We start from the raw sequence: 72,089 nt of genomic DNA on the forward strand, positions 1-72,089 counted from the left end.
GATATGGATCTATTTGCAGCCTTCTACATGTTGATATCCAGTTTTGCCAGCACCATTTGTTGAAGATGCTTTCTTTTTTCCATTGTGCACTTTTGGCTTCTTTGTCAAAAATTATATGTGTGTGCGGATTAATGTCAGGGTCTTCAATTCGATTCCATTGGTCCACATGTCGGTTTTTATGCCAGTACCAAGCTGTTTTTATTACTGTAGCTCTATAGTACAGCTTGAAGTCAGGGATCGTGATGCCTCTAGAGGTTGTGTTATTGTACAGGATTCTTTTGGCTATCCTGGGTTTTTTTGTTTTTCCATATGAAGTTGAGTATTATTCTTTCCAGGTCTGTGAAGAATTGTGTTGGTATTTTGATGGGGATTGCATTGAATCTGTAGATTGCTTTTGGTAAGATTGCCATTTTTATTATGTTAGTTCTGCCTATCCATGAGCATGGGAGATCTTTCCATTTTCTGACACCTTCTTCAATTTCTTTTTTCAGGGACTTAAAGTTCTTGTCATATAGGTCTTTCACTTGCTTGGTTAGTGTTACCCCAAGGTATTTTATGTCATTTGTGGCTATAGTAAAGGGTGATGTATCTCTGATTTCCTTCTCCGCTTCTCTGTCTATTGTATATAGGAGGGCTACTGATTTTTTTGTGTTGATCTTGTATCCTGCTATGTTGCTGAAGGTGTTTATAAGCTGTATCAGTTCCTTGGTGGAATCTTTGGGGTTGCTCAAGTATACTATCATGTCATCTGCAAATAGGGAAAACTTGACTTCTTCCGTTCCAATTTGTATTCCCTTAATCTCCTTATGTTGTGTTATTGCTCTGGCTAGAACTTCAAGTACTGTATTGAATAAGTATGGGGAGAGTGGACAGCCATTTACTTTGATGTTGCCTGTTGGCTTGCTGTAAATTGCCTTTATTATGTTTAGGTATGTTCCCTGTATTCCTGATCGCTCCAAGACCTTTATCATGTAGGGGTGTTGGATTTTGTCAAATGCCTTTTCAGCATCTAGTGAGATGATCATGTGGTTTTTTTCTTTGAGTTTGTTTATATGGTGTATTACATTGACAGACTTTTATATGTTGAACCACCCTTGCATCCCTGGAATGAATCCTACTTGATCATGGTGGATAATTGTTTTGATGTGTTCTTGGAGTCTGTTTGCCGGTATTTTAGTGAGTATTTTTGCATCAATGTTCATGAGGGAGATTGGTCTGTAGTTCTCTTTCTTTGTTGTATCCTTGTTTGGTTTAGGAATCAGGGTAATTGTAGCCTCATAGAAGGAGTTTGGTAATGTTCCTTCTGTTTCTATTGTGTGGAACAATTTAGAGAGTATTGGTATTAACTCTTCTTTAAAGATCTGGTAGAATTCTGCACTGAAACCATCTGGTCCTGGGCTTTTTTTGGTTGGGAGACTTTTAATGACTGTTTCTATTTCGTTAGGGGTTATTGGACTATTTAAATAGTTTATCTGGTCTTGATTTAGTTTAGGTATGTGGTACCTATCCAGAAAATTATCCATTTCTTTTAGGTTTTCCAGTTTTGTGGAATAGAGGTTTTTGAAGTATGACCTGATGATTCTCTGGATTTCCTCACTGTCTGTTGTTATGTCCCCCTTTTCATTTCTGATTTTGTTGATTTGGATGCTCTCTCTCTGTCTTTTGGTTAGTTTGGATAAGGGCTTGTCTATCTTGTTGATTTTCTCAAAGAACCAACTCTTTGTTTCATTAATTTTTTGTATTGTTCTCTTTGTTTCTATTTTATTGATTTCAGCTCTCAGTTTGATAATTTCCTGGCATCTATTTTTCCTGGGAGACTTTGCTTCTTCCTGTTCTAGAACTTTCAGGTGTGCTGTTAAGTCACTAGTGTGAGATTTCTCCAGCTTATTTATGTGGGCATTTAGTGCTATGAATTTCCCTCTTAGTACTGCTTTCATAGTGTCCCATAGGTTTGGATATGTGGTATCTTCATTTTCGTTGATGTCTAGGAAGTCTTTAATTTCTTTCTTTATTTCTTCCTTAACCTGTTGGTGATACAGTTGGGTATTATTCAGTTTCCATGAGATTGTAGGTTTTCTGTAGTTTTTGTTGTTGTTGAAATCCAACTTTAGACCATGGTGGTCTGATAGAACACAGGAGGTTATTCCAATTGTTTTGTATCTGTTTAGATTTGTTTTGTGGCCAAGTATGTGGTTGATTTTAGAGAAGGTTCCATGGGGTGCTGAGAAGAAGGTATATTCTTTTTTGTTAGGATAGAATGTTCTGTAGATATCGATTAAGTCCATTTGGGTCATGACATCAATTAAGTCCTTTATTTCTCTGTTAAGTTTCAATTTGGGAGATCTGTCCAGTGGTGAAAGTGTGGTGTTGAGGTCTCCCACTATTAATGTGTGGGGTTTTATATGTGATTTAAGCTTTAGTAATGTTTCTTTTACATATGTGGGTGCCCTTGTGTTTGGGGCATAAGTGTTCAGAATTGAGACTTCATCTTGGTGGATCTTTCCTGTGATGAGTATGTAATGCCCTTCTTGATCTCTTTTGATTGATTTTAGTTTGAAGTCTATTTTGCTGGATTTCAGGATGGCTACACCCGCTTGTTTCTTAAGACCGTTTGATTGGAAAGTCTTTTCCCAGCCTTTTATTTTTAGGTAGTGTCTATCTTTGAATTTGAGATGTGTTTCTTGTATGCAGCAGAAAGATGGGTCCTGCTTTCATATCCATTCTGTAAGCCTATGTCTTTTTATAGGTGAATTAAGTCCATTGATATTGAGGGATATTAATGACCAGTGATTGTTCATTCCTGTTATTTTTTGGTGGTGATGTGTGTGTACTTCTCTTCGTTGAGGTTTACTGCTGTGGCTTTATCTATTGCCTGTGTTTTTGAGGGTGTGTCTGACTTCCTTAGGTTGGAATTTTCCTTCTAGAGTTTTCTGTAGGGCTGGGTTTGTGGTTAAATCTGGCTTTGTCATGGAATGTCTTATTCACTCCATCTATGATGATTGAAAGTTTTGCTGGGTATATTAGTCTAGGCTGACATCCATGGTCTCTTAGTGTCTGCATTACATCTTTCCAGGTCCTTCTGGCTTTCAAAATCTCCATTGAGAAATCAGGTGTTATTCTGTTAGGTTTGCCTTTATATGTCACTTGGCCTTTTTCCTTTGCTGCTCTTAATATTCTTTCTTTATTCTGTATGTTTAATTGTTTAATTATTATGTGGCGAGGGGACTTTTTTTGGGGGGTCTAGTCTGTTTGATGTTCTATAGGCTTCTTGTATCTTCATAGGCATTTCCTTCTTTAAGTTGGGAAAGTTTTCTTCTATGATCTTGTTGAATATATTTTCTGTGCCCTTGAGTTGGTATTCTTCTCCTTCTTCTACCCCTATTATTCGTAGGTTTGGTCTTTTCGTGGTGTCCCAAATTTCTTGGACATTTTGGTTCATGACTTTGTTGGCTTTAGTGTTTTCTTCGACCGTATCTTCAATGCTAGAGATGCTCTCTTCCATCTCTTGCATTCTGTTGATTATACTTGCATCTGAAGTTCCCAATCGTTTTCTCAGATTTTCTATTTCCAGCATTCCCTCTGTTTGTGTCTTCTTCATTTTTTCTATTTCCCTTTTCAGGTCTTGGACTGTTTCCTTCATTTGTTTCATTGATTTTTCTTGATTTTCTTTCAGTACTTTATTGTTTTCTTCCAGGACTTTATTGATTTCTTCTAATTTGTTTGCCCTTTCCTCTAGTTGTTTACAGCATTCTTCACATTTTTTTGTCTTTTCCTCTACACAAGCCTCTAGCTTCTTCATGATGTCATTCATAAGGCTATTTTCTTCTGCTTCTTCCAATTTCTGATGTTCAGGTCTAGGTGTTGGAGGAGGGCTAGGTCCTGGTGATGCTGTATTGCTATTCATTTTGTTGTATGTGTTTCTGCCTTGACATCTGCCCATCTGCTTATGATTCGTTCTTGGCCTTACCGGCACACTTGGTTCAGACAGAGCTGACAGATTCAGGGAGTCTCTTTCTCTTGTCCAGATGGGAGCTCTCTTGTCCAAATTGGAAGTCCGGGGCAGTATGGTAGCTCTTGTTCAGAAGGGAAGTCTGGGGCAGGATGAGAGCTCTTCTCTCTCTCTCTCTCTCTCTCTCTCTCCTCCAGAAGGGAAGTCCGGGGCAAGATGGGAGCTGGGGGCCAGCCTCTAAGTCTCAGGAAGAGGCTTGGGGCTTGGGCGGATGGGCGTGGGGGCAGGGCGTGGAGACTGCAGGGTCTGCCAGGGGTCTTGGAGAAGGGGATCCTTCCCGGTGGGGCTAGAAGGGAACCTGCCCGGTGGCCAGAACTTGGGGCCAAGTTGGGCAGGTCTTCCCCAGAGTGGCTGGTGCCCAGGGATGGGGTCCGGGGCAATCTAGGGGACTCACCTGAACTCCAGAAGGGAAGTCTGGGGCAAGATGGGAGCTGGGAGCCGGCCTCTAAGTCTCAGGAAGAGGCTTGGGGCTAGGGCAGATGGGCGTGGGGTCAGGGCGTGGAGACTGCAGGGTCTGCCAGGGGTCTTGGAGAAAGGGATTCTTCCTGGTGGGGCTAGAAGGGAACCTGCCCAGTGGCCAGAACCTGGGGCCAAGTTGGGCAGGTCTTCCCCGGAGTAGCTGGTGCCCAGGGATGGGGTCTGGGGCCCCATCACATCTTCTAATAGGTGTGCCTGTGTCTGAGCAAGCTGCTGTTGGTCTACTCTGTGATTGTTATGTCTGTGTCTCAGGTGGCCCTACTGTGTCTAATCTTAGCTGTTGGTCTAATTGGAGCAGGCAGATTCTGTGTCTCAGGGAGCTGCTCTTGGGTCAACCCAAGCTAGTTGATTCTGTGACTCATGGATCTGTTCTTGGTCTTATCAGGGCTCTTGGTCCAGTCAGAGATGACAGATCCTGTTTTTCAGGAAGCTTCTCTTGGTCCATGAGAGATGGCAGATTCTACTTCTCAGAAAGCCACTCTGGTCTAATGAGGGCTGGCAGATTCCCTGTCTGCTGAGGTTACTCTTGGTCCAATGACAGCTCTTTGTCCAATAAGAGCTCTCTCTGTAGGCCTGATGAGAGCTGTCTAGGCTGGATAAGAGCTGGGGCCCAGGGATGGGTCCTAGGGGCAGACCTCACTGGGTATGAACAGGGTCACTCACCTCTAGGCCAGATCTATCTGATACTTTCTATACCTGCTGTAGTGTGCACAGTGTGGCAAACTTGTCAACGTTATTGTATTTATTGTGAATGCTTTCTCCTGACTCTTAAAACATGCATCATGAAAAAGAAAGTGTTTTACCAGATGCTGGTAACAACTGATACCTTTCTGACCAAATTGACCATTCTAGGAATCAACACACCATGTCTTCCCTAATGGGACAAATTTTATTCTTCCTTTTTGCAATCATTTATATACCAAAAACTTATACACCAAAAGTAAATGGTGGACTCAGTTTCTTTCTCTTCTATAAACAGCACTATTTATTATTAATCTTGCATTTACATATACATATTTCTTGATGAAAAAATATTTTAATCATATTTTATTTGTCCTGAAAAAAAAGCAAAGCATATAAAAGAAATGTAATTGAAAGACCAATGTCCAGGCCTTTGTTCTTTCTGCTTACTCTTACAATGGTGCAGAGATGATTACTTGTGAGCTTGCAAACATCTCTTTGGTTCCTCTGGTAGTGAACTAAACCATGCTAACAACAGTATGCCATAGAATATTAATTTATCAAGTTCAGTTTCACACTGTGCCATACAAGACACAATGATTGCCTCTCCCTTCATTTTCCATTTCTTTTTCCAGCTTCTGTATTTTTTGATGTTGACATTTTAACTTCTTGCAATTGTGGTTACATTGGGATTAAACCTATATCAGTGACAAACTATCATATATTCTGTTAAGTTTAGACACATAACAATGCTAAATAGGAAACTGATTCAGCTTCAGGTTTCTCTATCTCTTCCCTCAATTCACCCCTGCACATCTGTCTGCTGTGCCATGATCACACCATGATGAGAATAAAGCTTAGAATAATAACCCATCTGCCAAGGCCTCTTGGACACCATGAGGAATCCTCAAGCATTTCAAGGTTTATGTTTTATGGACTGCTTTCCCTACTAAAAAGTGTTAAGGAAGAATCTGTGCTTTTAGAATGAAAAACTATTTCCTTTATAAGGTGTGATTCCCAGGTAATGGGTATATGCATGTGAGCACAGGTGCCTCAAAGATCAGAGACATCAGATCCCCCAGAGCTGGTCACAGGTGGTTGTGAGCCTCTTGATGTGGGAACCAAACTCAGATCCTGTGCAAGAGCAGCACATGCTCTTAAATGCTGAGCCACCTCTCCACCTCCATGAAACTTTCCTTTTATAGCACACACTCACTAATTCAGGAAATCATAACAACACAAAGATAACAGCAGAAAGTCCTGCAGTTAGATTGTCTACTTTCTCTTTTCTGTTGTTTGGGTTTGGACAATCTCCCAATGTGTTCAAATCTTAGTCTTCAGCAAGGTGCTCTTGAAAGGTGGTTGAAGCATTAAGAGGTGGGGCCTAGAAGGAGGAAGCTGGGTCCATGATGGTAAACCCATGGAAGAGATTCTAGGCCCTTTGCCCCCTCCATCCCTCTCTTTTTGATTTCCAGCCAAAGTGAGGTCAGCAAATTCCTTCCTGTGAGTTTCTGCCCCAATGTGCTACATAGACACAGGTCCAAAGCCACAGGGCTGAGTGATCATAGCCAGAGACCTCTGGAGAAAAATAAGCCTTTTCTTCTTGGAAGTGGATTGGCCTCAGTTCCAGTAACAGAAACTGTCAACTTAACTCTCCCATGAACATTCTGGCTCCCTTGAAGAGAGAGCTTTTAAGATTTTGGCTGCCTGCATTCTGCTCTAGCAGGTAGATGTTTTCACTTTACTATGCATAGATAACCACAGCATATTGACCTCCACCCCTCATCTTTCCTTTCGTCATCCTCCCCATCTTTAGGGATTTATGCCATTTTTATATTATGGACTTTCATTAAAAGGGAAGAAAAATGAGGAACAGAAAGAAATAGTTTTGATCATGCTATTATCATGAACTATGGTTCTACAAAAACAGACAGGCTTGTTGTTCCTTAAAAATCTCTTCATCCTTTATCACCACAAAATAAGATGAGTTCTGTATCAGTTACTTTTCACTGTTGTGATAAAACCCCACAAAGCAACCTGTAGAAGAAAGAGTTTATTTTTGCTTATGATTCCAGAGGGATGGAAGTCCCTCATGGCAAGGAGGCATGACAGCCAGCGGCAGCCATGGTGACTGGGGCAGGAAGCTGAGATTTCACATCCTCCACCAAAGCACAAAGCAGAGGGAGCTAGAAATAAAAGAGGCTTTTAACTCTGGACACCTAGCCTGGTGGTTCACTTCCTCGATTAAGGGTGCACCTCCAGTTCTCCACAAGCAGAGTTATCAACTGGAACCCAAATGACTTTATTCCTGAGCCTAGGAGGAACAGTTCTCAAACAAACCATCACAAGTTGATTTTGATTTTAAAGTGCACCTTGAATTTTATTAATCCCAATGTTACAGCAATACTCACACTTTACAACTTTCTACATTTTTTTTCATTTATTTCTTTTTTTGAGGGTGAGGAAGTACAGAAAAAGGGGATAGGACAATTTACAAGAGATGATTTTCTTTCTTCATCCCAGGGATCAAAATTATCTTGTCAGACTTGGTGGCAAACACGCCTTTCCACTGAGCCATCCAGCTGGCCCCTGTTAAATCATTTTACTCTAATATGATTTTGAAATTTAATAACCAGGTGCTCTGAGGAACCATGAGTAAAATGAACACTGGACCAAAGAGGCCACCTGCATATGCGAAGGTAGTCTGTTGAACTGTAAATACTGCATCAATCCTTGACTTTTTAAATACATTTTGTTTTATTATCAGTAGTTTACGTTGGGGTTGTCACAAACTAGGCAAGCACTCCACTACTGACATAGAGTTCTGTCTCCACAAAGGACCTTTGCAAGGTCTGCCTTTCTCAAATACTGGTTTTTAAGAAAGATTTCATGCCCAGTTTTGAATTACTATAAAAAGGTTCCAACCATCTTTGCTACAAAATTTTTAATAACCTCACTAAAGGTATCAGTGCTCTAAACAAAGTGATTAAATGTTTGACAAGAGTAATAAAAGAAGGGATTCAAAACAAGAGGTCACACATTATGAGAAGTCATATTTTGGAAGCAGCATGTCTCAAAAAAAGTTTACAACTCTTAAATAGACATAGACATGTGCAGATGTCTTGCATGTTGAAAGGATAATTATTCAATGTGACACAACAAAGATGCATATTTTCAGTTTTAAATACCTCCAACATTAAGGCATAAATTTAATGAAATTGAGTAGTGTTTGAGTAATGGAGAGTTTTAATGCTGTTTGAAGATATATGGGAAATACTCATGGGCTTTGATTGAGTTAAAAGAGAAAATGCTGTTTGAAAATGAAGGCAGCTTTCAAGTTCAGTGTGGGGTCACCATAGTCTTCCCTGGGAAAATCTTAGGTGCAACCCTGATGTTCTGAAAATGCTGTCAGTAAATATTTTTATCATGAGTAAAATAATTTTTGAGGACCTTAAGGATAAGAAATGAGTTCTTATAGTATTCTCATGATTCAAAAGAACCAAATGCACACTCTGTCATGGGCTTGTGCAGGCCAATAGAAAACTCATTACAGCTTAGTTTTCAGTTCTCTGCCATTCTCAACTTCAGGACTTCTATGCACATTCATGCACTCACTTTTCTTCTCTGTGAGCTTCATCTCTGCAAGTTCAGTTTCTGAAGAGTCAATTTCCCCAGGGAGTTGGTGCTTCCTCATGAGTATTAGAATGAAGACTGCTGGGAGAAAGCTCAATCCTCTAAGTACTGTAGGCACGCCAATGTAAATGTTCCTATTGAAAACAACTGGTCTGTATTAACATAATTCTTAATGAGTTCAGTGGAAGCTAACCTTTTATATTCTTACAGATCATTTATTGTTCAAAGAAAAACATCAGGTGATTATTTTGCCCATGTAATTTATGTAATCTACTTTGCTAAATTTTTAATTCTTTAGATTTGCTGAACTTGTCCAAGTTAAGCATGAAAAATGTAAAAGTTTCCTGAAATTAATTAGGTAATTTTCCCTTTAGGCATTTCTGAGAACAACTTTTATACTGTTATAAGTATCTGTTCTTTGTAGATTTGATTAAATATGTCTTCAGTTTTCTGGACTTAATGTATTTGGGAAGTAGGTATTGTGACATATATATTTCTAAATAACTATGAAAGCATTCTTTCATGTTCTCAACATGTTTATAGGAAAATTTGGTATGATGGACAGTGTTGTCAATTTTACACAATCTAGAAACTCCTGGGAAGGAAGTTTCAGTGAAGGCCTGTATAGAATATGTTGGCCGGTAAACGTATCTGTTCGAGATACTTTGATTACATTAATTGAGGTGAGAAGAAATAGCACACAATGGGTGGCACCATTCCTTAGACAGGAAATCCTGAACTACTTTAGCACAGAGAAAATGATCATCACTATGTCTACAGTGGGAAAGTATAAATATGTTATATATGTGGAGATGCTTAAGACCAAATACAACAGTCTAGAAATACAATTCAGATTTTTTTCTAGATGGGTAATAGATTAATAAATATCTTAGTTAATTTTCCTGCCACTGTTATAAAAGAGCCTGACAAAATCAGTTTGAGGGAAATAGGGTGAATTTGCTCACAATTCTAGTTCACCATTTGGGGATGTCAAGGCAACTGGAGCTTTGTCCAACACAGATACACTGACAGAAGTAGTTCAGGCCTTCCACACTTTTACTATAGGCACGCCAGACTGAGAATGGGATAGCAGCCACCCCAGCCATACACACTTGGGGACAGGGCAATAGCCAGCACTTTTCACTCCCAGAATTTTTCAGTATGCTCCTCACCCAGAAACAGACAGAACGGGTCATACCTTGAGAGAGCCAAAATTCCTTTTGGCTGAAGTGGTTTTATGAGCAAGGAGGAGCACAGTGCAGTCTGTAGCAAACAAAGGTTCTCTGTGGGCTTTTTTGGGGCCTGCTGCCCTATAGGGACAGCAAGGTCACAGCCTAAGCCTGGCTCAAGATCAGCCTATCATGACCTCTGTGTGTAGGTCAGCAGGGAACCCACAATTCTTTCCTATACTGTTAGTGACAGGGGCCTGTGTAGCACTGTGAGTGGTGGAAACCATGCAGGTAACTGCTTTTAGTCTAAACAGCAGCATGAAAGCACACGACTGGATGCACCCAGATCTCAGAGGCCAGGCACCCTGGTCTGCTGGTTCTTGAGGTTAATGGTTTCGGTTGTGTGTATGTGTGACCACATCCTCCCCCTCTGTGAAGCTCTCAGTCGGTTTGTACCACAACCGCTCTACTGAGCCATGTAATGTCCACGAGGCAGCCAACCACTAAGCGCAGTGGAGCACCTATGGGTTCCCAGAGATGAGACCGTCAGTCAAATTCAGGGAGCAGCCCCTTCTCGAGGAGGCCCCTGGCAACAGCACCTGGCGTGCTGTTAAACTGCAAGGGCCGTCCACAGACTTGGGTTCTTATTATATCAGGCTGCAAGCATGAGAGGGCTGTGACCTTCCCAGGAGCTAGAACGTCAGAATCCATGCTGCTTGAATGTGCTGGGACTGCCATACTGACCCCTGCGGAAGGGAGGAGTCCTTCTCTCTATTCATGGATATGGGGTGGTGGGAGCCAAGAAATTTGTTTCCACCAACAGTGCCCTTGTCCCTGGTCTCTGGATCTTGCTGTCCTGTTTATCTCCAGTGTTCTGCCATGCTAGCTCAGCTCCAGATACAGCTCTCCCCCTACTGCTCCAGGGCCTCTACACAGACACCTGCTCCCTTTTAAAAGTATTATGAAGGGTTAGGTTAGGAAACCCACTCATGCTTAATTGTAACAAACACTTTAGAAATAAGAAATAATAAAATACAAAATAAGGAAGTTATACCGTCCACATGCATTCTGAAAATGAAGCCAAATGTCGTCTTATCACTAAAGAAAATATTAGATATGAGTGAGGACAGTTTATGCACTACCTAAGTAGGTCTCAAAAATTAACTTTACCTGAAGTTATTTGTATCATACATCCTGCATGCCCCTGGCTCACCACATTTCAGAGTCCCCCAGTGTAAACAGGTTCTGTCTACCAAAGCGCCAAAGTAAATAGGTGCTGGAATGCCAGCTGCAGTGAGGAGAGAAAGAGAAACAGCCCATTGCCAGGAAGAGAGAAGAGAGAGATGTGTTATTTTGTTTGGAAGTACCTCCAGTTCAGTATTAAACAAAAAACAACATACCAAAATATGAATCAATGCCTCTCCACTTTTAGAAATTATAATTTAATGTAAAGTTTTTAGATCACAACAAATAAAACAATGTAAAAAATGCTAATAAACTATTCATTGAGTTTATAACCGTGAACCCATGTATTTTTTCTAATGCCTTGTGCTACTTTTCTGTTCATCTAACTACCAAAATCATTTCCTTCTTGTTTTATTCTTGAATCTACTATGAGATGAAATGTATAATTAAGTATAGGTAATCTTTGGAAAGACAAGGGGAAACATTTTTCAACTCTGCGGTTACCTCATTCTCAGACTAATTAAAAATTGTCGTTTCCAATCACAAGGGCTTTAAACTGGAGTTCAGGGTTATGTGGACAGAGCACATGTATGTTAAAGATACAACAAGGTCATTGTAATTTCCTGGATGTGGACAGTTGGGATACTGCAGATCCAGAGACAGATTCTCTTTTCTTCTCTTTTTTATCATGCATTGGCCCTTCCCTGTGTCTGCCCTCATGTCCATCCATAACTATCATGTGGAGCCTTTGAGGAGATGTGATGATTTAACAGGTCACTAGCCTCCACCCACCCAAACCCTAAGAATGCCATCAGATAGCACCTGAGCCTACAGCAGAGAATTCCCTGCTTTGCTGTCACCAACCTAGCTGACAGTCCCACAGATGTATTTGAGAAGTGCCTTATTCATGACTTCCTGTGTTCTCCAACTATAAACATCACTAACGTCGCCATGTTGAAAACTGATATTTGGATGACCTGAAACTGTGTTCCCATTGTGGTGACTCATATTTGATCCCAGAATAAAACCTCTTATTCCCTGTAAGGTGAGGGTTGTGTTTTGGGTTAACAAGATAGTTGTTATCTTTTTATTCAGAGAAAATTAACTAGTTTACTAAGTACTTAGTATAGTATTGGTCTGATGTGTTAGGAAATTGTTCATACCAAATACTCTTGTACAAAATGCATGTAATCCAATTCCAAGTGACTTCTCTTCAGACTTGATACTCCTGAAAAACATACACATAAATAAAAGTACAACAAGCAAACCCGTATCTGTCCGAGCATCCTTCCAATGACCATCATAGTTCATGATCCTAATGGTTAAGCTTTTCATCCTGAGGTGAGGACAATATAGCTCTACTGCTAAGCCCACACAGAGGAAGGCATATGACTTCTGAAAGTTGTCCTGTGATATCCAAACATCTAAAGCACACACACCACACTAAAGGTTTTTAAAAATTGTACATTAAAACATCAATGAGTCACATTTTTCACATCTAGTTACAGAGTCAACTTCAGAGAGTAAGGCAATTGAGAAGAGTGTGAGGCATGGAAGTGGGAACAGGCATTTAGTAAACATGAGAGCATATCTTGAGAGTGTTTGGAAGTTTTAACAGAAGAGTATAACTGCTCACATGCCCTTCTCCTATGACCATCCTCCTCTATGAGGAAAACTCAATCTTATCAACTGAGCATGCTGATCTGGAGCAGAGGTACCTGGAGTAGTGAAGGAGAAAGCAGACATCATGTAGCCACATCAGTTGAATCAGCCTGGAGCATTATGGGGTGACAGATGTCACAGTCAAATCTCCCTCACTTGTAAGAACCAGTAATACTTGATGCATTTATCTATGCCTGAACCTATGAACAAGGCATATACCACATCTCCATTTGTGTGAATATAAGAATAGTATATGTTACCATGGAAAATTTATATATATATATATATCCTAATATATATCCTATTCCACTATAGGCTATGATGGGTAGAAGCAAGGGAGGGAAGCGAAGGAAAGGGAAGGGGAAGAGAGAGGATGGGAGCAAAAAGGAAAGGAAAAGAGAGAAGAGGAGAGGAGAGGAGGAGGGGAGGGGAGGGGAAAGGAGGAGAGGAGAAGAGGAGAGGAGAAGAAAGGAGAGGAGACAAGAGAAGAGAAGAGCAAAAGGAAGAGAAGACAGGTATGAGGAGAGGGGAGTGGAGGGGGGAGAGCAGAGGAAAGGAGAGGAGGGGAGGGGAGGGGAGGGGAGGGGAGAGGAGAGGAGAGGAGAGGAGAGATGTGAAGGAAGAATAGGAGGGAAGTGAAGAAGAAAAGGCAAAGGGATTTTGGAATGGAGGAGAAGGAGAAGGGATGGGATAGAAAGGGAATGTGGGCAAGGTAACAGAAAAAAGCACAGGGAAGTGAAGGAAGGATGGAGAAGCTTGGTCCATCCTATAAGGATAAAATGTTATGAATCACACATCATAGTTAACTCGGCTTTGCTTCTAAATTCCAGTGAGACAAGAAAAGAAGGCTTCACCTGTTTTCCAATTGTTAGTGGGTGTGAAATTTGCTAGACTGGAAAGAACACCTGCTAACTATGAGAAACCTTGAGGTGTGGCTCTGCTCTTCCTCACTTGTTTTAGAAGTTTCAGTATCAAATATTGCATAACTGTACCCATGTTTAGAGAGTGCTTATTATTGTATTCATGTATTCCTGTACCTCATTGTTAGAGAGTAACTGCAATTGTACTCATCTCTATTGGTTAGGTAGTATCTATTTTTGCATTCATGTTTTTTGTTAAAGACAGGTTGAGCTCAGGATGTCAAGGGAGCCTGGTCACTTTTACACAGAGGGTTTCACTCTCTGCAAGTTAGTTAGCCAAGCCTAGGAAGTGAATGCTAGACAACTCCTCTCTCCCTGTTAAAACAAGATGTCCCTTAATGTGGGCTTAAGACATAAGGAGAGAAAATAGGAAAGGGCAGGCAGGAAAATTCCAGAAAACTTTAAATTACTGTTAAATATAGCAATGCTCAGAGCATTGAGGTTCTGGGAACCATGACTCCAAGAGCCTTTCTTGGGAAAAGAAATTTTAATAACTGATGAAAAAATCTAAATGGCATTTGGGGTGCTCAGTGTGTAAGGTTGCTTGCCACAAAGGCTAGATGACCAAGAACCCAGGAACATATGTAAAAAAATAATTAAAAAGCTCAATTCAGGGGCATACATCTGTAAGCCCAGCATTCTCATAGTGAAATAGGAGAAAACAGAATTGCTTGGGAACTTGAGGGCCTGGTATGCTGGAGTACACAGCCAGGCCAGCAGCAGAAGAAAGAAGGGAGACCCTGCCTCAAAAACAAGAGGAACACAAACACACACACACACACACACACACACACACACACACACACACACACACACTCACAACACACACACACTCACCACACACACTCACAGACACACACACACTCACCACACACACACACACACACACATACTCACAGATACACACACTCACTACACACACACACACTCACAACACACACACACTCACACACTCAGCACACACTCACAACACACACACACTCACCACACACACACACACACACACACACACACACACACACACACCATTTATTCACATATGCACATACTACTGAGAAGGAAAGAGAGAAAGATAAATGAAAGACTTACTTATTACCTCAGAAAAACCATATACCCAGGAATGGCTGCTAGTGAGTGGATGAGACTGCCAATTAGTGCCAGTGTAAAAAAATAATGCAGCATGATAGTACAGTCATGGCCTTTTTTACACAGCCCAAGGACTGCAGATGAGTTTCCTGAAGACCCAATGCAGCTGCAGTTTTGAAACACCTGTTAAAGAAAGCAAAGTCTTATTTAAGGAAGAAAAATATTGGGCATAAACCTTCAATATTTTCTACAGGGCCAGTTAGACCAAAATGGAGCGTGTTGGGGCCAATGATATGACTCAGAGGAAGAGCACTCATCTAGAATGAATGAAGACCAAGTGGAACACAAAGTTCATTAAACAATAAATATAGAGTAAAACAGAGGTTAGTTTTCCGCTTTACTTCCTTCCTTTTCGTTTTGGTATCTTTGAATTCTATCATAAAATATAAAGGGGTAGATTTAAAATACTGGTACATTCTTCTAAATTCATGGAGTAAATTTTCAAAAAAAAAATCAATTATCCTGAAAGCACACTTTATTTTATTTTATATTTATATTTATTTTCTTGTTTCTTTGTTTTTTCTTGCAGGTGTGTTTACGTGTGTGTGTGTGTGTGTGTGTGTGTGTGTGTGTATGTGTGTGTGTGTATGTGTGTGTGTGTGTCTGTGTGTGTGTGTGTGCCTGTCTATGTGTGAACACATGTGTATCATGGCATACATGTAGAAGTGAGGGGATAAGTTATGGGACTTAGTTCTATTCCTCTACCATGTAGGTCTCCAGGTTGTAGTTCTGATGGCGAGGCTGGTGGCAAATGCCTTTACTCACTGCCAACATTTTAGCCTGCAAATAATTTTTTAAAAAGTCAATAAATACTATTCTGTTTTGTTTTGACCCGAGTACTAAGTACTAAAACAGAATGTGTTTCAGAATACTGATGGAATAGCTAGGTGCTTACTAATAGTCATGTCCCCAAGAAAAAGAGTTTATTTTAACAATAAAGTCAAATCTTGTTTGAATTGTTATATTTCTTAGTCTGAATAAGAATCAAAATTTATATTTCACTTTGATTACCAACCAACTCTGTAAGTATTATGTATGAGTGAGAATTGTTGAGACCAAGGTTGGATAAAGCACAGGGACAAATAGCCAAACAAATGGAAACACATGAACTATGAACCAATATCCAAGGAGCCCCCAACTGGATCAGGCCCTCTGGATAAGTGAGACAGTTGATTAACTTGATCTGTTCTGGAGGCATCCAGGTAGTGGGACCAGGACCTGTCCTCAGTGCATGTGCTGGCTGTTTGGAACCTGGGGCTTATGCAGGGACACTTGGCTCAGCCTGGGAGGAGGGGACTGGACCTGCCTGGACTGAATCTACCAGGTTGAACTCAATCCTCAGGGGAGTCTTTGCTCTGGAGTAGATGGGAATGGGGGGTAGACTGGGGGGAAGGCGGGTGGGGGGGCTGTAGGGGGGAGAACAAGGGAATCGTGGCTGATATGTAGAATTAAATTAAATTATAAAATTAAAAAAAATTATATTACGTGCTATATGTTGTTATAGTATACAAAACTAATTTTGTACTGATTAAAAGGTAGAAATTAAAAAAAAATGCTCAACTATTTCCTGCTAAACTATCATGAGGAGATGGCACAGTCTATAAAGTTCTGCACGAGCATGAGGACCCGAGTTCAGGTCCCAGCACACATGAGAAAGATGCACGTGTGGAGGATGTGCTCGCAACACTGGTGCTCTGAAGATGGGAGCAGTGACTCCCTGGGGATCACTTGCCAGGCAGCCTAACAGAATCGGCAAATTCCAGGCCATGAGATCCTGTCTCAAAAGCACAAAGTGGGCGGGACCTGAGAGTCAACAGCCGAGGTTGTCTTCTGACCTCCATGTGCACACGCACACGCACATGCACGTGCACACACACACACACACACACACACACACACACGACTATAATAAACAAATAAATAAATATAAGGTGTTCATGATACCAAAAGATAAGTTTTCTGCCTGCCTCAACTACATAGCTCATTTGAGGTCAGCCTGGGTTTCGTGAGATCCTATCACAAAAGGGGCAGACTCTGTTCAGAGTATTTTAAAGTTTTAATTTCAATGCTTACTTATGTGTCTGCTTCTCTGTCTGTATACAAGCAGGAGCATGTAGGTGCCTGAGGTGTCAGATTGCCAGGAGCTGGAGTTGGTCGATGCACCATATGGGTGCTGGGAAGTAAAGAAGTCCTCTAAAGACCAGCAAGTGCTCTTAACAGCTAAGCTAGCATCATATCCCATCCAGAGTATTTTAACTCCAAACATTTGAATAATTGTCTCAACTTCTTTGAAATTACAAAATAATTCCCAGACTCTGTCAAGGTTTTATATAACATCTAGGAATTGTAAGGTCAGGTATAAATATATAAAGGAAATTTAGTTGTTCATAAAATATACTAATTTCTTTTAAGCATGGACTAATTTTTGCTTTATAGAAGATGTAGGCTTAGATCATAGCACATATTAGTGTGGCACAGAAAACATCAGCTCAGATCATTGAAAGGGTGTTTACCATGTTGATTCCTGTTCCAACAGACTTCTCACAGCCTGCAAGGCAGGCTGACATGTATGCTAGGCCATTGTCTCCACACACTGGATCCCATGTTTTAGTTAAGCAGTTACACCTTGTGTTGCAGTCAGCAAGGACCATATTCTCCACGTACAAAGGCTGCTGGATTCTGAAATGATTGTAAATAATGTTAGGGACACTTAAAAGCTACCCAAGCACCACTTTATTTCCTTCTCTTCATCTCAGATTGTACACACACACATACACACACACACACACACACACACACACACACACACACACACACACACACAGGAGAGAGAAAGAGAAAGAGAGACACAGAGAGACTGAGACAGAGAGAGAAACATTTCAGAAATACTCCAAATATCAATGTGTGATCTCTGTACTATGTTTTGGCGACATAAATTATCTGCTCTGGTGGTCACATAACTGCTTTTTCAATTACTTCAGAAACAAACATTAAGTGCCCACTACATAGAAAAATACTGTGATTGTAGAGCTAAAAATGAAGATGGTAATCTCTCATTAGTCTCCATGATGAGAAATAATGAAAGAGGGCCAGGAACAAAATCTGCATTTCCATTGCTAAGATAGATGCTTAATTTAGCCTAAAAAACAGAGTGGTTTGCGTAACCAGACATGCTGTTCTGAGATACAGAGAACTCAGCACTTAGAATGGGATTTAAGAGGATAATGTGGGAGTCTAGAGTCTGAATTCACATCCTGTCACTCAAACAGTGTGAAGTCAGCAGGACTGGAGATGGAGTCAGTACATACAACTCTACTTTGGCATTGTGGAAGGAATTTTATGTAAATGCACTAACTCCCTGTTTTTATTTTCACATCTACAAAGTGAACAGGGCCGGGCAGTGGTGGCGCACGCCTTTAATCCCAGCACTTGGGAGGCAGAGCCAGGTGGATCTCTGTGAGTTCAAGGCCAGCCTGGGCTACCAAGTGAGTCCCAGGAAAGGCGCAAAGCTACACAGAGAAACCCTGTCTCGAAAAACTGGAAAAAAAAAAAAAAAACCAAAGTGAACAGAACATTACTTTCTTAAAAAGAGATCCAAATCAGTAATTATATGTATATATATATATATATATATATATATAGTTATTTATGATTTTATATTTGAAATTATTCAAATCGTGTGATTCATAAGGATTTTGAAAGGAAATTTTCTTTTAATCTTTCTCTGTCTCTCTGTGTATGTGTGTGTGTGTGTGTGTGTGTGTGTGTGTGTGTGTGTGTGTGTGTGTAAGCACACATGTATAACGACAGCATGCATATGGAGGTCAGAAGATAATCTTGCACCTTGTTAGAGACAGAGTTCCCAGATCTTCACTGCTGCAAATGTCATACTAGCAGACTCATGACCTTTCAGGTTTTCCTGCCTGTGCCTCTCAGCTCACATGAGGACTGCTGGGATTACAGACACTCTACCCACATTCAGAGGGCCTAGTGTGGTCCCCTGCAGCCTCCCCAGCTGTCAGTCCAGAGCTAATGAGCTCCCACTAGCTGGGTCATCTATCTCTGTGGTTTTTCCCATCATGATCCTGATCCCCCTTTCTCCTATAATCCTTCCTCCCTGTCTTCAACTGAACTCCAGGATCTTGGCCAAGTGCTTGGCTGTGGGTCTCTGCATCTGCTTCCATCAGTCACTGGATCTAGGTTCTATGATGACAATAAGGGTAGACACCAATCTGAGTACAGGGTGTGGGAGACAGCTGAGTGGATTTATGTGTTTGTGGGTCCCCTGGTAATGGGACCAGGACTTAACCTGGGTACATGAACTGTTTTTTTGGAGCCCATTCCCTGTGGTGCAATGCCTTACTCAGCCTTGATGCAGGGGGAGGGGTTAGGTTGGGCCTGAACTTGGTTTGCCATTTTGTGTTGACTACACAAGGGAGGTCTTACTCCCTATGAGGAGAGGGTTGGAGTGGGATGAGGGGATATTGAGGGGAGTGGGAGAAGGGAAGCATTGGGAACAGGGAACAGGGAACAGGGATTGGTATGTAAAAGGAAAGAATTTTTTTTTAATAAAAAACCCTAGATACTCTAGCATGCCAAGCTGTAGGTGAGTTCTGGGGATCTGAACTCAGTTCTTCCTGCCTGCTCAGCAAGTACTTTACCAATGAGTCATTTCCCCAGCCCTTTGAAAGGAACCTACAAGTTTATGCTTTATTCATTTTAACTGATTGGTTGGTTGTATAATTGTCCCCTAAGCAAAGTTTTAAATTTCCCATGCTATACAAAATATGACCAGACATCCCTTAAAATGCAAAATCTAAGTCTACAGAATACGTGAGATATAACTATACCAGTGACATATATAAATATATTCATTTGCTGACATACCATGTATTCAATTCAATTATGCTAAATTTGTGCCTATTGTAGAAACCTCTAAAGGCTCGCTGGCCTGTATAGTATACTTTGAATGCTATCTGTTTATGGAGTACAAAATACATGGATAATTTAGGCTGCAAAGCTCTAGATTATTTTCCTTATTGCACTTTAAAGTAGACGAGGGTTTTACCATGATAAACATCCATATAAATGTAAAATCATAAACTTACTCACTGGTCATCTCCAGACTTATTTAATAAGCTTATAACTTATATACACTGGTATAACATTGATGGATGGGAGAAAAAATAAAAGATAACCATGGATCACTACCATTAAGTTGTAATAAAATGATATGGTCATTCAGAATTCTTCAAGAAAATGGACTAGCTATTCTAAAAAATATTATGATCTTCATTAGGAAATAACATACCCATCATAAGAGGTAGTTAAGCCAGCAACTGTGAAATTATCACAGGTCATTAAGAAGTAAAATAAATGTAGAAAGAATTCAGTCAGGGTTAGGCAGAATGCTATGTATGCCGCTTTCTTCATAGAAGTCTTGAACTTCTTCATAATCAAGCCACCAATTACATATCCAACAAATATTGGAGGTAAGGTATAAAGACCTATGAATGCAAGTAAAATAGTATTTTTAGAAGACAGCAGGAAAAAATGTTACCAATTTGTCTCAAATAACGTACTTAAATTATTTAGCTCTAATATACAGTGATCTTAACCCCTACTCATTCACATGTTACTATTGTGTACAAAGAGGTTTTCAAATGTCCTATAATGTCACTTTAAAAAGTATTAGCATTTATTTAATCATAGGCAGTAGGTTGTAAACACCTGATAAGCATCACACACATATACACACATAAATGAATGCATGCATGTACATGTCTATGACATTCTATTTTTCATGTAATTACCCCTCTGTTTAGTAGTAATTTGACTCAGCTCTGGGTGACTTTGAAGGTAGTTGCTGAGTCGATGCTTATCAAGTGTAGAACATTTTGTGCATTGTTTACTCTGCCCAGCATTATTGCTGAGTCTCCTTCCTCAGCAAAAATCAAAGAAAAAAAAAAGAAAAGGGAGGAGAAAATCCTGGCTAGGTTGCATTTATACACCAGCACCAGGCTTGGAAGAATCCATCCATCCTTTGAGCTCCTTAACATTGCATTTGATTTTATACATCTGAGGGTAGGGACTGGAATTTGGACTTTCAGAGAACCTTAGATAATGTGGATGCTGGCAGCCTATGATCATCAGTTATTAAGAGTAAAATGAACCCAGAAAAAAATCCAAATTTGGGTAGGAACCCTGGATTTAGTGTATTAATAAGAAAAGCCAAGTGTGGCTGCACAGAATCCTCAGACCACCAGGGAATCAAGCAGGTGAATTAGAAGTAATGAGTAAGGCAAGAATTGAAGTACACAAGTAAAATCTGGAAGTAAGATACAGAAACCCAGTGAGTTAACTCTGTATTCCTCTTTGAATTAACATACTGCCTCTTGAAAATTGATTGATATGAGCATCCCCCAATATTTCCATAATGATGACAATTTTCATTCTGATTGGAGAATAGAGAGGATATTTCTGGCCTCTTCCTTTCCCTGTCCTTTTTTGGTTTCCCTGGAGACTACAAAGAATAAATTTATAAGAACAGCCCAGCAGATTTCAATTCTGTTGTAGTTTACTATTTGCATTATCTTACTGTTTCTTTGTCCTTGGGATTCTGATTGTCATGTTCTTGTGGAAGGAAGAAGTGCTACTGAAGAAATAATGAGACTACATACCTATGAAAAAGACTATCTCTGCAGTTGATTTTCCATACTGCTGTTCCAGGTATTTAGGCATGAAGGTAATAATAATGACAATTGCGTTGAGGTGGAGCACACTTAGGAGGATGAAAAGCATGTAAATTGAATTGCAGAAGAGGCTCTTCATGAATGGCAAGAAATCTGAAACAAGAGTGCCAAGATCATCAAGCTAACTTGACCTTGCATGTTGTGTTCAGTGTTCTAAAATCTTCTCACAGATTCTGTGGGGTAGCTCAAATGCATTTGATAGATACATTTTACCTCTTTGAGTATCATTGTTTAAGTCACCTCTAGAAGTTAGTGATACAACTGGCCATATAAGAATCAGAACGCAGTTTTGCCATCAAGCAAAACTATAAGGAGATAGAATCCTGTCTGTGGCTAATACAATTTCATTTGCTTTTCTCTTTCCCTTCTATTAATATCCTGTATTCACTAGAGAGTGACTAGTCTGTTCTCTGGAATCTGTAAGGGACTCTCTGATGAAGTTTGAGTTCAGACACTGATGTTATCACTCCTTTGTACAAGAACAGATAAGCTAAAAGTTAGGAAGTCTCCAGGAATCTTGCTGAGTCTCAACCAACCACTTCACAATAGAACATTCATCAGAAGCTCCTACTGATATTTTTAAACATCTCAACACAAGGGTCTCACTGTAAGGAATGCTGACTCATTTGGTGTAAATAAAGCTCCAAGTGATATAAGCAGAACTCCTTCTTGTTTAAAAAGCTGAGGGTCAGTTTTGTAGCCTCTCTAGTAAATGGATTGGATCTCACTGAAAATAGTTTGACTGAATTCACACTTAATAGTCACTTTCCTTTTCCTGTTTTGGTGATTTGAAATAAAATGCACCCCATAGGTAGTTTCACATAGGAAGGTGTGGCTTCATTGGAGTAGGTATGGCCCTATTGGAGGTAGTCTTTGAGGTATCCTATGCTCAAGCTACACTGAGTGCTTCTACACAGACTGCTTCTACAGCCTGCCGATCAAGATACAGAATTCTCAGCTCCTTCTCCAGTTCCATCTCTGATCACATGCCACTCACCATGACAATAATATTCTAAACCTCTAAACTGTAAGGGAGCCCCAATTAAATGTTTTTCTTTCTAAGAGTTGCTATGGTCATTGTCTTTCTTCACAGCAATAGAAACCATAACTAACACAAGTTGGTATCAGTGATGGGAGTATTGCTGTGATACAATAGACCATTTTTTTGAGGAATATGACTTTAGGACTATGGATTAGAAAAGCAATGCAATGATATAAATTCGGATTGATGGGTCATCCTAGTAGGAACATGAAAGACGGTGGTGTCGACGGTTATTTGAGCCCCGGGGCACAGTTTCTAGGGGTTTCAGAGAAGAATTTTAGTATGTTACCTAGAGATCATGTGATATTTTGATGATCAATGTGGCTGCTTTTTGCCCTTGTCCATAGAATCTGCCTGAGACTAAAGTGAAGAGATGTGGATTAATTCTGTTGCAGAGGAAATCTCAATACAACTTAGTATAGACTCTGTAAATGGACAGGCTGAGCAAGTGAAAAACACAAAACATAGATTGCAAGAAAGGGCTCCTGGAAGTGGAAAGGGGCTAAGTCCTGTGTTCAAGGAGATAAACAGATTAAGAAATGGTATAGAGGGAGTAGTGACCTTAGGGCAACACCCCACCCAGCTAACCTTCCAACTTGTGGAAAGGAATTAAGGAAAAACTTATGTAAATTTGTGATGGTACACACCTTTATACCAGCACTCAGGAGATAAAGGCAAGGGGATCTATGAGCTTGAGGCCAGCTTGGTTTTCAGATTGAGATTCAGGATAGCCAAGCTCCGGCAGTGAAGGAAACCACTGAGAACAGAAAGCTGGATATGATGTAACTGAATGAGGGAGGAATGTTCCAGCCTCAGCAAGCTACAGTACTTGGCAGCTTTGGCCGTGTGGTTCTGGTTTTAGAGTCAAGGATAGAAGAAAGGGGTTATGAAATCTTCCTCTACATTTAAGGAAAGCATCTGAGACCAGGCATGTGTCAGTGGTATCCCTGCATGGAGCTCTAGAGAGGCCATTACATGCAGCTATGAAGTTGAAGACTGACTGCCTTGGAGACCCCAAGATGTTGGAGATACCAGAGTAATGAGCCACTAGTCAAGAAGAGCTGCTAACAGGGAGTGGAACCAGCCCAAAAGAAGGAAGTGTGCTGCAGTCAACAAAGCTGAAAAGAGTTGAAGATCTGAAGAGAGCTTTGACATCAGACATGGAGATGCAGGCTTGGGAGTTCACCCAGCTGGTTTTCAGTCTTGCTTTGGTCCAGTATTTCCTGACTATCCTCCCTTTCCTACCTTTTGGAATGGTAATGTATATACTGTTCCATTATATGTTGAAAGTACATGATCTGCTTGTTTATTTTGATTTTACAGGGGATTACAGTTAAGAGATTGCATGGATCCCAGAAGAGACTTTGAACTTAAGAATTTTAAATAAATAAATGAGCAGAATACCTCTAGACCATGGGAATTAATCCCAATTTTGTAACAGATGGAACAAGCTATGGCTTCTACATCAAGAAAAAGCCAATTCATTCAAAAGGCAATAACTCCAACACGCCTGTGTCTTGGCTTAGTCCTCCATCAGAACCCTTGGTTTTGATAGGTTGACCTTTATCAATGATGGTTGAATCCCTACTGCATAATCCTGTGACTCCCAGCAAGAATCGAAATGAAAACAAGACCCATCCTTTTGCTGCATACAAGAAACACACCACATCATCAAAGATAGATGTTACCTGAGAGCAAATTACTGGAAAAAGATTTTTCAACAAATGAGTCTAAGAAACAAGCTGCTGTAGCCATTCTAACATATGGCAAAATTTAGTTCAAATCAAAATTAATCAGGCAACATGAGGAAGGACACTTCATACTCACCAAAGGAAAAATCAATCAACATGATGTTTCAATTCTTAACATCAGGACACACATGGTAATAAAAGAAATATAACTAAAGCTAAAATCACACATTGATAGTAGGGGACTTCAATACCTCATTCTCACCAATAGTCAGGTTATCCAGACAAAAACTAAACAGAAATACTGAAGCTAAGAGACATAATAAACAAAATAGACCTAACAGATATCTACAGAATATTTCACAGAAACATGGAAGAATATACCTTCTTCTCAATAGCTCAGGAAAATTTCTCCAAAACTGACACATATTCAGCCACAAGAAAGTCTCAACATACACAAGAAACTTGAAATATCTATCTGTGTCCTATCAGATCACCATGGATTAAAGCTTTATTTCAACAACAACAGAGACAACAGAAAGCCTACAACCTCAAGGAAACTTCACAACTTCCTAAAGAATGACTACTGACTGGGTCAAGGCAGAAATAAAGAAAGAAATTAAAGAACTCCTAGAATCAAAGAAAATGAATACACAACATACACAAAGTTATGGGACACAATAAAAGTAATGCTAATAAGAAAGTTCACAGCACTAAGTGGCTACATAAAGAAATTGGAGACAATAATAAAAGAACTTCTGGAGATATCACCATCTCTGATTTCAAGCTCTACAACAGAGCTATAGTAGTAATAACCACAAGTATTGGCATAAAAAACAGACATGTTGATCACTGAAATATAATCCAATATCCAGAAATAAATCCACACACCTATGGACACCTGGTTTTTTTTATAAAGAAGCTAGAAATATACAATGGAAAATGAAAGCATCTTCAACAAACAGTGCTGGTCAAACTGGATATCTGCATGTAGAAGAATGAAAATAGATCTATATTCATCACCTTGCACAAAACACAAGTCCAAGTGGATCAAAGACCTCAACATAAAACCAGATACACTGAACCTGATTGAAGAGAAAGTGAGAGATAGCCTTGGCCACACTGGCAAAGGAGACAACTTCCTTAATAGAATATCAGTAGCACAGTCATTAAGACAAACAATTAATAAATGGGACCTCATGAAACTGAAGAGCTTATGTACGCAAAGGACACTATCAATATAACAAAATTACAGCCTAGTAAATGGGAAAACATTTCAAACAACTCCACATCTGATAGAGGGCTAATATACAAAATATGTAAAGAACTTGAGAAACTAAATACCAAGAAAACAAATAATTCAATTAAAAATGGGGTACAGCCCTAAACAGAGAATTCTCAACAGAGGAATCTCAAGTAGCTGAGCAACACTTAAAGAAATGTTCATCATCCTTAGCCATCAGTGAAATGCAAATCAAAATGACTCTGAGATTCCATCTCACACCTGTCAGAATGGCTAAGATCAATAACACAAGTGACAGCTCATGATGGCAAGGAGTGGAGCAAGGGGAACACTCTTCCATTGTTGGTCTGAGTGTATTACAGCCACTATGGAAATCAATATGGCAGTGATATCCTCAGAAAACTACCTCAAAACCCAGCTATATCACCATTCTACCACAAGGACACTTTTTCAACTATGTCCATAGCATCTTTATTCATAATAACCAGAAAGTGGAAGCAACCTAAATGTCCATCAACCAAAGAATGGATAAAGAAGATGTGGTACATTTCTTCAATGGAGTATTACTCACTGTTAAATGAATGACATCATGATAGTTGCAGTAAAATGCACAGAGTTAGAAAAAAATCATCCTGAGTGAGGTAACTCAGACCTAGAAAGACAAACGTGACATGTACTCGCTCATAAGTGGATATTAGTTGTTCAGTCAATTATAATCATGCTACAATCCATAGACCCAGGAAGGCTACCTAACAAGGAGGGCCCTAAGGGGGACTAGTGGATCTTCCTAGGAAGGAAAATAAAAAAGATTTTGCAAGTAGACTGGGATAGGTGGCAATGGGAACAGGAGTGATCCAGTGAGGGGGACTAATGGAGGGAGACAGTATGGGAATAGATGTCTGGAATTGGAGGGCATTTGGTTGGGTAACGTAGAAACCTAGTGCATTAGAAACTTGCAGGATTCTAAGAAGATGACTCTAGTGAAGACTTGTAGTAATGGGGGATTTGCAGCATGAACCAGCCACCCTCTGTAAACAGGCAAGACTTCCAGAGAAAGGACTAGAACAACAACCCAGCCACAAAATCTTTGACCTATAATCTATCCCAACTGCAAAATGTGGTGAGACACTGGAGAGATAGAACCCATGGGAGCTGCCAACCAATGACCAGTCTAATTTGAGACCTACATCACTAGAGGGAGCCTATGCTCATTACAGCCTGGATGACCAGGAACAGGAGGCTGGAGAGCCCAAAGATCTATGATAAAAAAAAAAAATCAATAAAATGATTACTAATAATGTTCTTATATACACATAGATCTGGGCCTAGTCCAATCATAATTGAAGAGGCTTCCACCAGCAGCTGATGGGAGCAAATACAAAGACCCACAGCCAAACATTAGGTAGAGAGCCCACACTGGAAGTCTCCATTGGGTCACTCCCCTTAGAGCTTGGCGAAGCCTGCAAAAATGAAAGAAATGTAGGAGCCAGAGGGATCAAGGACACCAGGAGAACATAGTCCACAGATTTCAACTAATTAGGTCTGGTAAAGGCTCACAGCATCTGAAGGAGCAATCATAGAGCATGCATGGGTCTACACTAGGTCATCTACATATACGTTATGGTTGTTTGCTTGGTGTTTTTGTGGGACTCCTAACAGCGGGAGTGGGGGTATCTCTGATTCTTTTGCCTGTTCTTGGAACTTGTTTCCTCCTGCTGCATTGTCTCAGGTAGCCTTGATGTGTGGGTTTTTGCCTAGTCTTATTGCATCTTGTTATGCCATGTTCAGTTGATATCCCTGGGAGACCTACATTTTTCTGAAGGGAAACAGAGGAGGAGTGGATCTGTGGGAGAGGGGAAGTTGGAGGGATCTGGGAGGAGTGGAGGAAGGAGATACTGTGGTCAGGATATATTAAAAAATTAAAACTAAAAACAAAAAAATCAATATGTTTATATTGCAGATCATACAGTCAGACATAAAAATAATTATTAGCTCTTTCAGGAGAATTGTTAACATGACCATGATTCTAAGAATGTTCAAGCCTCTGAACTGGATGCCAGTTTGACTAGCACCTCAGCAATAGTCAATAGTGTTTAATGGAGATGTATGATTATTCAGTGCATATTATTGTTGGAGGATATGAGTAGTGGAGGAAATACAAATACCATCATTAAAATGCTGACCACAGTAATCTATGCCAGAACAGGACAGAAACCCAAGAATATAACATACTGTTAATCTCATTTGATACGTTAAGAAATATACCCTTCCTATCCTCCAAGTATACACTTTATGAATTACAGAGCCCAAGCATTTCTCTTGATAATGCTACAAAGGTCACTGCACACATAACTGTGAAATTAGTTCCAAGGTTTAAGAATGGACAGTCTTGAACACTCAGCTTTCCACGTTAGTCTCTACAGGAGCGTTACTACTCTGCATCTTAGGTTAATAACATTCTTGCTTGTTTCACAACAGTCTATTCCTTAGGGAACAGCTCTCCTGGAAACTATCACACACCTTCAAATACAGAGGATTATATCACCTCTTATATTTTCTCTTCCAGCCTTAACTTCAAGGATGCTCATTGCTAAAAAGACGTTTTTATTATCAAACTACACTGTTACCTTTGTACAGATATTTCTCTCCCATTATCTTTAGCTTGAATTTCTGGTTATTCATGTTTTTTAACTTAGTATAATATTTTGTGCAAAATAGGCTTTTCAAAATGAGAAAATTATATTTGCTTATTGAATTTTCAGATCAACTTGAATTTTTCATAAAGTCTAATCTAAAATAAGCTGGTTACAAATTATGTCAGTTGTTTGCAAGTGGTAACTTTGGAAGAAGTTTAACACATCTGAGTAGGGACCATTAGTGACAAACTATCTTAACTCAGCACAGCATGACAAACACTCCACAAACTGCAGACCCATCTAAACCAAATACAGGGTTTAAAGTTTTCCTGTTTGCCTTTAGTGATTCCACGTTTTTCCTCCTTGGCTTTTCCTCCGTGTTTCTCTTCTCGGTCACTTTTAGTCACATTCACATTATCCTCTAGTCCTTCCTTTGGGAGTGTTTTAGGGAAAAAGAAAAAGGGAATGCTGGTCAGGACATTCACTCCAGCACACATCAAAAAGCCAATCCACCAAGCACCGACCCAGCGTGTATCAGTGGGAGTTATGGTCAGGTCATCTGTGGAGAAATACAGGCATTTTATTAGCTTGCACCATTCCTTCCTGTGTAAACTGCAGAAAATTATTAAGGATCCTAAGCCATCTAAACACAAAATTTGTATATTATTATAAACTTGTCACCCATTAGTTATTCTTCTTATTTGGACCTTGTACTTCTGATCCTCTGCCACTGCTTCCTAAATGCTAGGGTTACAGGGACCTGCCATCTGACTTGGCTAGTTCAAACCTTTAGAAAAAGTGTCTGCCCTTGATCAGTTGTAATTCAGTAAGAAGAAATGTTCTGGGGTGCTACATGGTGTAAAAGATTAAAACTTCATGTCAAAAAGACATGAAAAAGATTTGAGGCATATCTAATGAACTGACTTTAACGTGATGTGGTCATATCTCAAAACATCACAGAAGGAGAGGGAGGGGCTAGAGAGACAGTTCAGTGGCTAAGACTTATTGATGCTCTTGTGTAGGTCCTGAGTTCTATTCTCAGAACCCACATTGAAACTCACTACTGTCTGCAATTCTGATTACAAGAGATTTGAAATCCTCTTCTGACCTCAGCAGGTACACACACAAACAATGTGCTTGAGCACACACACACACACACACACACACACACACACACACACACACACACATATGTAGATAGATAGATAGATAATAAAATAAAATGTCACATGATATCCAATTATTTTTTCTTTTGTGTATTCATTAAGAAAATTAATTTTATCTAGCAGTATAGGTTATGTATATGAGTAGTAAATGAGTATTGCTATCTGTCTTGTGAAAACTTTACAAATTGGTGCTTATCACATAACAGAAAGATGTATTTTATTATCCACAATGAGTGTCTCATTGAGAAAACCCTATGTGAGTAAGTCTTTTGAGAGCAAGTTGTGGCTGAAATGTGCTGAGAGATCGGCAGACTTTTTATCAGAAGGTGACATTTTATCTTTGTCTCTGCTCCTCTGAGATCTTCAATCTGTAAGCAGGGATAATTGTCAACTGAGGGTCAAAAGAGGCAGTGGCATAGCATTCTGGAGCATTCTCCCACATTCTAGGGAATGGATTGTATAAATAAAATGTATTACCTGTATTCACAGACCCAGCATCTACATAAATGTTTGCAGAAAATGTTGCCAACGTAAGTCCAATTAAAGGGCCAATGACCGTTCCAATTTTTAAAATCCCTGGAAGAAAGCAAAGACAGGAAGTTACATAACCACACAAAGAATTTGCTTGCACACACACACACACACACACACACACACACACACACACACACAAGCCTTGAGATTGAATTGTTTTTAATTTTATTTTCATTTCTTTGCAGAGCTGGGTATCAAATCTAATAGTCTAGGCAGGTGCTCTAGAACTTAGCTACACTCCCAACTACCTCAGATATTTTTACATTCAACATATAAAGAAATTAAGCTTTGTATTATTTTACACATACATATATTTATTTCTTTAAATATTGAGAAACTACCATTGTTTCAATATGAATTACTGTGGATTACCACTAGAGTCTGAAGGAACCCTCAGATGCAGGGCATGGTGGTGAATCGTCAAGTCATCTGAAGTAGAACTATAGCTCATTACTCATTCTGTTTTGCATCCCAGTCTTAAGATTAATGGTTTTATTCTACCCATCCTTCCACTATAGTGAGCTGCCTCATGGCAGGCCTCCAAACCACACATTTTAGTGACATAGAATAGAACTTCCAAAGCTATGAGCCAAATGAATCCTTTCTCTTCATAAATCATTATCTCACATATTTATTAAAGTGATAGAAATCTGATTGTCACAGAAGCTTTATCATTTAAAGCCACATTCCAAATTCTCTTTTATGCTGAGTTAAAGGCAAAGACTGTACTATCACTGGCAGACCCATAAAGCCATGATGCAAGCAAGCTCCTTTTGATATTTCCATGGCCCTGTTTTCAAAGGGACTCTGATAGTTAGCTATAATTTTCACCTTGACACAATGTTGAATTACCTGGGGGTAGAGTCTTAATGAAGTATTGTCTACAATGGGTTTACCTGTGGCATGTCCATAGAAGACTATCTTAAGTTAATTGATATGAGAAGATGTAGTGGGTAGCTGTTCCAGCTTTGACCTGGAGTACTACCCCTAGTGAGGCTTCTGGTAACTGCCATGCCTACCTATGACCTGCCCCTGGGGTGGGGCTGAGAAAGGAGCCCTTAAGACCCAAGATCCAGATGTGCCAGCCCTCTTGATTCCTTGTGATCCTGGATGCTGGATGGCAGACCAAGTCAGAGTTCTCCAGAGATCTCCGCTGGACTGCACCTCACCTTTCCCAGATCCTGTAACCAACCCTTTTACTGGCTGTAAATTACCCCAAAATAAACCTCCTTTTCACTACATGGAGTTGCCTTGTTAATCCCCACATTAAGATGAAGCAGCCCGGCCGGGCAGTGGTGGCGTATGCCTTTAATCCTAGCACTCGGGAGGCAGAGCCAGGTGGATCTCTGTGAGTTCGAGGCCAGCCTGGACTACCAAGTGAGTTCCTGGAAAGGTGCAAAGCTACACAGAGAAACCCTGTCTCGAAAAACCGGAAAAAAAAAAAGATGAAGCAGCCCACTATGGGCGGCTCCATTCCCTAGTCAGGGAGTCATCAGCTGTGTAAGAGTGGGAAAAGAGCTGAGCACAACCATGTAAGCAAAGACATAAGCATGCATAATTCACTCCCTCTGCTCTTGTGGGTGTGGCCAGCTGCTTCAAGCTCCAGCTACTGTGACTTCTCTGTTGTGGTGAACTGTAAGCCAAATGAACCTTTCTTTCCAAAGTTGCAATTTTTCACAGCAACAGAAATGAAACTAGTGCAGTTTCACAATCAGTGCGAGCTGTGATGAATTTCCTGTGATGTGTCTTCATCAAAGCTCTTCTCTTGAAACTTCCTTCCAAAGAGAGAATGTGTCCTCATAACAGCACTTCTCTTGGATGCTATCCTGGTCTGCTTTCTTTTTTACATTTTTTTCATTTATTTTACATGCCTAAAACAATTTCCCCTCCCTCCATTCCTCCCGTTTCCTCCACCCAACTCCCATCTACCCTTTTCCCCATCCACTCTGGTCTTCTTTCTTATCTTATTATTGTTTTCATTTTTTTGCTCCCTTCCAACCTCACCTGACTTCTTTGAAATGACCACCAGCATCTCCCAAATTATCTGGGTTCAGAATCTCTGCTGAGCCATCCCTACTCACAGAAAAACCAGATACAAACAACTTCAACTTCTGCCTTCTCTTTACTTTAAATTTTGTTCTTTCCTCCTTCCCTGTGGTTTTATAGGTTAGTCCTCCTCTGTGTGCCTGACTTCTCAATACCAAACCCTTCTGTCTTCCTTGTTCTCTCTAACACTCCACACTGTTTGATGTCCTCTATCCAATGATTCCTACAAGATTTCCAACTCCACTGTTCATTCCTGCCCTCCACTGTCTGCCTTGACTCCTCCCTTCTCACTCTGCTCAGATCTTCCTGATTGTAAGATCCTCTCTTGGCACAACTGACCTCCATCATAAACCTCTTTTTCCAGTTTTGATCTTTATGCTCCTAATGTACTTGACATTGTTGGCCAGCTCCTCATCATCTGCTTCCTCCTAGCAGCTCTCAAACTATATGTTTACTGTTCACTTTCTTCCCATGGAAATATTGTTTGACTTTTCTTTCACTCTACTCACTGAGTAGAAGAATCCCCCACTGTGTGACCTATGGATTCAAGGTAAATATATGTCTTCCCAAGGCAACTTCATTTATTCTTGATTAAACTTATTGTCTAGCATAGATAATTCTCAGTTTTTACATTTGGCTTCTTAAGCCATAGAGGGATACATGAAAATGCATTCCTAATTTCTTATTTGTTTTTCAGTTAGTTGATTATTTATATATATAATATTTATGTAATTATATAGCTATTTATTTATGAAACTAAGCTATTTACATACTAAATGGAAGATTCTATCATTATGTATCTTACTCACTTTACTATAATAATTATATTTTTAACTTTTTATTGGTTCTTTGTGGATTTCATATTATGCATCCCTATTGCATTCATCTTCCCATCCCTTGGTATCTTCTGCCTTTGCAATCCCCCCCCCCAAAAAAAAATAAAGTAAAATGTAAAAGGGAAAATTCTTATTGTGGAATCTGTAGTGTGACACAGTGAGTCAAATAGTACACCCTTTAGTCTATACATCTTTACTTGAGAGTGTTCATTGTAATGAGCCATTGTTCTGGGAAGAGGTCTCTGGCTTCTGCTGTGTTATAGACACTGGGCCCTCACTGGCACTGCTCTTAGATATCCTGTTGTTGCCCTTCGATATCCTGCAGCTTTGAATCTGCAGGACTGGCCCCTTCTCATGCTCTAGCAGTTTCATAGATGGGGTAGACGTTGGGGTGGGACAACTCACATCCCTGGTTCTGGGCCTGAGTAGGAGGTGGGCAGATGAGCCCACAAGCTCTCCCAGATCTTTGACCACCAGAGCAAGCTCTCCAGCACTGCCTTAGCTAGCTCATCCAATGCAGCAGGAGGCAAGGGGCAGGGCCGGTTCTCCTGCTCTCACTCCCTCACCCTCAGAGAGCAGGCTCACCCTCACTCACACCTCCAGGGCCAGCTCTACTGTGTTGTCCAGGTGAGGTGCAGGGCCCACTCTCCTGAGTGCTGCAGCTGGTGAGGGGCAGGGCCGGCTCTCCTGCTCTCATTCCCCACAGGCCAGCTCTCTTGCCTGCTGCAATGGCAAGGGGCAGAGGGCAAGAAGTGGGCAAGGAGGGGGATGTGGGGGTGTGTGGTCATCTCTTCCTCACCCACACCGCTACATGACAGATGAATAGTATGGTGGGCCAGCTCTCCCTCTCTCATATTCTCGGGGCCAGCTCACCCACACCCACCATCAACAGAGTCAACTCTACTCTGCCGCCCTGGAGAGGCGCAGAGCCCACTCTCCCAAGAGCTGCAGCCAATGAGGGGTGGGTCCAAATCTGTGAGTTCTACCCTCACAGCCTTCATGGTAACAGGAGCCCTGGACAGCAACACAGACTGTGGCTGCAGCAGGGCCGTGGACCCAGACATGGCCCTTGGCAGCAGCCCAGGCCCAGACATTACCATGGCCCCAGGTGGCAAGCAGGTCACCCACCTCAGCAAGCTCCTCACTGCATTCACCTCTTCAGATCTGCCTCTCTCCATAGAACACGAACCATTTGCCCCGCCCCCTCTCCATCATATGTTTGCTCAGCATAATGACATGGCACTGAATGGGACTGTGGTATCTTCTACTTGCCTGGGGCAAGTGGCCCCAGGGGAGCATGGTGGGTCTCCTTCACATGCCCAGTCCTAACTGTGCCAGGCGAGCATGTGGTTTCTTCTCAATTATTACATTTCATATGTATATAATTTTTCCCTAGAGTTTTGATAAAGAAATTTATAGTTTAACAGTTTATTGTAGGAAAGTGCTTGTATTTTTTTTCTTAGTTGTCTGTGAAGAAATCTAAAGAGAATGACTAGATACATACCTGAAAAGATTATTGTCAAACTAGTAAGTTTCCAGAAAGTGGAAAAGTTATTTTTATAATTTAATTCATCTTGATTTATCTTAAGCTTATTCCTGTGATCTCTTATTCCCTTTGGTTTTTGTTTGGTTGATTTTTTAAGTAATATGTATACATATAATGAAAAATATACCTATATACAAGATTATGGATGATTTATAATCAACTACAGATGGATTGACTCAAGAACATAAGCAAATTATTCATAAAAATTTAGATCATTTAGAAGAAAACATAAGAAGGTGAACACTAAATTGACTCTTGCCTGCAAGATGCATAGTTGTTTTTTATAATTTCAAGGAATACAACTAAAAGAATGACTTGGCTATTTGTTAAAGAACCCTGTTTAGGCTGAGGGATTATAAGGAAGGAAACTGTCATTAACTCCACAAAGGAGCAGGGTGCAGAGCCCCGATTAGTAAAAAAGCGCAGATGGAAAATAAGAAATCAGTTGGTGAATATGGTTGAGAAGACATGATTATTCAAACAATATTTTGAATACTGTTTTAAACTGCAAAAATGTTTACAAAAATGCAAAAAGAAAAAAACCCACAGAGCCAGGCAGACAGCTCAGCAGGTGAAAGCACTTGTCCACCAAACCTGGCCTAAGGATGGCAAGCCAATTCCCAAAAGCTGTCTTCTGATCACCACACTGGCATGAAAGTGCACACACAGGCAGACACACACACACACACACACACACACACACACACACACACACACGAGGCGGGGGCGGGGGACACAGAGGGAGAGACAGAGAGAGAGAGAGACAGAAAGAGGGGGAACAAAAAATGTAAAACTATATTTTAAAATACTACAAACACAAAATGGCCAATAATGAAGTTGTAATAACTTATGGATGAAAGAATAAGAACATAAAAGCAGAAAAATAGAAAAGAACAATTGAGTCTAAGAAACATGTTCCAGGAAATATTGCTGGATCTCTAACGGTTTAGGGATAGTGTGGCAGCATCAGATGACTGCAGGGTCCATAGGTCAAAGGGATCTCTAACAGTGAGAAGCTGCATGATGAAGCAGCTTGTCTGGATCTGCCATTTAATTCCCCCATTGAACAATCTTATGACCAATGGTTCCATAGCACTCAGCTCATGGTTCTGGAAACCACAATGTGTCCAAATCAATAATTGATTTCTACCCTATGCTATGCTAATAATGATCTGGTTTTCAAACTTACCAATGTATAAAGGGGAGTTTTCAGATTTGGCAAAATCTTCTATGTAGGAAATACCCAAGGGCATGACGGGAGTTTCACCAGCTCCACAGATAACATTTCCTACCATTATATATATCCACATTGAGGATTTAATTTCTTTCATGCACTCTGCATTGAAACAGAAAACTGGATAAGTATTTTGACAGTTAGTTCAAATTTTTCTGTAATAATTCTAAAGGGCACAAGCTCATGATAATCATTCAGTAACTTATGTTACTGTGCTGTGTAGGAGGCTTTCTTTTGGGAGGCCACCAACCAGTTCCCAAATCATGGCACAGAGACTTATTAGTTATGAATCCTTGGCCTAGCTTAGGATCATTTCTGCCTAGCTCTCTTTAACTTAAATTAACCTGTTTCTCTTTCTCTACCTTTTACCTCAGGGCTTTTTTATTTTTCTTTCTTTCTGTATGTCTTATATCCCTGCTTCCTCCAGTGTCTGGCTGGTGGTGGCTGCCTGACTTCTGGTCCCCGGGTATGTCCCTCTCTTTCTTCCTTGTTCTTTTCTCCTTCTTTTCTTCAATCCTCGATTTCTCCTCCTACTTATTCTCTCTGCCCACCAGCCCTGCCGATCCCTCTACTGCCTAGCTATTGGCCGTTCAGCTATTTAAGTGACCAGTCAGGTGCTTTAAGCAGGCAAGGTGAAATAAATGCAAATCAACTTTACATAATTAAACAAATCAGTAGAAACAAATGTGACACATCTTTACATCATTAACAAAGGCAGCAGAAGCAAATGTAACACACCTTCACATGGCTAAAGTAATACTCTGCAGCACAAACAAATGTAACACATCTTTTCCTAGTTAAAATAATAGTCCATAACAATGCTGTCTGTGAATTAGTGAGTCACCGCTACTGTGCATTAGAAAGAATACTTTGAAATGGAGTGTAAGTGCTATGCTGGAGCCAATTCCCACTTGGGTGGGAGAGATGACTCTACAGATAGACACCACTTCCAAAGTCAGTGTTCAGTTCACAACATTGGTTGTGAGAATCTACATCATATAAATAGGCAAACAATGCAACCAAGGACTTACCATCACCTCCAGGGACTTGGTTTTCCAGCAACCAGTGGACCCAGTAAGTTAATATGGGCACCGCCTGTATCTCCATAACTTTGAGGAAGGAAAACTAGCACATGTGGGTGTCTCTAACAATTCATTCTGTACTTACACAACACAGACAGAAGTTGGAATTCTCTATAGCCTTAATTATTCTGTAAAAACTAAAGAGTTTAACTGAATACCAACTGTGTTTTTCAATAGATTCTGTCATTTACAATCAATTAAATATCAAGACAGTTGGAGTAGTAGATTATCAATGGAATAACACAAACTAGGCCAAAGAGAATTGAAAGGCAAAAGGAAAAATCTTTGAAGGTTTGCATGTGCCTCCCAAATTTGTTCTAAGCTAAATAAACTTCCACTCCCTAGGGAAACTAGACATTGTGTTTTAAAGGATGTGAAGGACAATGGACCCGAACTGTAGACTGGACAGGGACTGCCCATAAATTTCCTAAGCATGACTATGTCATCCAGTCTAACTCTTACTCACTCCTTGTTCAGTAAAATCAGTTTCCATCTCTACGTACTTGGATTCTTATCTTTGATGAACATGATGACTTCTGTCTACAGATCACAGGGAGACTATAAACGCTCCTTTAAGGCAGAAATGAAAATATCAGACACTGCAAGAATCAAGTGCTTTGCTGGGGCTCTGCACATGGGAAGATTTTAACTTATCCACCATAACGCAAGGAGCACAAGGGGAGGTTTTCCAAAGGTCAGTGCAGGAGGTGAGAACAGGCTACCATTGAAGCCACTGTTTGTGGTTGCTTTGCTTAGAGGGTTTCTGTGGCTCAGAGATTCAGAGATGGCTGCTCTTTGATTCTCAAGTTATTTTGATCTCCACAGATTCCCTGAGAACAGTGACAGTCTAAGCCTTGGAGACTGGTGCAATTTCTGTGGCATGGATCCATGATAAAATGGAGATGTTCTGGCCTGAGGTGAATCTGCTGAGACAGCTCCAGACTAAGTGTCCATGGGACATGTTGGGTCCTTTAGCATCTGTGAGTTTTGTTGGAACATAGCCAAAAGAATGATGCATGGTGAACAATACCCTGGGGAACTGTGAGAGAGGCTCCAGGTCCAAAGGCAGAGGGCCCTTTACCTCAAGTGCATTTCATTCCCTGGATTGTTCACAGACATTATTTTGTGCTGCCTGTGACAAACAATTACATTCAATTTATAAGTTATGTTGACTCTTGTTGGAAGAGAGAACATAGCTATGGAAGCCAACCTGGTCAGTGTGCCTTGAATCTGGATATGCCCTCTGCCTCGCTTTCACGCTTTCCCAGATATAATCTATACTATTGCCAGGCAATTGTGTTTAAACTGGCCTGTCCTGAGAAAGTTTTGGAAAGGGGAGCTCTGTTAACATCTAGTATGTGCTTACTGATGTTTATTTACATGTGTTTCTGATCCCAAATGACGCTCTTGAGACCATTGCTTTCATTGTTTCATTCATGTATAGAGTCCACTGAAACTGAAGCCAGGTTGTCTCAGCATCAGACTGTGTTAGCCCCATTCTTCTGGGTTCTCAAATCCTGATCCCAGGTACAGCAGATCTACACAGGTCCACTGAAAAGTCAACAATTTTAATACTTCTTAAAAATGTATATGTAAATTTGTGTACCTTCATGTGCATATGTGCAACTTATGTGTGCAGGTGCCCAGGAGGGCCAGAAGAGGGCACCTAATTCCCAAGAACTGGAATGGCAGGGGTTGTGAGCAACCTGATGTCAGTGCTAGAAACCAATCAGGCCCTCTGTAAGAATGATGTGCACCTATGAATGGAAATACCCCCCAGAGGCTCCGGTATTAAATACTTAGTCCCCATTGGTGGTGCTATTTGAGGAGGGGAAGCAAAAATGTCATTGGAGATGAGCTTCAAGAGCTTAAAGCCTCATTCTATTTCCATTTTGCTCTCTCTGAAAATGAGGTGTGAGCTCCTCATTTCCTGATTCTGCTGCCTTTTTCTCTGCCTTGATGAATTCTCATCCCTCTAGAAAAGTGAGTCATCTGGTAGACTCACTGAAATATCATATGTTTATATTACAATTTATACCAGTAGCAAAGTTACAGTTATGAAATAGCAACAAAAATAATTTTATAGCTGGGGGTCACAACAACATAAGGAACTGTATTATATGATCACAGCATTAGGAAGGTTGAAAACCATTGCCCTATAGCTATAGGCACAAATGAGCTCTCCTGTGTTTTTATTCCCTTGGTCATGGTGTTCTATCAAAGTCAAAGAAAAGTAACTAATACATACAGTAAGTACTTTTACACATCTGCCTGTGTCTGTGAGTCATATTCAGAGACGGGTCACCATGGCTCTCATATAATCATCAATGAACTAATCTGTTGATGGAGTCATGAGACACGCAGTATTGATAAGTACTAAACAGTAGGAGGAGGGTCTAATTGGAGGAAGTTGCTCATGGGGGTAACATGTCCACAGAAGCTATATCTCACCACTTCCTATACCTTGTTTTTCATTCTTCCTGACCAAAAAGAAGTGAAGAACAGAATCAGCCAACACTCATGTCACCATGATACTCTCCATAAACATGGAGCCAAATTGCCATGGGCTGAACCCTCCAAAACAGTGAATGAAAACAAACCTTTCTGAACTTGAGTTGTTCTTTGGGATTTTGATCACAGTGATGTAAAAGTTAATAATATAGCAGATGAAGGGCAGGAGCCAGGAGCACAGTGCCTGGGCCCCTAGGAACTGAGGGAACACAACTGTTTGGTTAAACTGCAAAGTAATGTCTCTGTTAAAGAAGGAAAAGAAGACTGAAAGGCAAATTCCTGGGTAATCAAGGAATTCTGAATTGTGACATAGGTACCTACTTTCCCATGGTGCATCAGGTGCACAGCAAAGATCCAGAGAAGCCTCTTTCTGGTTATATTTCCTATTAGACAATCTTTGTCATAGTCAGATTTTGTCAACTTGACACAAATCTAGATAGACCTGAGAAGATGGTATCTCAACTGAAGACCTGCCTTCATCAGATTGGGCTGTGGGAATGAATGTTTATGAGATGTTTTCTTCTTGGATAACTGATGAAGGACAGCATAAATCACTGTGGGCAGTGCAAGGGCTGTGCAGATTGGCCTATGCTGCACAAAAGAGGTTACTAAGCAGTCCAGTATGCAAGACTCATTGGTGAACTCCGCTTTGGTCTCTACCCCCAGGTTCCTGCCATGGCTTCCCATATGATGGACTACAATTTGTAAGCTAGATAAACTCTCTTACCTGAGTTGGTTTTAGTTCATGTTTTATTGCAGCAACAGGAAACCAAACTAGGCCAATCACATAGATCTCATCATGTGTCTAAATCCATCCTTCTAAGTCATCTTCCCTTGTGGACTAATTCTGCAATGGTGGTGGAGTGGATATCTTTGGCTTATTTTTAAAACACCCACTTTAGGAAATAAAGGAGTCTTAATAAGAATAGTCAATCTTATGAGGCAGAGTGTTCTATGTTATTAAACAACTCTATTTCCTGAAGAGGGAAATAAAGTTTGTCCATTTGTCTTACATGCCTACTAAACCCAGTGTCACATTCAAAGCCCTTCATAAAAGGGTATTCTGTGGCCCAGTCTCTGAGCAGAAAGCAATAAGAAACATTAGTCAACCTTTTGGGTCTGCCGTTGACATTAAGGTCTGGGTTCTGTTTCCCGAACACAAGAAGCTGTTTGAGGACAAGTTGCTTGCAGGTGAAATTGTTTTTTTAATTCGTATCTGTGTGGACACAGGAAACATTGCTGTGAGGAACTGAGTGCAATGAGAGCATCTGCAGATTACTGACTCCTGTTCCCTGAACACACAGCATCTAGAGCCTGTACAGACACATTTCCACAGCAGTCATTGTCATCATCATAAAAACATTAAACACACACACAAATAAACCAATAAACCAATAAACAAACAAACAAATCAATCAATCAATAAATAAATAAATAAATAAATAAATAAATAGAAAAAGAAATCTAAATCATTACAATAGGCAAGACAGGTATCTGTAGGAATAAATCCATAACTGCATGAATTGGGTATGGTGTCCCATGCCTGACACTTTAACACTTGAGAAGTAGATATAGGAGAATGAAAAACTCAAGGCCACCCTCAGCTATACAGCAAATTTGAGGACACATGGCCTTCGTTGAAGCCTGTCTCAGAAAGAGAGAGAGAGAGAGAGAGAGAGAGAGAGAGAGAGAGAGAGAGAGAGAGAGAGAGAGAGAGAGAGAGAGGGGCAGAGAGAAAGAAAGACAGAGAGACAGAGAGAGAGCACGAACTTGAATGAATAAAGGTAAGAAATCAATATCATCAAAAGAACTTGATAATCACCCAAAATGTACCTCTTCTTTACAGATAGCTCTCAATTCTCTACATGTAGGGTGACATCGCTTTCAGATTCTCTAATGTCAACTCTGTGGTTTCTAAATGACTGTTTCCTAGAAATAATTGGGCTGAGATAAAGAACAAAAGAAAGAAAAAGAAAAAGGCTCCCTGAAAAAGAATTAAGGAGACAAAAGCTTTAGAAAGACACAAAACAACATAACAAATCAAGACAGCTACTCTGCATTCTCTGATCTGTGGTCCTACCCTTCTTTTCTGAGAATTCAAACAATCAATCTCCTGTGTGTTCATTAACTCCAACAGAAAAAAAAGTTCACATATCATAACAAGAGATGACAAAATCCATCATCTGACAACACAGTGTCATGGGACCAGAAATGCTAACAGCAAAATACCAAAGTATCACCAATTAGAAGGCAACAGCAGGAGGACTGCCCAAAGTTTAAGGCCAGCCTGAGCCTCATAGTATATTCCATGCAAACCTGGGCTATATAGCAAGTCCCTGTCTCAGAAAGGCAAAGCAAAGGGGATCTGGAGAGATGGTTCAGTGGTTAAGAGCACTTCTTGCTCTTGAGAATCCGGCTTCATTCTTCCAGCACCTGCATGGTACCTGACAACCATCTCTAACTCAAGTTACAGAGGATCAGACACCCTTCTGATCTCTGTGGGCCCGGGAAGCACACATGGTTCACATGTATACATGTAGAGAAAACACTGACACACATCAAATTGGTGAAAGATCTTAAAAACAAAAGGAAAGATAGAAGAAGGAAATGATGAAGAAGAGTAGAGGGGAGGCAAGAGGAAGCGGAAGAGGAGGGAAGAAGTCAGACAAATTCATAAGGAAAAGAATGACGGGCAATTACAAGGAAACGGCACTGAGCTGGCCTAGAGGTTTGCAGTTCAGAGGCAGGTGGAGAAGAGCAGACACCAGCGAAAGACATGCCCGGGACAATGGGGCAGCCCTGACATGTTCTGAGGGATGTTCACCCTGCCAGCCTGTGAGGGCTAGGAAGACAGTGAGAGACTCAGAGAGTCAATCTAATGGGGACATGAGCTAAGCATTCAATCTAGATAAAGAATTGAGCTCCATAACAAAGAATAGCATGACTCTGTGGTAGGAAATATTATTTTGTATATCATTGAATATTAAGGTGTTAAAAACTAATAAGACACACAGACAAACAGAAGAAAGAACTGAAAACAAACCCAAGAAAGCAAGAAAGGGGGTAAGAGTTAAGAAACATAATTTCACTTTTATACTTTCCTGTGTTATGATACATTGGTAAACATAAAAACAAAATCAGCCTTGACATTGGTCTATCCCTTGCTGAACCATGATTATGTCACACTGTAGACCCCTTGTAACTGGAGTGTCTAATAATCCTGATGAATGGCTCAGCACAAACTTTGGCAGATTCAGAGAATCTGTTCAGGTGTCTCAACTTCATGAAAGCAATGTCTCAAATTCCCACTTCACAATGGACAGGTTGAGACCCGAAATGGACCCAGGCTGCAAGAGTCACAGATCATACCAGCAGAATGGATAATATATCTTCTAATTTCCATATTAGCATTCTGAACTTTGGGGAAGCAGTGCTCCTCCCAGAGCGAAAATTCTGAGCCTCATTTTCTGTAAGTGAAAGTTGAACCAAAAATATCATGAAGGACTGAAGTACTTACTGGCCCATCAGGAAATGAGGTAGCGACATTAAGAAACACCCTAGGCCCATAACCACACATCCGACACCAATCATGAGAGGCCTGTGCAGCTTCATTCCAAAATAACTCATGAATATAATCAACAAAAGGTTTCCTAGGAGAGGGGAATAGGAATGCTTGTTTTAGTAAAGTAATAGCAGATCTTAGTCAACAGCCTTTCCATCATTTGGACTCAAGGGTTCATTGTTTAAACAACCACCTTAAGGATACAGGGATGGGTGCTTGGGAGCTTTTGGACAATACACACACAACACACACACACACACACACACACACACACACACACACACACACACATCAATTGTGACCCTGAGGGAAGGTTCTGCTCCATTCTGGAAAATATTAAGGACTCTTTCAGGATTGTGCAAGTCCTCCACAAACCACATATTTTTAGTTTGATGAAGATATTTACTCTGCTCATACCGTGCATAAAGGAAAGATCAGAAAACTCAAACACACTTCTTTGATGACTTAGCAATCTCTAAGTGATCTCAAATACTTGAAAGATATATAAAGACTTTGTTTTTCTTCCAGTTCTGTATCTCTTTAGCCTGCTATCTAAGTAGAAGAGATGCTGCTTTATTTTGTATGATGCATGCCCCACCTCCACATCCTTATTGCACCTATGACAGCCTGTCTCCCTTTCTAAAAGCCCTGTCAGTGAGGTCATAATGCAGAAGGCAATGTCCCAGGACACTCACTGTTTGAAGTCTCTGGCGTCATTCTAGTCTATGACTATACCATCCTGAAAACACTGGATCTCGTCTGAAATCACTATTGTTTGAGAGGAAAAGCATCCCTTCCTCACATTAGGCTTAGATTGACTTTTACATTGACTTGCTGTGTCCTTCAAGTAATTGATGGGAAGGTGTGGGGAGAGAGGTAAAGTGTTGCCCAGGCTAGAGGAGATTGCATGCAAAACTATCTGACGAAATGCCCACCAAGTGCTGCATTCACCTACCAATGTGAATTACTTCCTCTCACAACTATTTCTATTAAGATTTCCCCAAGTCACCTATCACATCCAATGCTGGTGGAAGGAGTTAATATTTTCTAATTTAAACAGAACTTTTTAACCTTTAGTCTAAAAATCAAAGTTCACAGAAATTAGCTCTCCAAGAAACTCAAGTTTTCTGGGAACTGGGAGAAAATTATTTTCCATAATCATTAACTGGCATAAACATTTCTGTTCATGGTAAAGTAGGAAGCAGTAGTGACATGAGCAGCCATGATTCCATCACCAATAGAAGAATAAATAGTGGCTTCTGACATCACAGTTGTAAATACTGCAAAATGTCATGGAGCCAATAATCACTTGAAATTGAGATCCAGATAAGATTCGCCTTACTCTTTAAAAAGCACAAATATTCCTGGTTTATGGGCTGTTTAAATGTCCTCATAATTCTGCTTCAGTGTAACTGGCTTCCTCTTCAAGTATATAGTTTCATTTTATGCAATTAAAATATTATCCTGAAATCAGATGGCGTTAGGTTTTCAATATGAGTCCTCAGCATAGAAAGGTCAGTACCCTCTTCTAACCCTATACTAGCTCTTTTCCACCAGAGGGATAAAAGATACACTTTAGAGCAAGTCACAGACTACCTATTTCTCATCCCTGCAACATCTCTCCAGGATCACGCTCTAACACATTTCACCTTCCCATAATACAGTGCTGACTACATCCCCACACAAACCATTTGATGGTTCATCCTCCATAAAAATCTCCCCTCACATTTACCTGTCCACTTCTCCACCTGGAAAAACTTTACTTCTTCAGGAGACTGACCTCCCTAGCACAATGTGTTCTGTAAGACCTTGGATAACCAATGGGCTGCACTTGCTGCATCTAACGCACTAGAACATGACTGAATCTGTGAAAGGTCTATGGAAGGCGTTCATCCTGACTGCACTGTGAAGGCCAAGGACACAGGGGGCAGAGCAAGCACTAAGGAGCTTGATCCTGGAGACAGGAAGGAGCATCCTCAGTGTGGGTTCATTACTTCACAGTCCTGGTTCTCTATTCTGTTTTGATTAAATACATTAAAGACAATTTCACCTTGAAGGAAGTAAATAAGAAGAATAAGAGGCTTCCAGGTCACTTTGTCTAAAAAGGGCATCTTTCCCTCCTTCACCCTTTGTACTCTCATATCCCAGTTCATTACACAAATTCAGGGGCTAAAGTTCATTCACTCTTCTTAGCAATCATGTCTGACACAACTCAAACACAGGAAAGCACCCTCATCTTACAAGTGACTAGGAGTGGAGAGCTGCCAACCTCACAGACACAGTGGGGGAAGAGAAGCACTTGCTCTCTTCTTCGGTTCCTCCAGGCTCCCACAGCAACCTTGTAAAATGCCAAAGAAAAGCCCTGAGCTTCTCTTTGTTTTACCAAATTATAGAATTAGATATTAATACACTAAATCTTCAGCCTCCTGTCAAAAAAAATGTGAGGGTATGTGGCAATAATTAGGTGCTATCCTGGAGATATTTAAATAGTGGTTTCTTCACACCCAAACCAGACTATTCAATCACATCAGGAAGCATGTACCTCAGTCAGATTAGTCTAATGCAGGAAATAAGGAGAGAATGTCAATATTTAACAATAAATAAATGTGAAAATCACTCACCAATCTCAAAGCTCCCATTGATCAATCCAACTATAGATGTAGGGATATCGAATTGTCTCTCTATTTGTGTGAGCATGGAATACATATAAGTTCCTGATAGTGATTTGGCTACATATGCTACTGCTAATGCCAACAAAAACATCTACGAAGAAAAACATTTAAGAAAAGGTGAGAACTTCATTTTCTGATTATATATCCTCGATCTACTGATAAAACAACCTCTACCATGAGGTGGAGGATTGTATACAACATAAACAGTACCTGAACACCTAAGAAACTTTAAAGTGTAATCTCTACTCCGTCTTGGTGTCCTAACTCTGGAAATGCAGAGTTAGAATAGCTGGTTAGCAGTGGTGAGTTCTGTAGTTGGGTATGGTTTTGATCATGTATCAGTGTCCCTTATTCATATAGAAAGACATGTACAATGTAAGACACAGCTATTGATGGCTCTTCAGCAATATACTGTTATCCTCAGGACAAGTGTTGTCTACTTTTAGGAAGGGAAGGAACAGAACACAGAATTATACCACGGCGTCATTTCTGCAGCAAGCCTACTCTGTTCTATCTGTAGGAATGACAGGTCTCTGGATGTCCTTGACCAGTTCAGCACTTGATGGTTTTTTGTTTGTTTGTTTGTTTTTGTTTTTTGGGGTTTTTTGGTCCTCTTTGTCTTGAGAACAAGCTACATTCTCACTGATGGAGGCAGTGTGACCTGTTTTATTTTTCTTCCTGGGGCAATATGCCCTATAACCCTCTATCTCAGTAGTCCAAGTGGTGTTCATGGCATGAAAACACAGGACAGAACATTTTGGGGGTCTCTTGGATGCAGGGTGAAGTGTGGCTGTGTCCTGATAAGACTCCCCACTACCTGCCTGTTACTAATGAACCCTCTTTGAATGATGTAGTAAATGAGCTTCCTATTTTCCTCAACTTCTCTTCCAGCAGCTAGTTGATAGCAAATGTCATCATCCCAGCCTCTGGAACTTCTGTAATATAGCATCTGAAATAATAGGCAAATTATACTGTGTTAGATGAGTATTTACTGCTTGTAAATTTATTGTCACCAGTACCAATTAATTTGGATAAATGAGAACAGAAATAAATGAAAAAAAAAAAGAATTGGGAAATGTGAACGCCAAGTTCAGTATAACTCAAAATGACTCTATGATTATAAGAAAGTAATTCCAGCTCTAGAAGTTTGTATTCTAACTCCAAATGCCATTTGCAGAGAAGTTCTCTCTTCCCACTACAAATCCTTCAGAGGGTGTAATTGATACTTGATAATTTTCACATGAGTTTTATAATTCAGGTCCTATATTTAAAAGCAAGATCTATCAAATTAAAAAAACCAAGCTTAAGGAGATCTTTTATTTGATTTGTGTTTTTGAAGAAGAAAGCTAAGCAGGTAGTAAGCACACTGCTCTTTGTCTAAAGCGTTAGGTTCTGGGCAGAAAGTGAACGAAACTAGTGTCAATGCTGATTCAGGTCCACTGCTACACAACATCTGTATTTATAAAGCCAGCCTGCTGACTGCTCACCTCAGCACTCTAGAGTCTGAAGCAATTTCCTTTGGAACTTAAATTCCTTTGGTTAACACAAGTTCACACTTGGTGATGCAAAGATGCCTTTGGAAATATGAGAAGGACAGTTGTCTCTAAACTACTGAAAACCACCAAAACAGTGAACAGAGTGGACTTTCCTTTCTTTCTTTCTTTCTTTCTTTCTTTCTTTCTTTCTTTCTTTCTTTCTTTCTTTTTTCCTTTCTTTTTCTTTTTCTTTTTCTTTACAAAACAGTGATTTTAGTATTGCCAAAGCTTGAAAAAAATATTTGTCTGACTGGGTCATGAAGTCTTCTTTGCATATCATTCAACGGAGCACTTCTGTTGGGGAACTGTTTCCTAGCTGTGGCCCCTGACCTTCTGTCAGGAACCCCAGAGGGCTGAGCACTGGGGTTCTGACTTCTGACCTCAGACTAAATTCCACAGCCTATACATTTTAAATGTAATACATACCTAAAACATTTTAAATCTCGTCCACATTTAAAATCCTCTAAAGCATTCTTATTAAGTGTCTTAGCTGAATTATCTTGTTAGACATTCCTAATTATAAAATCAATTTCTTTAAGGCAAAAAATTAACAACAACTTGGGTAAAATGGCTTTTGTGTTGGAAAACTTCATGTAATCTGAGCAATGTTACAAGGACTATCAAAGCTTACTTAAAAGACTCTCATGCACATATACAGGCATACAAGCTAACAATCCATACCTTGATCTTGGAAAAACATCTTAGCCCATGAGTTGCAACCCTTTTCTCAGGTTCTGCCATGTTTTTCTTCTGATTCTTTCCAGATGTCTATGCTTTAAATGTCTTACTGCTGTCTTTGCAAGAAAACAGACAGTTGTTAATTAAATTATTTACTGAACTGTAACAAGTCATTCTTTTTTTTTTTCATTTGAGGTTGAATTGTTTTTCTTTCCTTTTTTTTTTCTGGCATACATTATATCCTGACTTGCAGTTTCCCCTCCTTACATTCCTCTCAGTTCCTCTCCCCCCTCCCTCCCCCATCCATGCCTTTTCCATTTCCCTTAAAAAAAAAAAAAAAAAAAAAAAGAGCTGCCATTCCAGGGATATCAACTAAACATGGCATAATAAGTTACAAGAAAGTAAACACAATCCCTTATATCAAAGCTGGACCATGCAACCCAGTAGGAGGACAGTTGTTAGATTATTAAACCAGACCAAAAAAAAAAAAAAACCCTCTCTTAAGGCTGGGGTGTCCTACTCAGGGTTTCTATTACTGTGAAAATACCAGGACCAAAAATAAATTAGAGGGGAAAGGGTTTACTTTTGCTCACAGTTCTATATCACAGTTCATCACCCGGGAAAGTCAGGGCTGAACTCACAGCAGCAACCTGGATGCAGGGCAGATGCAGAGGCCATGGAGGAATGCTGCCTCCTGCTTTGCTCCCCAGGGCTTGCTCATCTTGCTTTTTTTTTTACAACCAGACCCGTCTGCCAGGACGGCCCCAGCCACAGTGAGCTGGACCCTCTCACCTCACATCAATCAAGAAAATGCACCACAGCCTAGACCATCAGTCAATTATCTGGGAAATTTTCTTAGTTGAGGTTCCCTTTTCCCAAATGGCCCTAGCCTGTGTCACATTGACATAAAACTTTCCAGCGCAGCTGTGTAGGTGGTTCACTGGGTAACATGTTTGATTCCTAAGCTCAATTTGAATTCTTTTTTGTTTTGTTTTGTTTTTCGAGACAGGGTTTCCCTGTGTAGCTTTGCGCCTTTTCCTGGAACTCACTTGGTAACCCAGGCTGGCCTCGAACTCACAGAGATCCGCCTGGCTCTGCCTCCCGAGTGCTGGGATTAAAGGCATGTGCCACCACCGCCTGGCTCAATTTGAATTTTTAATGACCAAGTAAAGAGCTGAGCTTCTCTGCATCTGCCTGTAATGCCAATACTGGAAGAACCCAGACATCAGGATCACTGCAGTATGGCAACCTGGCACTCTAACCAAATGAACAAAAGACAAATTCAGTGAAGAAACTCCATCATAAAGCCTAAGGTGTAGCATTCTAGAGGAAGACACTCAGCATTGACTTGTGGCCTCCATAATATACACACCTGTATATGTGCACTTGCACCTGCACACATACTTATGTATATACACAAACCTATACACACTGTATACACATACACAAACACACACACACACACACACAGAGAGAGAGAGAGAGAGAGAGAGAGAGAGAGAGAGAGAGAGAGAGAGAGAGAGAGAGATGTTGTGTGATATTTTGTTTGTCTATTGATAAATAAAGCTTTCTTGGTGTCAGAGAGCAGAGCTAGCCAGTAGTTAACCACAGAGGTTTGGAGGACTATAGAGAAAGGGACAGGAAGTGGTAAGGCAGGGCTGAGACAGAATCTTGGCCCTTTTGAATGGAGAAATAGAAGAGGTAGGAAGTCACTGGTGGCTGCTCCCTGCTCTTCTGATCTTTCAGGTTTTTACCCCAATATCTGACTCCTGATTTTTATTAGTAAGATTAATTATATTTACCCTTCATTGGGCATTCAACTTTTGGGGCATGAATTCATGAAATAGCCACTTGCCAGTGGCTGAGCCACTGGCACCCACTGGAGCTGCATGTGGAAACTGCAGCCCATAGAGTCACTGCAACACTGGCTGGCTTCCCCTTTCTTCCCTGAGCCCTCTGAGCAAGTCTGAGATCTTTCTGTTGCAGCCTCTCAACAGCAAAATCCACAAGCCCCAAACTCCATGGGCACCTGGGCTCCAAATTCCACTGGAGTTAGCACCTCAAGACCGGCCAGCTCTGCCTTCAGGTAGCTCTGTGCTTTCACTTCCTGCTGGTCACACAAGATGCTTCCTCATGTTCCCCAGTGTCTGCTTTTCAGATCGTTGGCTCTTTTGCTTCTTTTCCCTGTGGGTTGTTGGCTTTCCTTGGACCCCGTCCTCATGCTAGTGACACATAATCAGTGGCAGCTGCCCTCACCCAGGCTGTGTACCATCCGTGTTCTCTGCTCAGACATGCTACACAGTAGCAGCCAGCCTCACATTTCACCATCATCTTCAGCAGATTTAATTGAGATGATTGGGAATTCTTAAATAGAGGAATAAGTTTTTTAAAAAGAGTTTTTTCCGATGTTAAAAAAAAATGGGAAAGACTATTGCAGTGAGGTAGGTAGGTATTGGTATGATTACTCAATGGATATTTTAAAAATGGCAAAAATGGAACAATTAAATGAGGGGATAATTAACTTAGTTGTGATTTACATAATGTTAATTATAATCATTATTAGGTTGATAATTCTTGTTTTGTCCCTCAAAAAGTTGCTTGATACAAGTGCCAATATACAGGCCTTAGAAAGAGTTACCAGAGAAAATATTTTCATTTTGTCCGGTAAATTACAAGCCTTAGATAAACATACTAAATCATATAATAGAGATGTTTAGACAAAGACAGAGGAATTTAAAGGAGAACCAACCTCACCATTACATTACAAAATTAGAGAGGAGCAGTTCAAGGTTGCAAAACAACCAATGTTAATTCATCTAGTCACCTTACAGGAACAACTGCCAAATGACAGGCATCCCCTAAGGCTTTGTGTGAATTGACTGGATTCCTGTGGAAATGTAAGATTTAAGGAAATTTAAGGAAGGAATAGTCTCATAAGATATGCATTTACCTTTGTGAAGCAGATGTTAAATTCATGGTCAACTAGTAACAGAATTATCTCACACAACTAGAGAAACATAGTTACAGCAGTATTGGAACCTGGTCCTCAATCACAGTGGAAGACCTGGTAGAAAGATAAGGCTAGGACCATTTAAAACAAAGTAGGGAAACAAATTATAATTCATGTGTTTCCACTAGTTTGGCTATTTGTTCCTGTGCTTTTTCCAATCATGGTCTCAATAATGCTCGCTTATACAATCCCTCCTCATTCTCGCTGATTGGACTCCCAGAACTCTACCTGGGGCCTGGCCGTGGATCTCTGCATCCACTTCTGTCAGTCATCGGATGAAAGTTCTAGCACGACGGTTAGGGTGTTTGGCCATCTGATCACCAGAGTAGGTCAGTTTGGGCTTTCTCTCAACCATTGCCAGTAATCTATTGTGGAGGTATCTTTGTGGATTTCTGGGGACCTCTCTAGCACTTTGCTTCTTCCTATTCCCATGGGGTCTTCATTTATCATGGTCTCTTTTTCCTTGTTCTCCCTCTATAAGCCATATTCTAGAAATTAATTTCACAAGATTGGATGCACAGTTTCCATCCGTGCACACATTATTCTTTTGAAATATCTGGTTGCTTTTCTATTGTTGCTGTGTATGTAAAGAGTGTGTGGGGAGCATTAAATATAAGTTAAGCAAGGAGATATTGGATTGGATCTATTCTTATGTATGGAGTTCAATGAATAAATCTTTTTGCTCTTAAAAAATAAACAAAGTAAGATTAGAGGCATTAAAGTCTCCCAAGACCAACTTCTTGGAGAGTGAAATTATGCTGATATACAGACAATCTCCATATGATGACCACACCCTGGCTTTATACCACATAGCAGCCTTGAATGCTTTGGGCAGAACTGAAGAAGTTGGAAAAAGAACTGAGTCATTTACTAAAATTATAAAGGGTCCAAGAAACCTTCATTAATTTTTTTTACAAAGATTGACTAAGACAGTAAATAGAATGATACCAAATTCAGAAGCTAGACAAATAATAATTGAATCTCTGGCTTTTGAAAATTCTTATTCACAATGCAAAGGGGTAATTAGGGTTTGTTTTTTTTTTTTTTTTGGTTTTTCTAGACAGGGTTTCTCTGTGTAGCTTTGTGCCTTTCCTGGGACTCACTTGGTAGCCCAGGCTGGCCTCGAACTCACAGAGATCCGCCTGCCTCTGCCTCCCAAGTGCTGGGATTAAAGGCGTGCACCACCACTGCCCGGCGGTAGTTAGGTTTTAAAGGCAAGATCATCACCCATAAAATGGATCTGAGATACAGTTAATATTGGATCTCATAATCATGATGATGCTTGTATAAGAGAGGTGATTTGCAGAGGCTTGAAGAAAAATCAAAATGTCAGGTGTTTTAATAGGCAAACAAGGTCACCTAATAAGGGAGTGTAGAAATGGCATTCCTAGAAACAATGTTTCTTCTAATACAAACAAAAGGGAAAGGCCCCTGCATTCTGGAGTATGCAGTTGGTCAAAGGCCAACATTGGATCAATGAATACAGATCAACAAGGGACAGGCAAGGTAACCCTTTGCCATCAGGAAATGCCTTTGGGGGGGCCTCTCCCAGGCACTCATGTCAAATTTAATTCAGTCATTCCCTGTCAGTGTGGGCTAAATTCCTCCCCAGAGCAATTCAAGGATCTAATGCCTATTATAAAAGACCATACTGCTCTGATGACATAACAGCTTTAGAAGAAAAAACAAAAATGTCAGGAGAAATCATAAAGCAAATATTTCTGCAAACTTGAATAATCAAAGACCAAAGCTAAAAATATAATAAATTACATTGTAATTGATGGTCTTGTAGACAGACACAGGCAGATGTAACAATAATTGCACCAGAACCTTGACATCAAATTGGCCTCTTCAGGAGGTAAATGTTCAGTTTTAAAGGATTGGAACTTTATCTCAGGTAAAACAAAGCTCAAGATGGGTCGAATGTATAGGATCAGAATGACAGAGAGAAAAATTAGAGCCATATGTGGCTAATATAACAATTAATTTATGGGTATGTGAATTGTTACAGCAAAGCAATACCCAGATTAAAATTCCTCCCATCTCAGAAACAAAGCATAAATTAACATAAGCTCCTGAAAAACATATTAAAAGGCATTATATAAAGCAGTCGCTGACCATTCAGATTATATATAAAGAGAGCACAACATAAAGAAAGCCGAACTTTCAAAAGTACCAACAGCCCTACAATTAAAATGGTTAACTGACAAACCTGTCTGGGTGGAGCAATGGCCTTTGACATCAGAAAAATTATAGGCCTTAGTACAGCTGGTATAGGAGCAGTTAAAGGCTCAACATATTGAAGAATTGACCAGTCCTTGGAATTCTCATGTATTTGCTATTATAAGGAAATCTGAAAAACAGAGAATAGTAATAGATCTAAGAGCTATTAATAAGGTGATTTATCCAATGAGCTCTTTACAGCCTAGAAGTCCCCTGCTTTCTCTATTACCTGAAAGATGATCTATTATAGTTATTGATTTAAAAGGCTGTTTCTTCACTATACCTTTACAAGATAATGATAGAGAAAAATTTGCCTTCCTGGGGCCTACTTACAATAATTCTCAGCCTATTAAGATATATCAATGGAAGGTTCTCCCACAAGATTTGTTAAACAGCATCACCCTGTGCCAATATTTTGTACGACAGCTGTTGGAAGTGATTCATGCACAGTTTCTCAATCTATAATTTACAATTATATGGACAATATCTTACTTGCTGATTCAAATATAGATACTTTAGAGAAAATGTTCTAAGAAGTAAAAATATAATTAGCCTTGTTGGGGATTACAAATTGCTACTGACAAATTACAAAGAGAAGATTCTATTAATTACCTATGGTATAAAAAAGTTTTAAAAATTCAACCCCAAAAGGTACAAATTAGGAAAGATCAATTGCAGACTCTTTTTTTTTTTAAATTTTTATTTTGCAATACAATTCAGTTCTACATATCAGCCACAGATTCCCTTGTTCTCTCCCCTCCCCCCCCCTCACCTTCCCCCCATCCCGCCCCCCATTCCAATCTCCTCCAGGGCAAAGCCTTCCCCACAGACTGAGATCAACCTGGTGGACTCAGTCCAGGTAGGTCCAGTCCCCTCCTCCCAGGCCAAGCCAAGGGACCCTGCATAGGCCCCAGGTTTCAAACAGCCGACTCATGCAGTGAGCACAGGACCCGGTGACACTGCCTGGATGCCTCCCAAACAGATCAGGCCAATCAACTGTCTCACCCACTCAGAGGGCCTGATCCAGTTGGTGACCCCTCAGCCATTGGTTCATATTTCATGTGTTTCCGTTTGTTTGGCTATTTGTCTCTGTGCTTTATCCGACCTTGGTCTCAACAATTCTCGCTCATATAAACCCTCCTCATTCTCGTTAATTGGACTCCCAGAGATCCACCTGGGGCCTAGTCATGGATCTCTGCATCCAGATCCCTCAGTAGTTGGATGAGGTTTCTAGCACGACAATTAGGGTGTTTGGCCATCCCATCACCAGAGTAGGTCAGTTCGGACTGTCTCTCGACCATTGCCAGCAGTCTGTTGTGGGGGTATCTTTGTGGATTTCTGTGGGCCTCTCTAGCACTTTATTTCTTCCTATTCTCATGTGGTCTTCATTTACCATGGTCTCCTATTCCTTGTTCTCCCTCTCTGTTGTTGATCCAGCTGGGATCTCCCACTCACCTAAGCTCTCTTTCCCTCGACCCTCGCCCTTCACTACCCCCACTCATGTCCAGGCTGTTCATGTAGATCTCATTCCATTTCTCTGTCATTGGGCGATCCCTGTGTCTTTCTTGGGGTCCTGTTTTCCAGGTAGCCTGCCTGGTGATGTGAGTAGCCATCCAGTCATCCTTGTTCCACATCTAGTATCCTGTTATGAGTGAGTACATACCATGTTTGTCTTTCTGAGTCTGGGATACCTCACTCAGGATGATTTTTTCTAGATCCATCCATTTGTCTGCAAACCTCATGATGTCATTGTTTTTCTCTGCTGAGTAGTATTCCATTGTGTATATGTACCACATTTTGTTTATCCATTCTTCAGTTGAAGGGCATCTAGGTTGTTTCCATGTTCTGGCTATTACAAACAACGCTGATATGAACATAGCTGAACAAGTGCTCTTGTGGTGTGGTTGAGCATTCCTTGGGTATATGCCCAAGAGTGGTATAGCTGGATCTTGGGGGAGATGGATTCCCAATTTTCTAAGAAATCGCCATATTGATTTCCAAAGTGGTTGTACAAGCTTGCATTCCCACCAGCAGTGGAGGAGAGTTCCCCTAGCTCCACATCCTCTCCAGCATAAGGTGTCTTCAGTGTTTTTGATCTTAGCCATTCTGACAGGCATAAGGTGGTATCTCAGAGTTGTTTTGATTTGCATTTCCCTGATGATTAGGGATGTTGAGCAATTCCTTAAATGTCTTTCAGCCATTTGAGTTTCCTCTGTTGAGAATTCTCTGTTTAGTTCTATAGCCCATTTCTTAATTGGACCGTTGGGCATTTTGATGTCTAATTTCTTGAGTTCCTTATATATTCTGGATATCAGTCCTCTGTCAGATGTGGGATTGGTGAAGATCTTTTCCCATTCTGTAGGCTGTCGCTTTGCTTTGTTGACCGTATCCTTTCCCCTACAAAAGCTTCTCAGTTTCAAGAGGTCCCATTGATTGATTGTTTCTCTCAGTGTCTGTGCTACTGGTGTTCTATTTAGAAAGTGGTCTCCTATGCCAATGCGTTCAAGACTACTTCCTACTTTCTCTTCTAGCAGGTTCAGAGTAGCTGGATTTATGTTGAGGTCCTTGATCCACTTGGACTTAAGTTTTGTGCACGGTGATAGATATGGATCTATTTGCAGCCTTCTACATGTTGATATCCAGTTTTGCCAGCACCATTTGTTGAAGATGCTTTCTTTTTTCCATTGTGCACTTTTGGCTTCTTTGTCAAAAATTATTTGTTCATAGGTGTGCGGATTAATGTCAGGGTCTTCAATTCGATTCCATTGGTCCACATGTCGGTTTTTATGCCAGTACCAAGCTGTTTTTATTACTGTAGCTCTATAGTACAGCTTGAAGTCAGGGATCATGATGCCTCCAGAGGTTGTTTTATTGTACAGGATTCTTTTGGCTATCCTGGGTTTTTTGTTTTTCCATATGAAGTTGAGTATTATTCTTTCCAGGTCTGTGAAGAATTGTGTTGGTATTTTGATGGGGATTGCATTGAATCTGTAGATTGCTTTTGGTAAGATTGCCATTTTTACTATATTAGTTCTGCCTATCCATGAGCATGGGAGATCTTTCCATTTTCTGACATCTTCTTCAATTTCTTTTATCAGGGACTTAAAGTTCTTGTCATATAGGTCCTTCACTTGCTTGGTTAGTATTACCCCAAGGTATTTTATGTCATTTATGGCTATAGTAAAGGGTGATGTATCTCTGATTTCCTTCTCTGCTTTTTTTGTCCATTGTATATAGGAGGGCTACTGATTTTTTTGAGTTGATCTTGTATCCTGCTATGTTGCTGAAGGTGTTTATAAGCTGTATCAGTTCCTTGGTGGAATCTTTGGGGTTGCTCAAGTATACTATCATGTCATCTGCAAATAGGGAAAGCTTGACTTCTTCCTTTCCAATTTGTATCCCCTTAATCTCCTTATGTTGTCTTATTGCTCTGGCTAGAACTTCAAGTACTATATTGAATAAGTATGGGGAGAGCGGACAGCCTTGCCTCGTTCCTGATTTTAGTGGAATTGCTTTGAGTTTCTCTCCATTTAATTTGATGTTGGCTGTTGGCTTGCTGTAAATTGCCTTTATTATGTTTAGGTATGTTCCCTGTATTCCTGATCGCTCAAGACCTTTATCATGAAGGGGTGTTGGATTTTGTCAAATGCCTTTTCAGCATCTAGTGAGATGATCATGTGGTTTTTTTCTTTGAGTTTGTTTATATGGTGTATCACATTGACAGACTTTCGTATGTTGAACCATCCTTGCATCCCTGGAATGAATCCTACTTGATCATGGTGGATAATTGTTTTGATGTGGTCTTGGAGTCTGTTTGCCAGTATTTTATTGAGTATTTTTGCATCAATGTTCATGAGGGAGATCGGTCTGTAGTTCTCTTTCTTTGTTGTATCCTTGTTTGGTTTGGGAATCAGGGTAATTGTAGCCTCATAGAAGGAGTTTGGTAATGTTCCTTCTGTTTCTATTGTATGGAACAATTTAGAGAGTATTGGTATTAACTCTTCTTTGAAGATCTGGTAGAATTCTGCACTGAAACCATCTGGTCCTGGGCTTTTTTTGGTTGGGAGACTTTTAATGACTGTTTCTATTTCGTTAGGGGTTATTGGACTATTTAAATAGTTTATCTGGTCTTGATTTAGTTTAGGTATGTGGTACCTATCCAGAAAATTATCCATTTCTTTTAGGTTTTCCAGTTTTGTGGAATAGAGGTTTTTGAAGTATGACCTGATGATTCTCTGGATTTCCTCAATGTCTGTTGTTATGTCCCCCTTTTCATTTCTGATTTTGTTGATTTGGATGCTCTCTCTCTGTCTTTTGGTCAGTTTGGATAAGGGCTTGTCTATCTTGTTGATTTTCTCATAGAACCAACTCTTTGTTTCATTAATTTTTTGTATTGTTCTCTTTGTTTCTATTTTATTGATTTCAGCTCTCACTTTGATAATTTCCTGGCATCTATTTTTCCTGGGAGACTTTGCTTCTTCCTGTTCTAGAACTTTCAGGTGTGCTGTTAAGTCACTAGTGTGAGATTTCTCCAACTTATTTATGTGGGCGTTTAGTGCTATGAATTTCCCTCTTAGTACTGCTTTCATAGTGTCCCATAGGTTTGGATATGTGGTGTCTTCATTTTCGTTGATCTCTAGGAAGTCTTTAATTTCTTTCTTTATTTCTTCCTTAACCCATTGGTGATTCAGGTGGGTATTGTTCAGTTTCCATGAGATTGTAGGTTTTCTGTAGTTTTTGTTGTTGTTGAAATCCAACTTTAGACCATGGTGGTCTGATAGAACACAGGAGGTTATTCCAATTGTTTTGTATCTGTTGAGATTTGTTTTGTGACCAAGTATGTGGTCGATTTTAGAGAAGGTTCCATGGGGTGCTGAGAAGAAGGTATATTCTTTTTTGTTAGGATGGAATGTTCTGTAGATGTCGATTAAGTCCATTTGAGTCATGACATCAGTTAAGTCCTTTATTTCTCTGTTAAGTTTCATTTTGGGGGATCTGTCCAGTGGTGAAAGTGGGGTGTTGAGGTCTCCCACTATTAATGTGTGGGGTTTTATATGTGATTTAAGCTTTAATAATGTTTCTTTTACATATGTGGGTGCCCTTGTGTTTGGGGCATAAGTGTTCAGAATTGAGACTTCATCTTGGTGGATCTTTCCTGTGATGAGTATGTAATGCCCTTCTTGATCTCTTTTGATTGATTTTAGTTTGAAGTCTATTTTGCTGGATATCAGGATGGCTACACCCGCTTGTTTCTTAAGACCGTTTGATTGGAAAGTCTTTTCCCAGCCTTTTATTTTTAGGTAGTGTCTATCTTTGAATTTGAGATGTGTTTCTTGTATGCAGCAGAAAGATGGGTCCTGCTTTCGTATCCATTCTGTAAGCCTATGTCTTTTTATAGGTGAATTAAGTCCATTGATATTGAGGGATATTAATGTCCAGTGATTGTTCATTCCTGTTATTTTTTGGTGGTGATGTGTGTGTACTTTTCTTCGTTGGGGTCTACTGCTGTGGCTTTATCTATTGCCTGTGTTTTCGAGGTTGTATCTGACTTCCTTAGGTTGGAATTTTCCTTCTAGTGCTTTCTGTAGGGCTGGGTTTGTGGATAAATATTTTTTAAATCTGGCTTTGTCATGGAATGTCTTGTTCACTCCATCTATGATGATTGAAAGTTTTGCTGGGTATATTAGTCTAGGCTGACATCCATGGTCTCTTAATGTCTGCATTACATCTGTCCAGGACCTTCTGGCTTTCAAAGTCTCCATTGAGAAATCGGGTGTTATTCTGATAGGTTTGCCTTTATATGTCACTTGGCCTTTTTCCTTTGCTGCTCTTAATATTCTTTCTTTATTCTGTACGTTTAATTGTTTAATTATTATGTGGCGAGGGGACTTTTTTGGGGGGTCTAGTCTGTTTGGTGTTCTATAGGCTTCCTGTATCTTCATAGGCATTTCCTTCTTTAAGTTGGGAAAGTTTTCTTCTATGATCTTGTTGAATATATTTTCTGTGCCCTTGAGTTGGTATTCTTCTCCTTCTTCTACCCCTATTATTCGTAGGTTTGGTCTTTTCATGGTGTCCCAAATTTCTTGGACATTTTGGTTCATGACTTTGTTGACTTTAGTGTTTTCTTTGACTGATGAATCTATTTCTTCTATTGTATCTTCAACGCTAGAGATCCTCTCTTCCATCTCTTGCATTCTGTTGATTATACTTGCATCTGAAGTTCCCAATCGTTTTCTCAGATTTTCTATTTCCAGCATTCCCTCTGTTTGTGTCTTCTTCATTTTTTCTATTTCCCTTTTCAGGTCTTGGACTGTTTCCTTCATTTGTTTCATTGATTTTTCTTGATTTTCTTTCAGTATTTTATTGTTCTCTTCCAGGACTTTTTTGATTTCTTCTAATTTGTTTGCCCTTTCCTCTAGTTGTTTACAGCGTTCTTCACATTTTTTTGTCTTTTCCTCTACACGAGCCTCTAGCTTCTTCATGATGACATTCATAAGGCTATTTTCTTCTGCTTCTTCCAATTTCTGATGTTCAGGTCTAGGTGTTGGAGGAGGGCTAGGGCCTGTTGATGGTGTATTGCTATTCATTTTGTTGTATGTGTTTCTGCCTTGACGTCTGCCCATCTCTTTGTGGTTCGTTCTTGGCCTTATCCGCACACTTGGTTCAGACAGAGCTGACAGATTCAGGAAGTCTCTCTCTCTTGTCCAGATGGGAGCTCTCTTGTCCAAATTGGAAGTCCGGGGCAGGATGGGAGCTCTTGTTCAGAAGGGAAGTCCGGGGGAGGATGGGTGCTCTCCTCTCTCTCTCTCTCTCTCTCTCTCTCTCTCTCTCTCTCTCTTCTCTCTCTCTCTCTCTCCTCCAGATGGGAAGTCCTGGGCAAGATGGGAGCTGGGGGCCAGCCTCTAAGTCTCAGGAAGAGGCTTGGGGCTCAGGTGGATGGGCATGGGGGCAGGGCGTGGAGACTGCAGGGTCTGCCAGGGGTCTTGGAGAAGGGGATCCTTCCTGGTGGGGCTAGAAGGGAACCTGCCCGGGGACCAGAACTTGGGGCCAAGTTGGGCAGGTCTTCCCCAGAGTGGCTGGTGCCCAGGGATGGGGGCCGGGCAAGCTAGGGCACTCACCTGTGCTTCAGAAGGGAAGTCCTGGGCAAGATCCAATTGCAGACTCTTAATGATTTTCAAAAACTACTGGGAAACATTAACTGGCCATGGTCCACAATTGGATTGACAACTCAAGTACTAATAATTTATTTCAAACCTTACAGGGTGACAAGATCTTAAGTAGTCCAAGAAAATTATCAGCTGAAGCTGAGAGAGAATTGTCTTTGGAAGGAACTTACAGGATGCACATGTGAATCATTTGGATCCAAAGCTTGATTGCAATCTGGTTATTTAACCTTCTATGCATTCTCCTACAGGAATTTTAATGCAGAGAGATGATAATATCTTAGAATGGATATTTTTACCAAAATCATTAAACAGAGTAAAACATTAAAGACCTATGTATAAAAGGTTTCTGAGCTCATTCTAAAAAGAAAATTGAGACTTCAACAATTAGCAGGAATAGACCCAGCAGAAATTGGGTACCTTTTACTAATGCTGAAATTTCTTCTTCAATAGCAGAAAATGAACATTGGCAAAATGCTTGCAGTTATTTTTTGGGAGAGATTAACAACAAACATCCCTGTAGCTCTCCAGCTACACATCCCCAAAACAAAGAATTCAGTTTAAAAGGAGAACTAACTGGATCCTTCCTTACATTGCTCAGGGGACACCAATGTCTGGAACCCCTACACTTAATACTGATGCTAGCAAATCAGGAAAAGTAGTTTATAAATTAGGAAATTTAAATAAAGTGACTCAAAGCCCTTATGATTCTATTCAAAAGTCAGAATTATATACTATTTTCATGGTATTAGACTTTCCAGAACCTCTTAATATAGTTATTTACTCTAATATGCAGATTTGTTTTACATATTGGAACTGATGAATGTATTCAGCATGATAGAAAATTAGGCCTTCTTATTTATTCAGTTACAAGAAACAATCAAAAATAGAAATTATCCCTTATATATAATACATTATATCCCATACTCATCTTCAGGCCCTCTAGCACAAGGTAGTGATGAAATTGATCAATTATTAGTAGGAAATGTGCCAGAAGCCACAGAATTTCATAAAAAAAACAACACCATGCCAATAGTAAGGGCTTGAAAAAGATTATTCCATCACTTGGCAACAAGCCAAGGAAATTACAAGAAAATGTCCTACTTATGCCTTGTATAACCAAATTCCACTACCTGCAAGATGTAGCCCAAAGTGTACTCAAAGAAATGAAATTTGACAAATGGATGTGTTTCATCTTGCAGAGTTTGGAAAATTAAAATATGTATACCACACCATAGATACATATTCAGGATTTCAGTGGGCAACTTCTTTGAGTTCTGAAACTGCTGATTCTATTGTTAGAAGTTACAACCATCATGGGAATACCTGTACAATTAAGACTGGCAATGTTCCAGCATATGTCTGTGGTAAAATGAAACAATTTTTTTGCATATTACAACATAAAGCATATTACAGGTATACCACACAATCCTACAGGGCAAACAGTTATAGAAAGATCTAATGAAACTCTAAATGATACACTAAATAAATAGAAAGGGGTAATAAAGATCCAAGAGATAGATTTCATAATGCTTTATTAACTTTAAATTTTCTAAGTGTTAATGAAAAAGAAATGACAGCTACAGAGAGACATTGGATAATTTAAAAAAAATGATGAATTAAATCAGCCTGTATACTTTAAAGATATGTTGACCTCAGAATGGAAACCAGAATATGTGTTACATTGGGGAAGGTATTTTGTTTTTGTTTCACAGGAGAAGAAAAGCTATGAATATCAACAAAATTGATAAAGATTATATTTGAACAAGTGAGACTTGTTGATTAGGAGAGGTAATAGTTCATCAATCATGGTGACCATTCACTTTAAGCTAACTTATAAGACTTACAAATACAGCCAGGTGGTAGTGGTGCATGCCTTTAATCCCAGCACTTGGGAGGCAGAGGCAGGCAGATCTCTGTGCGTTCAAGAACAGCTTGGTCTACAAAGCAAATTCCAGGACAGCCAGCATTGTTACGCAGAGAAACCCTGTCTCAAAAAAATCAAAAAAACAAACAAACAAACAAAAAGACTTACAAATATATTTCATTTGATCAGATATAACTTGCCAAAAGGGAGATGCCCCAAAGTTAGGGTTGTGGCACAGTTTTGTTTTTGTCTTTTAGAAGAATGAAGTCTAATGGATCTAAAGAACACTAGGCAAATGAGACATCTGAAGAAAAATGATTAATCATCCAGAGAAAATGTCCCAAGAAAAAGAAAAATGGCCTAATGATAGAGCAAATTTCCAACAGGATAAAATTTCATATACCTTTCCAAATGTTTTTTTCTGCTTTACTCTACAAACATATAATGCAAAATGGTCTTTTTGTAGTTCCAATTCAATTAAAAATTAAGCTAGCTTTAGAGTTAGAGCATGACTCTCTCTTTCTCTAAACCCAGGCATCCTTGTTAAAGAAAAATCCAAAATCTATCTCATGTCAGAAGAACCACATAATATGAGACACATAAAAAAATTAAAGGTCTATTCTATTTCTACTAATGTCATAATCCATTGGTTTTCTTTTGACTCTTTAAAACTTTTCTTACGGTATAAATATTATCTCAAAATTTATAAAATTAATATATATAAGTTAAAATTTGTCATGATATTAATAGTCATATAGAGTACTAATTCTAGAAAAAGGCTTCATCTGACTTCCTGTACATGACTTTGGGTTTGAGTCTCTATCAAGTAACTAGGAATTAAGTTTTGTTCTTTGGATGTACATAGAAAATTATGGTCCTTTAACATCTTTGAGATCTGATGCATATGACAGGAAAAACCAAAAAAAAAACTAAACAAAAAACACACCAAAAAAATAAAAGAAAATCTAGGATTTAGTAAAAAACCAGACACCTAGACAGAGTTTTATACATGGTTATTTATGACCTATATATTATGTATGTACAAAAATGTTCCTCCCCATATAGGTTATATGTAGATACATGTATTTAGATGCATTGAAGAAAGGTGACTTGAGCTATATTCAACTGTACTAACCTCATCAAACCATGTTGTGTCTTGAAAGTAGGATAGTTTTAATAACCATTGAGGTAGTCTGCCTGTAATTGGCCCCCCATAATCTTATAGGAAGCAGCATTATTAGGAGGTGTGGCTTTGTTGGAATGATTACGGCCATACTGGAGGAAGTGTGTCACTGTAGTGGTGGGCTTTGGGATATTTTTTAATACTTAGTATACTGCCCAGTGTCTCAGTCTAGTTCCTGTTGCCTGTAAGATGTAGGACTCTCTGCTATATCTACCTGCATGCCACCATGCTCCCCACATGATGATAATGGACTGAATCTCTGAACTGTAAGCAAGCCACTTCAGTTAAATGTTTTCATTTATAAGAGGTGCCTTGGTCACAGTGTCTCTTCATAGACTAGAAACACTAAGTAAGACAATCATCAAAGTTTTTTAATTTCATATTTATTCTAGGAATCATTTCAACATACCAGCATGATTTCTCAGCAGTATCCACAGCACTAATTTATTTATGAAAATTCTCTGAACAATTCCCATTTAACAAGTAATCCTGAATGGCTCTAAGTTTGCTCTATGTTTTTAAAATATTTTGAAAGATTACCAGAGTTCCAAGTTCCAGGTGCCTCTGAGGGATTATATATGAACATAGAAGTCTTTTTTTTTCATTTTTCTTTATTAAGTAATTTTCTACTCACTCCACATACTATCCACAGACCCCCCTCCTCCCCCCTCCCACCCCCCAGCCCTCTTTCCCAAGCCACCCCACATCTCCACATCCCCCAAATTGCGGTCTCCCATGAGGAGTCAGCAGAGCCTGGCACACTGAGCCTAGGCAGGTCCAAGCCCCTTCCCACTACACCAAGGCTTTGCAAGGTGTCACAACACAGGCACCGGATTCCAGAAGCCTGTCCATAGACCAGGGACAGATCCCGATCCCCCTGCCTGGGTGCCCCCGAAACAGTTCGAGCCAAACAACCATCTTCCGTATCCAGAGGGCCTAGTCCAGTCCCATGAGGGCTCCACAGCCACTAGTCTACAGTTCATGGGCTTCCACAAGGGGATGGATACAAATTGGAAAGGAAGAAGTCAAATGTTCACTATTTGCAGACAATGTGTATACATAAGTGACCCCAAAATTTCTACCAGGGAACTCCTACAGCTGATAAACTCCTTTAGTAAGGTAGCAGGATACAAGATTAACTCAAAAAAATCAGTAGCCCTCCTATAAACAAATTATAAATGGTCTAAGAAAGAAATCAGAGAAACACCACCCTTTACAATAGCCATAAATAATATAAAATACCTTGGGGTAACTCTAACTAAGCAAGTGAAAGACCTGTATGATAAAAACTTTAAGTCTCTGAAAAAAGAAATTGAAAAAGATAACAGAAAATGGAAAGATCTTCCATGCTCATGGATGGGTAGAATTAACATAGTAAAAATGGCAATCTTACCAAAAGCAATCTACAGATTCAATGCAATCCCCATCAAAATCCTGACACAATTCTTAACAGACTTGGAAAGAACAATACTTAACTTTATATGGAAAAACAAAAAACCAAGGATAGCTAAAAGAATCCTGTATAATAAAGCAATCTCTGGAGGCATCATGATCCCTGACCTCAAGCTCTACTATAGAGCTATAAGAATAAAAACAGTTTGGTACTGGCATAAAAACCAACACGTTGACCAATGGAATTGAATTGATACATTTTTTAAAATAAATATACACTGGGATAGAATGGGAACATATAGGCTGAAGTACAATTTACTTGCTGTGGAAATAGGGAAGAAAATTTATAGGCTATATGTGAAAATTATAGAGACTGTCTAGGAATTTCTCAATGGTAGTGATTATTATTGATTCATTTCACAAATATTTATTATGGCTTTACTAAATTTCCATCATAGTAGTAGATGTTAGGAATCCAAAGATGAATAGCTTGTGCTTTCTCTAAAGGTCTCAGAAGCTATTGAAAGAGATAGATAATTAAGTGGTGTACTGGTTCATAAGAAAATGTCCCCCAAAGGGAGTGGCACTATTAGAAGATGTGGCTTTGTTAGAGTAAGTGTGACCTTGTTTGAGGAAGTGTGTCACTATGGAGGCAGACTTTGAGGTTTTCATACATGCTCACACTATGCCCAGTGAGACAGACCACTGCCTGTTGCCTTCAAGTGAACATGTAGGACTCTCAGCTGCCTCTCCAGCACCATGTCTGCCTTCACACCAGCATGTCCCACCATGATTTTAATGGATTAAACCTCTCAAATGTAAGGCACCTCAATTAAATGTTTTTCCATTATAAGAGTTGCTATGTTCAAAACATCACTTCACAGCAATAGAAATCCTAACTGAGACAGAAGTGAGGTATTATTGTGATAGGCCTGACCATGTTGTTATTTTGAGGAATTTGGACTTTGGTACATTGGGTTAAGAAAGCAGTGGAATGTTTTAAGTGCTGCTTAATGGGCCATGACAGTGGGTGCATAGAAGATTTGAACTGTGAAGGCTTGGATCAAGGGGTTCAGAAGGGGAGAATATTAATATGTGTCCCAGATCATTCTTTTGATATTTTGGGAAGAATATGGCTGCTTTTACCCTTGTTCAGAGTCTGCTTGAGACTAAAACAAAAAGATTTGCGTCAATTCCATTGCCAGAGGAAATCTCCAAACATTGACATTGTGTTGTCTTTAAAAGTTTTGGCTGCTAAGAGACCTTGGATTATGGAAACTGCTTGATTAAACCAATTATATATTTTAAAATTATCTTGATTTCAAAATTTAAGTCAAAGGATATGTCACTTTGGGAGAGAGATTATGCTTTTGTTTCCACAGGAAATGAGAGGTTACGGATTCATTCTGTGTTAAGGAAAATCAAGTTTGATCAATGAAGACTCCCTAAAATGCTGGCTACAGACATAAAAAATAAACATGCAAAAACTATAAAATATGTAATGTATACTTTACCTGCTTAAACACATACCAAAAATCATCTCTGGCTGAATTGTGTACAATGGATAGTCTATACTTGTATTAATATAGATATACATGTTACCTTTAAAAGTTTGTATGTTTTCAGAGTAAGGAAACCACATACCAATAAAAACTGAATGGCCTAGATGATCCAACATCCAGAAGGGCTTCAAGGCTGCTGACTGAGATGATTCAGCCTCACAAAATACTCCAGTCAAGACTTGACCATAATCCTGAATTTTCTCAGGATCCCCCAAAGATTACTTGTGCCCCCAGTCAATAGGAAGTAGTCTAGAGAACTGTGCCTATATTCCCCCACCACAAAAAAAAAAAATGGATTATAGAAGTTTGTCGTTGTTTAGGGGGGTTGGTTGCAAATTATTTTTGGTCATGTTAAAAAAAAACTAACTAAAGGAGTTAGATTCAAAGATCTCTTTCTAAAGGAAAAAGTGGGATAGGATATAGAAATGATAGGATAAAAGTGTAGATTATTGAATCAGCATTAATCTAAAACTATTAATCTTAAATATTTTACATTGGTATGGATTTTGGTTTATTGATACAAATTTAAAGTTAATTTTATTATACTATATGTATATTTCTACTTTTGTTTGGGCTGTGTTTACACAGCTCATTTTAAAATGTAATGTATATTACACAAGGTAATAGTCATTAATAATAGTCAAACTTATACTCGTGTTAGATATATTTTCAAGGTTAAAGAGATATATTTAGATAGAATGTCTTCAAACACTTCAAAGACCTACAGAATATGGCATTTAATATTTTTAATAACCTAAGGCTTTTCATGACAGTAAGACATGTCTGGTCAAATGGCCTCCGGATAGGTACAGCCTAAGTTTCCCCACCTGTCTATTTCTCAGCATAGACTCTCTCCTCTCATCTTATGATTCCTCCCGTCTTCCAATTACTAGAACTATAGGCCTAAAAGTTCCAAATGTAACATTTCTATGAAAATTTTTAAACTTTCATGTCCCTAGTTTATATTTGTCTCATCAGATTTTTCACTTGGCTGATAGACAGCATCTGGGGATCACATGAAGACTACAAATGCGCTCTGCCCTGGACTTGCTGAAAGCTGAGGTAAACCAGTCCGGCCTGTGTGATTGCTCCTTCCTGCTAAAGCTGGGTCAGCTAACCAGATGCTTCTGATGAATGCTCGGTTGCCCAGCCTTTCACTAGCATTTCAGCTTTCCTGGGTCTTAACAATGCCCTAGCTTCAGCTAGAAGTAGTTATGGAAGAGTATATGCCAGCCCTTGCCCCTGACAACGGACTGAAATACTAAGTTAAAAGTAAACTCCCTGGTGTAGGGGACAAAATGGCTACCCGTAATTCCAATTGGCATACCAGAAAAGTGGGCCATGACTTATCAATTGGTAGATTCATTATAGTTCTACAATATGGCCTGCTTTATACACAACAAAGAGATATTATATGGCTTTAAGAAAAAAAACGTTTCTATGAAAACCATGTGGGACGATAATCTGACTGTCTTCAAAGAAATATTACAAAATTGAGACCAGATATAAAATAAATAGCTGCTCACACACACACATGCACACACACACACACACACACACACACACACACACACTAAATGAAAAATAAATAATCCCTCTGTGACTGTGTACAATGAGGTGTCTCTAACTCCTGATAAACAAATCTTTAGATGTAAAATTGTTGGTTTTTTTTTTACCTTTATTGTTCATCCACTTCACTATAAATGGCTTTTGTTGTCTTTTTAACTATACTGTGTCTTTGCTCTTTGAGAATTTCATAATGCATACACTGTGCTTGGATCAAATCTATCCTCCATTCCCTCCCTTCCAAGTTCTTTCAGGCTGACACCCACTTCCTGTACTTCCTCCCAACTGCCTTTACCATTTTGGAAAATCCAGAGTCCAGTTAGTTTTCCTGCTTATATACTTTATAAAATAGTTCTTATCGTGGTATTACAAACTATTTTTGAGTGTCCATAGCATTGAAAGAGTAGGTCATCTGACCTCAGTTATAACTCCTCCATAGGTCATTTCCTTACTGTTATACTTAATTGTTGAAAATTTCACTTATATTTCACAAAAACTCCAAGCTCCTACTGCCCCTCACACCATTAATCCCACAAAGATACTCAGTATGTGCTCTACTAATATTTACCCAAGTGTTAATGTAGGGATGGCCCATGTGCTCCAGCTGCCTATGAAGCACTTTCCATCCATAGGATGGAAATTAATGACAGAGCCTCCCTGGTGACAGAGCTAAGCAAGGCCAAGGGTATTTAAGACAGCATGACAGTTACCGAGCTGTTCATGCAGAATTGTGCTGTGGTTCCTGAAGCTGCTTCTGGCTATGAAGGCATTTTCTGATATTGCTGACACTAAAAGGTAAAAGACATCCTATGCTTGGGAGATGTTATGTAGTAAAAGAAAATCAATCTCTGTCTTACTTGTTGGACTTAGTTCAGGAAAAGTGTAAAAGAATAATGTGTTATAATAGAAAATTTCATGCTGTTTTAAAAAAGGAAACTGAACATTTTGAAACTCAAAGTTGACAAAGATCATTAAAAAAATAACAGAAGTCCTTGTAAAATACACTTTAAAATTTCTTTGAAGGTTTTAATTTAAAATTGCATCAATTTTAAATTGAAGGACGTGGCTTGACTTCAATGTTTTCTCTTCTCAGGGAACTTGAGAAGCAATGCACATCTTAAAGGTGCCAGCTGCTCTCCTCATCCTCTCTGTGGCACTAAACCACTTGAAAGCTACACCTGTCAGAAGATTGGTAACCTGAAAATCCCTACTTCTTTTGAAAAGTGTGGGGAAATTAGAATTCAACACCGCTTTGTAACTAACAGCCCTTGTATTCTTAAATTTCTAAGCAAATCTTGCTGTTAGCAGTACTTGAAGGGGGATGGTTTCCCAATTCTGCGTTCTTCCAGGACAAAGTCAGTGACTGAGGAATGACTGGTAGAACTTCTTGTAGATGGCCATGGATGGTAACATTTGTCTGGAACTTATTAGAACCTACAGGGACAAAGCCAAAGATGCCAGGAAAACTGACAGGCAGACAAGTCACAATGTTTGAACCCAATTGCTATGGGATGATCTTTCTGTATGCTGTGAATATGTGTTGCTCTCATTGGTTGATAAATAAAGCTGTTCTGGCCAATAGCCAGGCAGAATAAGATTAGGCGGTATAATCAAACTGGAGATGAAGTGTGGAGTGGGAGAAAGCCAGCCAGCCACTGGACGAGCAAGATGTATTAGAACACAGGTAAAGCCACAAGACACATGGCAAAACATAGGTTAATAGAACTTAAGTTGTAAGAGCTAGCTGGTAATAAGCCTGAGCAATATGCAAAACAGTTTGTGATTAATATTAAGCCTCTGAATGACTATTTTAAAAGTGGCTGCAGGACCAGGCAGGACAGAAAAGCCTCTGTTTACACCTAATAGTGAAAGAAACTGAAGGGATTGAACAAAACATTGCTTTTTATGTCAGCTGAAATTTTGGTGCATATTTTCAGGAGTGTGTTTGTTAGTTTGTTCTTCTTCAGAAGATTCAGGAAATATCCAAACTTCTACAACTCCTAAAAATTGAAGCTATAAAATGAGAGGCAAATGAAAGATTTTAAGAAGTTAAATTTCAGAAATAATTAAAAAGTTGTTTGCTATTTGAAGGTCATTCCATGCCGTAGCCATATAGAGATATAAGTTCTACATATGATGACTCTGAGAATCTGTGGATGTAAATTAGCAATACCTGAAATATTGTCACTGTGTAGATTGTATGTAGACATCATCATGATTTCTGAGGAAGGCTTATTGGAAATATCAAAAGGAAACAAGGAAAACTAAACAGTGGTTTGAGGAAATCTAAGGTCATTTAAGGCAGCTGGCAGAATAGTAGTGATTACAAGCTTCAGACGGGAACCACTAAAAACTGTAATTATCCATCTATTTAAAAGATTGCTATTATGAAATCCATGAATCTGATTTAAACAAAGTAACAAGAATTTATGCCTAAATCAGTTTTGCTCCATATGTCTTAGGAGACCAAATGTAACCACTCTTTGACAGCACAAAGAACTAAATGCACCTTTGAAAAAGAATGTGATTTAAGTCTCTCAATAGAATTATCATCATCATCTCTTTCTTTGTCTCTGGGGTATTTGTTCTTGGGTGAAGGTCTGTGTCAATGTGCAGACATTTCTACAGCACTAGCTGTGATGAATAGCAGGAATTATCAGAAAATGTTTTTTTGTCATCTGAAGACTTACCTGGTTTCAAACAGTGTTCTCTGAACTGACTAATTTTCAATTGGTTTTCTCATCGCTAAAAAATAACTGTAAAACCAATATGAAGTTTCCAATAAGCAGAAAAATTGAATCATGATGGAAAATTTAACAGTATTTCCTAATGTTTCTTCTGGTGTCCCCATTTATTTTCTTCAAGTATGTACAGATATTTGCTGAGCACTTTGACCAAATGTGTCTGTGGGTTCTCACATCTTATACAATGAACTTTACTCTAAAATAGAATTATTCACAACATTACTATCTGTCAGATTATTTTTGTGTTTTCTCATAATTGTTTATCTTCTGTTCACTCACAAGACATGCTTGAAATATCTTTTAAAGCATTTCTTTACATCAGTCCCATTTTAGAGGATGGGTTATATATTCATACTCACACTCACACTCAATCCCAGTTTTATCACTAGCAGCTCCAAGTAGTAGCTACACACCTCTATATAGGAATGTTAATACAGACAAATCATTAAGAAAAAAATACCAGCCACTGAAGCCATGACAATCTGAGAAACCTGAGCTGCCATCTGGGTCCAAGATAACATGCAAGCCCTGGACTGCTGATGAGGACCATGTGTGAATCTGTGGTCCTGCAACTTTGGGGTCTGTGTTGATGTCTGTGGCCCATGGTGCCACCAATGATTACATGGATGCCCAGGGTCTAGGCCGCAACCTGTGGCCAGGTTGGTGCCCCAGGGCTATTCCAATCTAAATGACCATGGTGTCATGTCTGGGGTTGTGGCCCTACCATAGCCACGCCTGATACCATCCAAGGCCAGGCCAATGCCAAGGATCTGGGCTGCCACCTGGGGCCATGTTGGTATACAAGTGTTGTGGGAATTCTGACATTCAGTCTAATGACCAATGGAATGGAACAGTTTGGCCCAATGTGCATGGTCTTCTCTGAAGGTACATTACCTTTTAAGAACCAGTGTGGGAGGGTCTTGCTCTCTTAGACTGTGGAGGGCTTCCTGACCCCATGGCTCAGTGACTTTTTCTGGATCTTCCTCATCTCTCCCTGGTGAATGAAGAGGCACTGCTTCATTCTGTATTCATGAGTGTACTGACTTGATTTCATCCTTTAATCAGTCTGACCTGATCCAAGATTTCTGTATCTTGCATTATTCAAGGGCCACTCTGCTGCAGCGGCCATGCTGGTCAGAGTGGCCTGTGCTAAATCCTGGGGCTATGGTGATATCTAAGCACAGGCTGCTCCAGACCACTCTGAGTCCATGGTCTTACCAAAGTCGAGGCCTGTGATGGTGATGTCCTGTGTTGCCACCAAAGGCCACACAGATGCCCAGGGTCTGGGTTGCAACCTGTGACCATATTGGTGCCTGGGGGCCATGCTGTCACTGGAGCCATGTTGAACTGGATGTCCTGCACTGCCACATAGTGCTATGGTGTCATCCATGCCCAGGTTGCTGTAATGGACCATTTCTGGGACCATGGCCCAGGAGCAACCAGAGACTTGTTTGATTTCTGTGGCTTTTGTTGCCACTGGGGACTAAGCAGATGTGTGGGGTCTGCATAGCCACCTGAGACCAAGTTGGTGTCCAAGGACTTTGCTGCCATGGGGACCATACCAATCTAGATGGCCTATGCTGTCACTGGGGTCATGATGACATCTTGTCCTGAGCTGCTGCTAAGGGCATCTCTGGTTCTATGCTCCTGCTCTAGTTAGGGTCTGTGATGATATCCATGGTCCATGTTACCACAGGGGTTAATAGGAACAATATGTGTTGAATTCTGATTGCT

The 72,089-nt window shown here is 39.9% G+C and overlaps 1 protein-coding gene across 1 annotated transcript; it reads right to left on the minus strand.

Moving 5' to 3' along the window:
• Positions 1–8,714: 8,714 nt before the first annotated feature.
• LOC131907492 (solute carrier organic anion transporter family member 1A4-like) lies at positions 8,715–45,523 on the minus strand. The gene is made up of 11 exons (XM_059258747.1): positions 45,382–45,523; positions 35,561–35,707; positions 29,887–29,985; positions 28,581–28,802; positions 21,563–21,727; positions 20,194–20,389; positions 17,396–17,561; positions 14,833–15,005; positions 12,318–12,382; positions 11,140–11,257; positions 8,715–8,934 (listed from the first exon to the last, which is right to left on the minus strand). The coding sequence occupies exons 1-11, from the start codon at positions 45,521–45,523 to the stop codon at positions 8,715–8,717; spliced, it is 1,713 nt and encodes a 570-aa protein (XP_059114730.1).
• Positions 45,524–72,089: the final 26,566 nt, after the last annotated feature.

The sequence above is a fragment of the Peromyscus eremicus genome, chromosome 3 (assembly GCF_949786415.1).
Source record: "Peromyscus eremicus chromosome 3, PerEre_H2_v1, whole genome shotgun sequence".
NCBI lineage: Eukaryota > Metazoa > Chordata > Mammalia > Rodentia > Cricetidae > Peromyscus > Peromyscus eremicus.

What these genes read in the sequence shown, in the direction of transcription:
- LOC131907492 (XM_059258747.1), bottom strand. Translation starts at nt 45,523, where the DNA reads ATGTTTTTGTTGGCATTAGCAGTAGCATATGTAGCCAAATCACTATCA. An exon ending in AAAACGTGGAATCACTAAAG is followed by an intron (nt 21,728 to 28,580) that starts GCAAACAGGAAA and finishes CTCTTGTTTCAG; the next exon opens with ATTTCTTGCCATTCATGAAG. An exon ending in GGGTATATGGTTTTTCTGAG is followed by an intron (nt 12,383 to 14,832) that starts GTAATAAGTAAG and finishes TATGTTTTTCAG; the next exon opens with GAGTATCAAGTCTGAAGAGA.